We start from the raw sequence: 72,089 nt of genomic DNA on the forward strand, positions 1-72,089 counted from the left end.
TCATAGAATTAAATGTGAGAAATAAAAGTTTAAAACTCTTAGAAGTAAACATAGGAGTAAATCTTTGTGACCTTGGTGTGGGCAGTAATTTTCTAGATATGATACCAGAAGCACAAGCAAAAGAAATAAATCACACTTCATCAAAATTAAAACTTTTGTGCTTCAAAGGCCACCATCAAAAAAGTGAAAAAACTCACAAAATTAGAGAAATATTTGTAAATCATATATCTCATAAGAAATTTTTATCCAGAATACTTAAAGAATTCTTACAACTCAACAACAAAAGACAATTAACAAAATTTAAAAATAGACGAATTTCAAAAGTTTCTTCTCAACATACAAATAGCCAATAATCACGTGAAAACATACTCAACATCGTTAGTCATTAGAGAAATGCAAATCAAAAGCACAAGGAGATATCAATTCATACACAACAGGATGGTTATAACAAAAGAGATGGACAGTAACGACTGTTAATGAGGATAAGGATAATTAAAACCCTCAAACAATGCTGGTGGAAATCTAAAATTACCACTATGGAAAACAGTTAAGAAATTCCTCAAAAAGCTGAACAAAGTTACCATTTAACCCAGTAATTCCACTCCTAAGTATATAACCAAGAGAACTGAAATCATACGTCTACATAAAAACATTGCCGGGAATGTCACAGGGGCGTTATTCATAATAGTCAGAAAGCACAAACAATCCAAATGTCCATCAATCGATGAATGGATAAATAAATAGTGTCATATCCACAGAATAGAATATTATTCAGCAACAAAAAAGAATGAAATGTTGACACATGCTACATGAATGACCTTGAAAATTTGGCGCTAAGTGAAATAAGCCAGACACGAAAGGCCAAGAACTGCATGATTCCATTTATATGAAACGTACAGAGTAGGTAAATCCATACAGACAGAAAGTACATTAACGGCTGCCAGGTCTGCGGGGTGGGGGAAGCATAAATGGCTAATGGGCATGGGCTTTCTCTTTGAGGTGATGGAAATATTCTAAAATTAGACAGTGATGATGCTTGCACAGCTATGGGAATATACACTTGAAAAGGGTGAATTTTATATGTAAATTATATCTCAATAAAGTACTATAAAAATGTTTTTAAGAAATAAATCACAGCTGGATTCCCAAAAAGTAAATGCCCAAAGTGATCAGCTAAAAGGCTAAGAAGCTGGGAAATACACTATTCTTATTCTCACCCCACTTTAATAGTCATTTTACTATGCCGTAGCCTTCTCTAAGTAGTATGTTGGAAAAGATCACCAATAAGATGTACGGCATCCCTGAAATTCCTCAATTCAATGATTTAGTGCAGGGAGCTTGAGTAGGTTTATCCTTATTAATACAGAACATATTGGGTACCAGGAAGTACAGACCCCAGTGACTTTAACGTGAAAGCAGAATTAAGAGCTAACTCTCTAAACTCGCAACGTGAAGATTATGACTCCAGAGCACATAGGCAAGTAGTTCTCAGCTTTGAAATATATATATTTCCTCCAGTATGTAAGACTGGCCATTATTGACCCAGCTCCTCTGTCCCTACGTTAATCACCAGTACCCCACTTTTCAACACTCCGCGTATTATAAGCCTTAGCAAACTAAGTCCCCCATCATCAAACACTTCTACAACCTGCCTCATAAAAGTAGCTCAATGATTCTAAAAGGACTGATTATGTTCAATAATCCAGTCAATCAATAAGTCAAGCAGTATAAAGTGAGTTGTTCAATCAATGTTTTCCAAATGTTAACTTTGTAAGGCACAGATTTCTACAATTTTACAGAACAGAAAACAGAGATAAGATAGAGGTAAGTGGGGAAGAACACTCAAATATTCACAGGCCTTTGCCAGATATTTACTACATATTTATCACACTCAGGATGCTGAGAAAGCTGAGAAACAGATATGATTAGCTCACACAGTTAGCCGCAGATGTAGGACTTGAATGCAGGCTTCTTGATTCATGGACCAATTGTCCTTTGGCAGTTTTAGTTCCACCTCTTTAAAGCAATCGCAAATTGTTTGAGAAAGTTGTCCCATTTTTTTAACAATACAAAGTGTGCAACCTATAGGTAAAGTCCATAAGGAAGTTTAAATTACTCCTCTTGAACCCCTAAATTGCTCAGAGACAGCCCCAGAACCATGAAATCTATTTTCGAGTTAGTCTCAGATCATCTCCTGATTTAATACTGTGAGGGCAGGTTAACTGTCTCCAAGACATGACCCATTAGAAGACAGCAAGGGTCGCTGAGTAATGTCCTTTACCTAGAAACCAAGAACTCATCCTTATAGATGCACTCAAGAGAATGGTTTCCTCACCATTATTCCCTCCTACTTTTCTCTTCTGTTTCTCTTTGTTGCTTTTAAACTCCTTTTCACTTCCCCCTTGCCTTATTTCCAAATACACAGCAGAAAGGGTAGGATCAAGTCAGAGGGTTGAAGACTGAATATTCTCTTCTCTTTGCTCCCCACAAAGACTCCCTCTATTCTCCCCACCCAAAATACACGAACAAGGCTCACTCACTGCCTGCTTTCCATTAGTTCCATCCTCGTTTATTTTGGGCTCCTAGCACATTGTATATAGATACCATCCATTCACAAATTTTTATGAGATAAAAATCTAGCAATGGGGATGGGGAGGATTGACATTCTGATCATCTACTATAATAGCAGTATTTTGGTTTTTTGTTTTAAACAAACTGCAGTTTGGAAAAGCAATGTATTTTGTTTATCATGTCAAGTTCTAAGGAAAGTATTTGAGTTGGATTTCATCCAAAATCTATAACTCACCATGTACTGCACAATTTTGCTGTCATATGGCTGCAAATTTTGACACTTATTTTGCCAGAAAACACAGGTATGAATATGAAAGAGGCCCCCTCTGAGATTGATTGCTTAGTATCCCACTAGTGTCCCCTGTCTTTCATTTTCAAAGCTCAACCATCTATTATTTACCAAGCAGATTTTGTTGCCCTTTGTTTCTGCTCAAATTCACTTAAAAATCACCCTTTGAAATATCCATAAGCTAATTTATTTATTCTAATTGTTGTTAACTGTTGCCAATCCCTCAAAATTAAATGCCGTAAACTGTCTTGAATAAAAGATTTTCATAGCAAAAATAAATGTAGACAATTTTACAATTCCCTTAGAATGGTCATAGTTGTAGATATTAACAGTGAAACTTTTATCATTATTTAAATTTTACCAAAAACATTACTCCTTCCCTTCAAGCTTATCTGCCTCAAAAGTCTTTGTTTCAGGTATAAGAGTCATTATTGAAAGAAAAATGGGTACTTTTTCAACCTAAGAACTATTAAAACTTAACCCCAAAATTCAGCATTTTCTGGGTTAAATTAGTGCACTACTTCAATATCTGCAATTCAAATAAGTCCTCTGAGAAATTGGCCTCCATAACCAGTGACGTGCTGCTGAACTGAACAGATCTCCAAAATATCCTAACAGATTTCTTTCTTTCATAGTAGAATTGTTTCCATCTGGTGCTTAGATATTAAACCTGGAATATGTAAAGGCTCTCCCCTCTCACCCTGTTTGACTTCCAAATGCTGGCAAATAATTTGCATCGTCAATGAATTGAGGATTAAAATTTTGACCTTAACTGCGTAGTTGCAAGATGCACAATTTAAAGTGATACATCTTCAAAGTAGTGGATTTTTCTTTCTTTTAATTTTGAGAAATAGAGACTTGAAATGTTTGCTATTTGTAGAATATTCTAATTCAAACCTGTTTTGCTTGAAAGGAATCAAACTTTTCTAAATTTTTTTCCCAAGTTCAGGATGTTGAAACATGAATCTATGAAGAGTATCAGTGGCCAGTTTTTGTGAGCATGTACATATTTGTAAAAGAATGTGGGCATCTAAAATCACATGTACGTATGTATTTAGATAGATAACTAGATAGATATTTAGATACGTGCATGTAGAAGGTTCCAAGATCCTAGGTCACTGACAGAGATTGCTTCATGAGAATTTTAAGGATCTTTCAGAGTAATAGAAAATGTCTGACTTTTAAGACTGGCAACATTTTTCATAGCATCTTAATTGGAAAGCACAGAGTTACTTCTAAGAAACATAATTGCTTCCAGAAATGTTTAAACCACTAGGGAAATGTTTATATGAAGAGAGCAATACTCACAGGAGTGAATAAACCAATTCTGTGCATGTTGCAGTCTAAGAGCCTGGGAGCACACACATGGAGAGTTATGAGAGAACCACGCGCAGGACACAATCCTTATGTTCAAACTCTTTCTTCTTGTCATTAGCCTCACAACTTCCACCCATCCCTCTTTAACCTAGTGGTGGATCTCGCGTGCCTTCCAGAGCAGACAGTCATCCATTTCTCTCGCACAAATTTTCACACTTCATGCCTGCCCTCCCTTCACCATTCTTTTCTTTTGATGTCCCATCATACTTTCTTCACATTGTCTCCCATTTAATTGTTTCCTTTGATCGTTTTCTCTTAAATTTGAGCTGCCTTGATCTTCTGGAATATTTTCTGATGCTCTGAAGTAAAACTACGCATTTCAGGGCTAGTTAAAAAATAACTGTGAATTCCTACACAGCATGTGAAACTGCTTACCATCTCTGTTCACTGTGCTCACAGTTAATTTTTTTAAAAAGTTTGAGGAGACTCACAGAAAAGGAACTGACACAACTTTGGGAACGACAGTTAAGATAGTTTTGCTGATAAGCATACAATCACTGACTGATTCTAATAAACATCTGTGGGATCTTTGAAAGCATCTTAGTTCAGCTAGATCTCAGTGTCTTGACCCAAAAACCTCCAAACAAAAAGACTCACTAAAATGAGTGAGAATTTTCCAAGTTGTCTTCAAAATTATCATGGAATGAATTTCTCCAGTTCCCTCCCATGCAGCATATTGTGGTACAAATTTAGAGCTAATATTGGAACTAGACTAATCTTTTAGGACAGATGTTGTCAAAATACTGTACATGGTTTAAATTGAAATTGAGAAAGACCCAATACACCCATTACAGTTGGCAACATATGAGTATTATAGAAATCACAATGTATACTTCCGGCTAAAAGCAGCAAACACAAAAAATCTATACTAAGAAATGACTGATTTAATTGTTTTGTATCTTTTCATCCTTCCAGAGATCAGAAAGAAAGAAAGGAGAGTTTAATTTCATCTGATGAAAAGTTGCGTTTTCTTTTGTCTCCTTTTTCCTTCCTGTCCCCCATCTGCCCTCCACGCCACTCCCCTCCCCCGTAAGTTTCCTCCATTTGTATTACAGTGGCACAGATTCAGAGAAAGGGTGGAGTCTGATATTTTGGGTGGTCTTAGTAAAGCTTTAGTCTTTTGCTAACCTCTCTTCAGATTGGAAAGTAGTCAAGAATTTTTAATATTAGGGAGAATCACTTTGAAAAGCTATATATGTATGTCGGAGTGCATGTCAATATATTTGCTCTGATTTAGTAAGGAAAACTGAACAACAGGGCCTTGTCAGCCACAGCAACAACTATTTCTCCCAAAATTAAAACATACCCTTGAGCGAGTAAGTCCTGGTTCTTATTTGGTTTCAGTGTTCACTTATTTCAGTTTATTGTTTGACATCTCTCACTAGCCGAGCCAGAAAACTCATGGCAGTGCTTCAAAACATAGCTCCACTCCCACATTTATTTTTTAATTTGTGCTGATTCTTTACTCTCTCCTACATTCACAAAGTTTCATGAACTAAGTGCTCAAAAAAGGCAGTATTTGCTTTTTGTATCTAAGTGTAGTTTTAGAAACCATAAATAAAATCTCCCTCACAGCCTCTCCTTTTTATTATAAAATTATATTAGATTCAGATTTGTTTTGAAAGGCCAGTTGTATTTTTTTAATTAAAGGGAAAAATAAAATGTTTTTTTCCCTAAAGCAGACTCACAAAGAACGTAGGAGTTATTTCTCCCAAAAGTAACAAAAGAGGTTTAAGTCCACTGAATAGGGTGAAGGTTCGAGAAAAAACTCATTTGCATAGTGAGCATACATCAACATAGAATGAGAAAGGGTCTATCTTTTTGGTACCTGGAAACACACAGTAAAAATATCCACAAGAGTTAAAAAAAAAAAATGCCAACATCATTTCAAGGAAAATAGCCAAACTGCTGCCAGAAGACAAAGTAGAAAATTCATCTAGGCTACTTTCCAAATGAACCTTTGCATCAAAGCACAATTTGAGCACTTTCCTACAAGATCAATCAAAACAAAACTACAATTGACACAACTTTGAAGAGTTACAAATTTCCACTGTTCTAATCTCTCTACCTCTTAAGAGCAATCTTATTTTGCTTGATTGCAGTTCAGTCAGAAGCAAGAAAAGGAATATTTAAAATGGAGAATTTGTAACACATTACTCGTTTCCTTTCTTAAGTGGCTTTCCCTCCAAAGAATGCCAAAACTTTGTAAACTTGATTGGACTGGTACTGGAAAATGTAAACAACACTATAAAATAAGGATGAGAACATTTTATCCAGGTTAGCACAAATGGATAAGCCTTGTTTTTAAATGAAAAATTCCACGGAAACTGATGCACTAAAAGAGGGAGCATTTAAAGCTCACACTAGAAAGGTCATTGGCAGGAATGAACTACGTAGTATTTAGTCTACCTGTACTGGAACAAAATAGGGCTGAGTGGATTGAACAGGGATTTGAGCCAACAAAGAAATAAGTCCAGGTATTACATATTAATGTTCTAAAGAACTACAGCTATTTATTTTCAACATTTTCCTTATATTTTTTGAGTTCTTGAATAAGTTAAAGAACTCCATAAGCCAAACCATCTTCAAGATGATAATGCACAGGAAAGCTCCAAAATAATCAATCTTCTTTAAATGTGCTTCTGTTCCAGAATAGTGTAAGAATTAAGTTTCTCCAGAAAGTGAGAAACCTAATTTCAATGATTATGACTTTTCCTTATTTTCAAGTGAAAAAGGGCAAAGATTTAACCTTTTGTTTGAAGTTTTACAAGTCTACATTTTGAGGATATCTTTTCATCCTGAGAATATTTAGAATAATGCCAAGGGTTAACAGTTCCTGACATTAACTCAGCTTCAATACAGTAGATTGAGCACATGTATCTAATTGCAGTATTTTCTGAAATCCTATTAAAACTACAGTAAAGTATTTAAAAAACACTTTAGTGAGCCATGATTGACTTACAAAAGCTGCACATATTTAACATACACACTTCTTGAGTTTGAAAATAAGCATACATCCATGAAATAATCACCATAATCAATCTCATAAACATATCCATCACTTACAAAAATTTCCTCCCACCCTATTTATTTATATGTGTGTGTGTGTGTGTGTGAGAGAGAGAGAGAGAGAGAAGAAAACTTAACATCAGGGAAATGAAAATTAAAACCACAATGAGATATCATCTCACATCCACTGGATAGCCATCATCAAAATAATAAAAGATAACAAGTGTTGGTGAGGATATGGAGAAAAAAGAACTCTTGTACACTGTTGATGCGAATGCAAATTGGAACAGCCTTTATGGAAACCAGTATGGAGTTTCCTCAGAAAAATTAAAAATAGAACCACCATAGGATCCATCAATCCCACTTCTGTGTATATAGCCAAAGAAAATAAAATCACTATCTTCAAGAGATATCTGCACTTCCATGTTCACTGCAGTATTATTCACAGTAGCCAAGATATGGAAGCCTGCTAAGTATCCACCAATGGATGAACAGGTAAAGGAAATGTGATATATTTATACAATGGAATATTATTCTGCCTTAAAACAGAAGAAAATCCCACCATTTGTGAAAATATGGAATAACCTTGGGGACATTATGCTAAGTAAAATAAGCCAGACAGAGAAAGACAAATACTGCATGATCTCACTTACATGTGGAATCTAAAACTCATAGAAGCAGAGAATAGATTGGTGTCTACCAGGAGCTAGGGGTGTGGGTAAAACAGGGAGATGTTGGTCAAAGGGTACAAGCTTTCAGTTATAAGATGAATAAGTTCTGGAGACCTAATGTACAGCATGGAGACTATAGTTAGTAATAATGTATAATATATATGAAATGTGCTAAGAGTTCTCACCAAAAAAAGTTAACTATATCAGGTGATGGATATGTTAATTAGCTTGATTACAGTAATCATTTCACAGTGTATATGTATATCAAAACATCACATTGTACATCTTAAATATATATAATTTTTATGGGTCAATAGTACCTCAACAAAGCTGGAAAAAATTACCTGGTATGCAAAAAGCAGGAAAATATGACTCATAATAAGACAACAGGTCAAACAATATAAACTGACCCAGAACTGATACAGATGTTAGAAGTAGCAGGAAAGTACATTTAAAATGTTGTTATAACTATATTCTATAGTCCAAAAAGTTAAGAAAAGACATGGAAGATTTTCTTTTAATCCAAATCAAACTTCAAGAGATAAAAACTACATTGTCTAGAGTGAAAAATTCTCTGGATGAGATTAATGGTGATAAGACACTGCAGAAGAAAAGAACAGTGAACTTAAAGATATAATAATAGAAACTATTCAAAAGGAAACATGGAGAGAAAGAGGAAATGAGCCTCCCCCTAGCAAAAACTGAACATAGCGTCAGTGAGTGATGAGACAACTTCAAGCAACCTATGATGTGTGTACAGAAGAGTCTTCCATGGAAAGAAGAAAGAGGAGGGGAAGCAAAAAATATCTGAAGAAATAACCTCCAAAACTTTCCAAATTTGATGGAAACTATAAACCTGCCATCCAAAAAGCTCAATGCACCCTAAGCACAAGAAACATGAAGAAAACTACACCAGGGTACATCATAAGAAAATTGCTCAAAACTGGTGATAAAGAGAAAATCTTAAAAGCAGCTAATGAAAAAAGACATGCAATATACAGATAAAAAGACACAAAAATGACAGCAGATTTCCTGTTGGAAACAATGCAAGAGAGAAGATGGTGGAGCAATATGTCTAAAGTACTGAGGGGAAAAAATTGCCAACCTAGAATTCTATATCTCAAGAAAACAACTTTGAAAAATGAAGTCAAAATAAAGATCTTTTTCAGATGTACAAAAGCCAAAGAATTCATCACCAGCATACTTACGAAAAATTAAATTGAAAAAATCCCCAATATTTAAAAAATAAAAACCTACTTCTAAATAATCCATGGGTCTCAAAGGAGGTCAAAAGACAAATTAGAATGTATTCTGAACAGGAAGAAAATAAAAACACAATTATTACAGGTTAAAGTGTGTCCCCCAAAAATTATGTTCAAGTTCTAAACCCCAAGTATCTCAGAATGTGACCATATTTGAAAATATAGTCATTACAAGTGTAACTAGTTAAGATGAGGTAATACCGGATAGGGTAGGCTCTTAATCCCATATGACTGCTGTCCTTTCAAGAAGAGAAGAGACACACACAGGAAGAACATCACATGATGACAGAGGCAGATATTGGAGTAATACACTTGAAAGCTAAGATACACTAAGGATTACTGCCACCACCAGAAGCCGGGAAGGTGTAAGGAAGGATTATACCCAAGGTCTCAGAGAGAGCACAGCCCTGCTGACACCCTGATTCCAGACTTCTAGCCTCCAGAACTGCAAGAGAATCGTTGTCTCAAGCCACTCAGTTTATGGTACTTTTTTATGGCAGCCCTAGGAAAGTAACACAACATACCAAAATGTGTGGGATGGCACTAAAATAGTACTTAGGGAGAAATTTAAAACACTTAATGCTTATATTGAAAAACAAGAATCATCTCAAGTCAATGACATCAGCTTCCGGAGTAGAAAGAAGAAAGAAATAAAATAAATACCAGAGCAGAAAACAATTTTTAAAAATCAATAGAACCAAAAATGTCTTCTTTGAGAATATCAATAAAACTGACATTCTTCCAGCTCAACTGACCAGAAAAAAAATAAGAGAAGACACCAGTTACCAACATCAGGAATGAGAAAGGTAACATCACTGTAGACCCTATGAATATTTTAAACATAGTAAGGGAACATTGTGAACATATTTATGGCAATAAATTGAGCAACTTTGATGAAATGGACAAATTTTTGCAAGATACAACTACTAAGCCCACTCAAGAAGAAACAAAAATTTTACCTATTAAAAATGTTAAATTGTAGTTAACTTTCCCACAAAGAAAATTCCAGGCACAAATAGTTTTATAATCATTTCTCCCATACATTCAAGAAAAACACAATACCAATTCTATGCATCTGCTTCTAAAAAACTAAAAAGAAATGAATAATTCCCAAATAATTCTATAATGCCAGAACTACCCTGACATCAAAACCAAAGACAGGGGCCAGCTCCATGGCCAAGTGGTTAAGTTCACATGCTCCAATTCAGCAGCCCAGGGTTTTGCTGGTTTGGATCCTGGGTGCAGACCTAACATCACTCGCCAAGCCATGCTGAGGTGGTGTCCCACATAGAAGAACTAGAAGGACCTACAACTAGAATATATAACTAGGTACTTGGGGGCTTTGGGGAGGAGAAGAAAAAAAAATAGATTGGTAACAGATGGTAGCTCAGGGCCAATCTTAAAAAAAACCAAAGACATTACAAGAAAATGAAACTAACTAATAGCCCTTATTAACATGGATTAAAAAAATCTAATCAGATTCTGGAAAAAAAATCTGTCACTATATAAAAAGGGAAATACACTATGATCAAGTAGGGTTCATCCAAGAAATGCAAGGTTAGTTTAACATTTGAAAATCAATGTAATGCACCATATTAACAAACTAAAAAAGACAAAGAATATGTTCATCTCAATATATGCAGAAAAATCACTTGAATCAATCCCACCTCCATTCCTAATAAAAATTTGCAGAAAACAAATAATAGAAGGGAACTTTCTCAACTTGATAAAGAGCATCTACGAAAAAACTACATCTAACATCATACTTAATGGTAGCAAACTGAATGCTAACCCTCTAAAATTAGGAACAGGGCAAGGATGTCCACTCTCACCTTTTCTATTCAATATTGTAATAGAGTTCGTAGCCATGGCAATTAGGCCAGAAAAGGAAACAAAAGCCATCCAGATTGGAATGGAGGAAGAAAAACTATCTTTATTCACAGATAGCATGATTGTCTGTTTAGAAAATCCTTTGGAATATATATACATAAAAGCTTTTAGAACTAATAAATGGGTTTAGAAAATTAGTAGGATACAAGATCACTATAAAATATCAACTGTATTTCTAACTACTATCAACAAAAAATCTGAAATAGTACGCTTTAGAAATACCATTTACAATAGCACCAGAATATGTGAAGTTCTTGGGGATATATCTGAAAAGGTATATGAATGATCTGTGCACAGAATATTTTTTAGATGTTGTAAGAATTTAAAGAAGGCCTAAATAAGCAGGGAGTTATATTTTGTTCACGGCTCAGAAGAGTTACTGTTGTTAAGATCTGAATTGTCCCCAAATTTATCTATAAGTTTAACACAATCCCAATATAAATCCTAACAAGCTATTTTATAGAAATTTACAAGCTGATTCTAAAATTCACATGGAAATGCAAAGAAGCTGAGTCAAAACAACTTTGAAGAAAAGAACATAGGACTAACGCTACATGATATAAACACTTATTACAAAGCTACAGTAATCAAGACAATGCCATATTGGCATCAAGATAGACAGACTTACAGAACAAATAAAAGGAGTGCAGGAATAAACCTTCACACACGGACAAGTTTCAACAACGATGCAAAGGCAAAATCAGAGGAGGAATGATAGACTTTTCAAAAATGATGCTGGGATTAGAAATCCATATGGAAAAACAATGAACTCTGATCCATCTCTTGCACAATATAAAAAATTTAACTCAAAATGAATTATATACTCAAATGTGAAATCTACAATCATAGAAACTTCTAGGAGAGGGGCCAGGCTGGTAGCGCAGCAGTTAAGTGCGAACGTTCTGCTTTGGTGGCCCGGGGTTCACCTGTTCGGATCCCGGGTGCAGACATGGCACCACTTGTCAAGCCATGTTGTGGCAGGCATCCCACATAAAAAGTAGAGGAAGATGGGCACGGATGTTAGCTCAGGGCCAGTCTTCCTCAGCAAAAAGAGGAGGGTTGGCAGCGGATATTAGCTCAGGACTAACCTTCCTCAAAAAAAAAAAAAAAAAACTTCTAGGAGAAAACTTACATGACTTTGATTTTAGCAAATATTTCCTATATACAATACCAAAAGCCCAATCCATAAAAGAACAAATTGATAACTTTTCCTACATCTAAATTAAAATCTGCTTTTGAAAAGACACTATTAAAAGAAGGAAAAGACAATCAACAGAATGAAATGAAGTATTTACAAATCACATAGCTGACAGAGGAAGTGTGCCAAGAAGATATAAAGAACACTAAAATTCAATAATAAGAAAACAATAACCCAATAAAAAGATATGGGCAAAAGATTTAAGCAGACATTTAACCAAGGAAGATATACAGATGGGCAAATAAGAACATTAAAAAGACCCTCAATAAGGTTAGTCACTAGAATAATACAATTTAAAATCACAATTAGATAAACCACACTTATTAGAATGGCCACAATTTAAAAAGACTGACCTGATCAAGTGATGGGAAGGATGTGAAAGAACTGGAGTGCTCATTTGTTGCTGGTGAGAATGCAAAATGGTAGGACTGCTCTGGAAGGTATTTTGGTGGCTTCTCAAATAGTTAAAAGCACACCCACCAACCATTCTATTCCCAGATATTTACCCAAGAAAAATAACATATCCATACAAAGAGTTCTACATGAATGTTCCCGCAGCTTTATTTGTAACAGCCAAAATCTAGAAACAATCGACACGCACCATCAGTTAAATGGATAAACAAACTCTGGCATATCCTACAACAGAATACTAAGCAATAAAAAGGAATGACCTATTCATAAACATTACATGCATGCCTCTCAAAATATGCTGAGTAAAATAAGTCAGATGAAAAAAATACATACTGTATGATTCCTTTTATATAAATTCTAGGGAATGTAAAGTAATTTTATAGTAACATAAATTAGGTCAGTAGTTGCCCAGGGATGAAGGGGGTGAAGTTAGGCATGTGTGAGGGATTACAGAGGGGCACAAGGACACCTTTTAGAATGATAGATATGTTCATTATCTTGCCTTGGTGATGGTTTCACAAGTGTGGATATATGTCAAAACTTATCAAATTACATGCCTTAAAACATGCACTGTACCATATGTCAATTACCTCAATAAAGCTTTTAACATGACTGGAACACAAATTGGGGCAAATCTGAGCACCACAGTAAATAACGATAGCAATGTATCATAATACATTGAATTTTTTAAACACGAGTTCATCTAAAAAGGAGAGAAAGAAAATAGAGAAGACTCTCCTTTGGAGAAGAATGCCAGAAAATAAATATAAAATGAATGTGATAATCAGAAAGATGACCATTTTGCACCCCCACTAAAATAACTTCATCAGGTGAAAATCAGCCATTGATGCTTAAACATGGTGCACTCTTCTGCGCATGTTACATATTTCACACTTTATTAAAGCAACTAGCCTTCTTAATCTAACAAGTTTATGCTTGCTGATATTACTCAGCCATTTCCTTCTCATGAACTCAGCCTGATGAGCTTCTCTTGTAATGGGCAGCAATTCTGAGAAAGGTATGTTGATAAAGTCACCGCAATATTCTCCAGGGGAGACTTTCTTTGATACGAATGATTAATTCTGGCAACAGTACAGAAGTTATTTACAAGTCCTGTTCTAGTGTGGAAAACAACTTAGATCTCCATTTCAAGTCATTCTCACAAACAATAGAGATACATATTCACAAGATGCTTTTTTTTACTATGTTTTCTGAGCTTTTTGTGATAACGACAAGGAAAAGGATTCAATTTCTGTATATTTTATGTATGAGATTGAAGCCAAGAGACTTAGTTACGTTTACCTTCCTTTCTTCTTGCTATCTGTGATAGGTGATATTTTTCCTTTCTATGGAACAAAAATAAAGTAGAAAAAAACCCAAATGTTACTGATATGTTTCTAGAAGCAAAGTATGCAATTGGAACATTTAACCTCCAGCAATTTCAATATTATTTTATTTCAATTAGCTAGGGACTCCTGCTTTATATAGCTGCAGGTGTGAAAAGGAGTAAAATTTCTCCAGTGATTGAAGCTGCTGCCAGTATTCTGGTAGGAATTTTGAATATACATATTTTCCTCTTCCCTTTAAGCATCAAAATACCTGGGGAAATTAAGTCAATTATGAAGTATCCTCTTAGAATACATCTTTAGTTAAAAAAAAAAAAGTTAAGCTTTACACTACTAGAAAGTTATATTAGTCATTATTAAAAGGCTGACACAGACAAGAAAACCACAAAAAAACTAAGATCATATTATCTATTTCTGAATTTGAAAGTAGCATGATAACTCAAGGAAACAAGGTAAACTTTAATGATATTTTAAAGGAAATTATAAAAAAAAGAAAACATATTTATATTTCTCCTTTCTTTATTTTTCCTATTTTTACTAGGAATATATTTCTAAGTTCCTGTTTCCTACGTCTACCCAAGGCAGCTGAAAGTTTCCTTCTACTTTAATAAAGGGAAATTATTTATTTATTCAGTGGTATACTATTCTGTTTCCAACCCAAATGGTCTAACACCATTTGGGTGTACTGCAATTCAATTATGGCACTAAGCATCAGACTCCACAGTTTAAGGGTTCAGTCTTCCATGAGACTGCTCTCACTTCAAAAGCCAGCTGCAAGTCTCAGAGGGTCCCCCAGGCCACCTGCACTTCTGACCAACTGGCTACCAATCTAGGAGGTCCCCATGACTCCCTTCAGGTTCAATAATTCACAAGAATAACTCACAGAACTCAGGAATACGTGTATACGTATGATACAATTTTATTAAAAAGGAGACACATATAAGGACAAGACAAATGAAGAGACTTGTGGAGCAAGGTCTAGAAGGGAATGAAGAACTCCCACACCATCTCCCATGGAGTCAGGGCATGTCACCCTCCTGGTCCATTTATGTGTTCACCAACCAGGCTTCGGTATCCAGAGTTTTTACTGGGGTTTCTTTACATGGGCATGATTGCTTAAATATTGGCCACACGATTGAACCCAATCTCCAGTCCTCCTCTCATGCCCCTGAGGTTAGGCTGGCCCAAAGTTATAACATTCTAATCACTTGGTTGATCTTTCTGGTGACCAGCCTCCATCCTAAAGCTATCTAGGGGCCCACCATGAGTCACCTCATTAGCCTAATAAAGATAGTCCTATCACTCAGGAGATTCCAAGGGGTTTTAGGAACTCCATGCCAGGACACAGGACAAAAACCAGACAAATTCTTTATTATACCACATATGTCTAGCTGGTTCTGGTGCCTTTGAGTAGCCACACAAGCTACTCCCATGCTGTTAGGGTGCAAAGACTAGAACTATCCTATCTCACTTGTTCTGGGTTTGATGCTACTCCATTTGCCCAACTTCTCCTTGTGATTCACCAAATAGGTTGGTCATTCCATCATCACACCCTTGCCTCCACCTCTCAGCTTAGCCCATATCTCCACTTCTTCCAGATTACATCTTCATCTCTTCTGCACACAAATTTTCTTCCATTTAATCAATTAAATAGCATCCTTGGATTAACAAATTAACACCTTGAGAGAACAAGCTGCTTACAACTAAACACCTTAACAGGATCAAGAACTAAGACTGTGTATAGGGACACGACTTGACTACTGCAGGAAATTTTTGCCCAGTAAGATAAAGTTGCAGAAATCCTGAAAATTTATCCAAATAATCAACTATTCAACTACCCCCTCTCGAAACAACAGATTGCTCATCAGAGTAAATAGCTCCTCCTGTGGATAATACACAACTCGAAAGGGCAAATTACTTGCTTACCAAATGACTGTTTAATTATCAAAACTTAATTCAAAACCCCCATCTTGCTGTGTTCACTAATCCTAGACTATTATACCACGAGGATTGTTCAATCTCAATCAGCTCCCATCATTGAAAGACTCCCGAAAACCAAACCTCAAATTCTGACAAATATCTGCCCTGGATCTCTCATTTTCCAAGTTACTACTAAGATCTGTCAAGAGGGTGGTCTCCCTTACTGGACAATAACAAACCTCGATTTGCTTAGGCAACATATTATTTCAACTTTTTAGGAAGTTGACCATCAATAATAGCCACTGAACCTTTTCTTCCTGTGAGATTCAGGTAAGGGTGGCCCCTCCCATCTAACCAGTTTGACCTAGGCTCACAGAAATGATTCTGATATGGGATGCTGATGATCCTCTGGCTACTGCTATTTCTGTGAATAATAAACTTTGATTCTGACCCTGGGGTCTTCTATCTTCTGACAGGAGCCACAAATCTGTGGCAGGCTAATGTTTCACCTTGCAAGCAGGGTAAAATCTTAAAATCCTCATAGTTCTTGACAACCTGTTATATTAGAAAATAGGAAAAAAGGATTTCTAGATAATAACATGTGAATGATAACACTCTTAAGTGGTTCTTCTATATGAAAGGACAAAATAGAAAATGGAATTGACAAAAATCCATTAAGCTTAACTTCTCCTGAGTTGGATATTTCATTTTAAGCAGTCCACAGAATGTCAAACAGGGAGTTGGTGACATAATTCAGATTTTTTTTTAATGAATTTAAACCATTTGTATGTGTAGATATAATATAAAAATGAACACAAATGATTTTGGTTTTCTAGAAAGTATTTAACATTATTCAAAATACTATTATTTGTTGTCTAGGTAGAAATATTAGAAATTTTCTTTTGACTTTTTAATTCCCAGGAAACCTACTGGTAAGAAATATTACCATTCAAGAATATGGGTTGGTTGAGGCCAATAACCCTTCCTTTCTTATGATCTTCGTGTACCTTTCAGTACATGACAGTGTCCTACATACGATGCACTCTCAATAAAGAAAAAAGGATGGAAGAAAAAGAAAACAAAATATGTTTTTAAAGCATAAAAAGCATATATTTCCATAATGAAAAATGGAGAAGCATAAAAATAAAGGTAAGCTTATGAATAAATAAAAAGGAGAGGAAAGGAGGAGGCAAAAAAGAAGAAAATCATAAAGGAGAAGGGGAAGATCAAGAAGGAGAAGAAAAGAGAGAGACAAACAAAAGACAGAATTCTTTTTGTGTCACACAACTGTAACATGGTAAGAAATTCTCAAGTATTAATCAAGTTTTGGCAGAAGCTATAGGGATTACAGAATTTGTTTAAAAAATTAATAAAGAAAAGTGACGCAAGTCATATAAAGGGCATAAAATAGTTTTCTTTCTCTTTTTCTCATCTGTGGGTGAGTGTCTAAGACAGTGTTCGCCAGAGGATCCTGGACCACAGCCAAGAAGTGCTGAAGCTGGTTCACAGGCTACTGCAGGGTCCACAGCTGAAATCAAGGTCTGTATGCCTAATACCCAACACACAGGCGGGCAAGACTCCTCCTGGGTCTCTTGGCATATGGTACTGGATCCCACAGCACCCACAAAGACACTCTTTCCATGGATGGACGCCAAATTGCTTCTGTTGGGGGGTGGGGATGGGCATGACAAAGGATGTCCTATTCAGTCATGTTGCTGATGCCACTTTTAAGAACACACCATTTCTAATTTGATGGTCATCCATATTAGATGTTCATTAAATGTTTGTTGAGTGAATAAATTTAGGGTATAGTTCTGGCAAGTATACTCATGTATGTAAGACCTCAGAATTCAAGGCTTTGATAATATGGCTTTCTTTTTGCACTTTAGCTGGTTTGATTGAATTTTTTATACACTTCAAGTACTTACAGTCTCACCAGCTATCACTAAAAGGTAACACTTTCTGGTGTAATCCCAGCTTTTTCATGTAAATTCAACCAAATAACTCTTATTTTACACATGGAATATAGTTTTGTTCCCGTAAAGCGTATCTTTATTATTATGGAAATGATTTTTTTCCTTTATTGCTTATCTGATTGGGAATACGACCCATTGTCTTTTGTCTTGCACTTATTGCCCTGTAAGTGGTAGACTGAGTTTAAACCTAGAACAAAAAAATTAAAGGATATGTAAACATAATCCATCTGGGAATACAACAGAGAAGAGAATACACAAACTATCACATCTCCTTTCCCTTTTTCTGCGAATGACGTAGTTGAGGAGAAAGACAGTGACAAGCAGAGTGATTTAATGAATCAAAGTAGTTCTCTTGTTTTGGCTCAGAACCATAGTGTGTTAAATCCAACGAAACATTCACCAATACAGCTGTAAACTCTCAATGTATGCAAAATTAATTGTGTACAGTATGGGCTTTAGAAACAAAGGCCCCAACCTCTATTAAGTTCAGCTTGGCTAAAGTTGCGCGACCTTTCAACTGTTAAAAAACTCACAAAACTTCATCCAGTTTTACATCTGGCTGTACAAATTTTCCACTGCTCGAAATTTGCCTTGCAAAATTTGGCAACTTGAAACTACAGATGAATAGCATGATCAGTGCAGAGGATGTTCCTGCTGTTTTATTTTTGTGGAGTAAGTCTAGGGCTAAGTCGGAAAGCGTATGAATACTGGTTCCGACTGGGGGAGTAAACTAAGGCCCCAAAGAAATAAGTTCTGTATCTGTAGCAGGGCCAGGGCTGGTGAATGACCAGCTGAGAGTGAAGCAGGCACTCAAAGGCCTAGCAGTGTTCTGAAGGCATGACAGTATCACACCCCTTTTCCCTTTTATACCTTACTAATGTATCCACTCACACGTGTGGGACCCAGCAACAGGGAATCCAAGAGTACACAGAAACAGATACTGACAATGATTGGAAGTTGGGTGAGTAGCCAGATATCATTCCATGTTTAGCCGGACCAGCCACCACAGTCCTTATAGGACTAGCCTATAAGGAGAGGTGGGGGGCACTGACTGGGGGCAGAGACCCAAAAGATCTAAGCAGGTTCCCAGCCAAAAGACCCAACAGCAATTTAGGAAGGGCCCTCACTGTAGAGGAGACCAAGGGAACTGCTGAATTATCTCTAATAGGATATTTATATTAGAGATTTTTTTAAAAGTCCAAGGCTCACTTATGTCAAGAGGCTCTTCCATTCCAGTAGATAACGTGTGCTGCCCAGATCTGACTCTCAGAACCCATTCAATCCCCCAGCTCTTGGGAGTGTTGACTGCTGACAGCTTGCAGATGAGTCCCTTTCCAGGAACTGCTCTTGGCCAAAGCAAGCCACTTAGCCCTACGCCATTCTGAAGAACAAAGAATTGAAATTCTACTTAAGTTTTGATCATTCAAAATATTTTTATCATCATTGGCATTGTCTATGGCAGTTGGACTCAGAATTTTGACTTAAAAAGTTTCTGTTAGCTCAGTAATATCAACTTAATTCCCAAGGAAAATTTGAATTTTCTATTAGAATATAACTTCTCCTCCATTTTATATTGAGATATACTGAAGCCTCCTAAGATTTCAAATTCACTTAACTTTCTAAAGTGAATTTTAAAGAGTAAAAAATGGTTTATTTCAACAAATTATTATTTACAGATGTATTTATAGAAGAGGTAAAAGGATAGAGAGACGGATGGATGAATAGACAGATGACAGATTAACATATTCAGAAGGAAAAAATTTGATGGTAAGAGCAACTAAGCAAATTCAGACTCCCAGATGAAAGATGAATCCTTTATAAAATAATATGATAAAGTCATTGGTGGTGAAAAAAAAATTAGATGGTAATAGCACAAAGGGAGGTTTATAAATGAAATAAGCACAGTTAAAATTATTCTGACACCTCTGACCATAACTCTTATTATTGTGGAAACAATGTAATTGAACAGAACTTTGAACTAGAAATTTCATAGCTTACCATTCATCTTTCCAAATAAATTAGTTAATGGCTGTTTATATGGGGATATGACAGAAGAAAGAAATCTATTATCACTGTTGTTATAATTCATGTTCATTATAAAGACTATCTGTACAGACAAAACAATGTCTATGGTTGAATAATTGTCTGATGGACTGTATCAATGGAGTAAAGTATTAGGTTTTTTAAGATTTCACTTAAGCCTCATGCCATTCACTAAAGGCAGTTTTACCTAAATTATCTCACTAATCAGTTTTTCAACGATTAAATCAAGGTTAATACAACATAGTGCCAAAATAGTTCAGCTAGGGTTAAACGGAAAAAATGGTAAACTAGGTGTGTTTGGAGATATGATCAATCATTTTCAGTGATTTTTGCTAACATTTCTGACCCTTATTGATAAGTCCAAGTATTTTTTGTCAGTAGTTATCAATAGTTGACCCAAACATGTAGGGGAAGTACAACTTTGCTCTGAATATAATAAGCAAAATATGTAACAAGTTGTGGAGACAAATGCAAGTCTATGTGTGTATGAATACATCCTGAATATACCAAAATAGTGTACATATTTGCCCAGCTATAACTTTTTTACTAGAGAAAAAATTTAAAGTGGCTTATGGCACACAACTGAAGTTAAGAGGCATGGGTTCTATTTTTAAGCACAGCAAAGTAATAAGAGCTTTAGACCCGTGTTAAATTCCAGCGGGTGACTTATTTGCTGCATGTTATTAAACAAGCTGTTAAACTATCTGAAATCTATCATCTCTTCTGTACAGTGGAAAAATTAACATCTACCTTGAAGAGTTGTGAACATTTGGAAGAATGTGCAGGAAATGACTAGGACATCATCAGGGGCATAGTATGTCCTCGCTGTATTGATTTCCTCCCCTTCCATGGCCCCAGTCCTGTTATTAGAGCACCAAGAGATTTTCAGTAACTCACTCTTTAAGTCTCAGTTTCACTCTCTGTAAAAACACAGAGCTGAACCAGTGCAACAATTGACAACCCAATGTCATGACACACTGCTATGTCATGAGCAGCTGGGCAATGTGTCACAAGAAGTTCAACCAAATAATAATTAAATTACTATGATTTACAGATACTTTTCTTTTAAAAATGTACAGCTGCTCCAAGGTTAGCCCCATTATAATAACAAAATGTCAGTGGCACTTTCACTTACTTTTGAGGTGGAATAAATGAAGCAGAGTTTGAGACAACTAAGATGGAATTGCTCATAAGGCACCAGCTACTTTATCTCACGTAACAGCTTTTATGTATCCTCAACAGTTTGGTGATTATGAATTATAATAATTCTCATAAATTATATGTACCTGAAAATTTCTGAGTGATTTTATCCAAGCATATATTTTTAAAAGGAAAAAGATAAAGCTAGTTGGGGTAAAAAAATAAATAAAGTCCGTAGTTGTACACGTTTTTCTTCCCTGTAAAACTCTTCGGCACTTGCCAAGTCAGGGTACACTCATAAGAATGTTCTTAAGTATAAACATAATCATCCTTGATGTTTGTTCCAGTGGAGAAAATGTTGGGGATCACTGGATGACATCATCTCTGAAGATCTTTTCAGTGCACCTAAAGGTACTGGAAAAAGAACAACAAACAAAGCCCAAAATCAGCAGAAGGAAGGAAATAATAAAAATCAGAGCAGAAATAAACGAAATAGAGACTAAAAAAACAATAGAAAAAATTAATGAAACCAACAGCTGGTTCTTCGAAAAGATAAACAAAATTGACAAACCCTTAGCTAGACTCACCAAGAAAAAAAGAGAGAAGGCTCAAATAAATAAAACCAGAAACGAAAGAGGAGAGATTACAGCGGACACCTCAGAAATACAAAAGATAATAAGAGAATACTATGAAAAGCTATATGCCAACCAACTGGATAATCTAGAAGAAATGGATAAATTCTCAGAAACATACAACCTTCCAAACCTGGACCAAGAAAATGTGGAAAATTTGAATAGACCGATCACCAGTAAGGAGATCGAAACAGCAATTAAAAACCTCCCAAAAAATAAAAGTCCAGGACAGATGGCTTCCCTGGTGAATTCTACCAAACATTCAAAGAAGACTTAATACCTATCCTTCTCAAACTCTTCCAAAAAATTGAAGAGGAGGGGAGGCTTCCTAACTCCTTCTACGAAGCAAACATTATCCTGATACCAAAACCAGACAAGGACAACACAGAAAAAGAAAATTACAGGCCAATATCACTGATGAATGGAAAGTATAGTACTCCTGGTAAAATAAGGCAATATTTTAATTCCATGCTCAACCTACTTGAAATGTCAATCAGGAACATAATAGTATATACCTTGGGAGCAAAATATGAGTATTTTATCTTTCTGGAATAAACACTGTATTAATATCCTAAGGTGGCTTAACAAATACCACAAACTAGCTTAAAACAATCAAAATTTATTCTCTCACAAGGTTGGAGGCCAAAAGTCAGAAATCAAGGTGTCAGCTGGTTGGTTCCTTCGGGAGCCTCTAAGGGAGAATCTGTTTCATGCCTCTCTCAGCTTCCGGCGGCCGTCAGAGTCCTTGATGTTCCTTGGCTCGCAGACACATGCTCCAGTCTTTGCCTCTATCTTCACATGGCCTTCCCCTCTGCGTGTTCTCCCTGTGTTTCTATATGTCTCACATCTTCCCCTCCTCTCTCTTATAAGGGCAATAGTCATCAGATTAATGTCCACTCTAAATCCAGAATAATCTCATCCTAAGGTCCTTAATTTAATTATATCTACAAAGACTCTATTTCCAAATAAGGTCATACTCAGAGACACCAAAGGTTAGGACTTGGACATATCTTTTTGAAGGACACTATTCAACCACTACAGTCTGCCCTCTGGCTCCCCAAAATTCATGTCAGTCCCACATGCAAAGTACATTAACCCCATCCCAGCATCTCCCAAAGTCTCACCTATTACAGCATCATCTCTAAATCTAAAGTCTCATCTAAATATCACCAGCTCAAAAAAGTCCTAAATCTCACCTTCTAAATCATCTAAATCAGGTACAGGTGAGACTCTCTGTATGATCCATCCTAAGGCAAAATTTGTCTCCATTTGTGGATCTATAAAACTAGAAAATAAGTTATCTGCTTCCAAAATACAATAGTGGGACACATACAGGATACATATTCCTATTCCAAAAGGGAGAAAATGGAAAATATAAAGGAATAATTGGTCCCAAGCAGGTTTGAAATTCAACATGGAAAACTCTATTAGTTTTCAAGGCCTGAGAAAATCCTCTGTAGCTCAAAGCTCTGCCCTCTGGGCCCAAGGAGTCTCCATTGGCCTCTGCCTCTGGATCTGTAGAGGTTCTGTCAGCCCTGTCTCTGCACTTGCAGCACTGCCCTTAGAGTCATTCTTCCCTTTTCCTTCAAGACTGGTATATGTTTGCAGCTGAGTAGCTCTAGCAGCCTGTTTCCTGTTTGTAGAACTTTGGGAGTCCATCAGTCTTTCATTTTGTCCAATCTCAGTCCAAGCCAGTAGCATTTCTACTGGTATAAAATTCTAAAATCCTTGTCAGTCTTCTGTGTGATTCATGGGGCTCCACACAATTAGACAAGAGAGTTTCCAACAGAACCTTCCTGGAGAACTCCATCCGTATTCCAGGCTTCTGCTAAAATGCTTGATTGGTTCCATGAGTCACATACCCAGTCTCTTCAGCAAAAGACATCCAGCCACACCCTTGGCCCTGTCTCCAGAACACGCTTTTCTTTTTTTTTTTTTTAAAGATTGGCACCTGAGCTAACAACTGTTGCCAATCTTCTTTTTTTTTTCCCTGCTTTTTCTCCCCAAATCCCCCAAGTACATAGTTGTATATTTCAGTTATGGGTCCTTCTAGTTGTGGTATGTGGGACGCCGCCTCAGCGTGGCCTAAAGAGAGTGCCACGTCAGCGCCCAGGTTCCAAACTGGCGAAACCCTGGGCCACCGAAGCAGAGCGCGTGAACTTAACCACTGGGCCACAGGGCCAGCCCCAGAACATGCTTTTGTAACAGTAAATTTCCTAACTTTAGCATCTCTTGTGATGTGGATAGACCAAGAGCCTTCCAAATCATCAAGTGCTTGTTGCTTTTTGCTTAAGAGTTCCTTCCTCAATTTATCTCTTTCTTCTTGAAATGTACTATAATCTTCACCTTCAAAACTTTGCTTGGAAATCCCCTCAGCTAAATATCCAAGTTCTAGCTTATAAGTTCTATTTTCCAACCAATAGTAGATCACAACTCAGACAAGTTTTCTGCCACTTTAAAACAAGGATCATCTTTCTTCCAGTTTCCAGGAACACGTTTCTCATTTCCTTCTGAGATTTCACCAGAAATATCTTTAATATTCATATTTCTATCAACAGTCTCTTCAAGAAAATCTGGACTTTTTCTATCACGCACCTCAAAATTCTTCCAACCTCTACCAATTATCCAATTCCAAAACTACTTCCACATTGTTAGGTATCTGTTAGAGCAGACTCCATTCTTGGACCAGAATCTGTATTAGTCAAGTTTCCACCAAAGAAACAGAACCAGTGGAGATATACAGGATATATACACACAAACACACACACACACTAAGAGATTTATTTAAAGGAAATGGTTTCTGTAATTGTGAGGTCTGGCTGGGAAAGTCAGGGGTCTGGAGTCTCTAGGGCAAGCTAGTGGGCTGGAAACTCTCAGGCAGGAGCTGAGGCTGCAGTCCACAGGCAGAATTTCTTCTTCCTCAGAGAAACTCCAGTTTTACTCTTAAGGCCTTTCAACTGACTGTATGAGACCCATCCACATTATCAGGATAATCTCCTTTACTTAAAGTCAACTTATTGTAAATATTAACTACATTTACAAAATATCTTCACAGCAATACCTAGATTAGTGTTTTATTGAATACCTGGATACTATAGCCTAGCCAAATTGACAAACCTAATCATCACATGCATCCTATACAATAAGATTATAGTAAAATGCCTAAAGTGATAAATTCATTTTTCAGGTTATGAGATGGAAGCACATTTGGAAAAAAACAGAGAAACCAATGAGTGTGTTCTTGGGAAATATGTTTTCCCAAGGTATTGGGGATGGTTTTTCTAGAATACAAAAAGTAATAAAAAATATATCTCAGGAATAGATTATTTTCACATAGAGTTTCTCAGAGCAGAAATCTCAAATGAAAATGGCTTTCCAGGGCGTATTTCTGCCAAAGCAGAGGATAGGAATAAATAAAAGAATGAAGGAAGAAAGAGGGAGGAAAGACAAAAAGAAGGAAAGAAGAGTTGTCCTAGAACTCATAATTTGGATGATTAGCTATCAAAAGATATTCTTGGGCATAGAGGCATAATCCAGGGACAAAGTAGAGCAAAGATAATAGATTTATTCTTCACTTGGAGGAAAATTCTAGAGAAAATATTATATGTTAAGAGTTTACAAAAAAAAAAAAGAGTTTACCATATACTAGATACTACCCTAAGTTTCAGACATCCAGAAAAAAATTACATGAGAGCAATATAATAAGCAAAATTTAAAATAGTTAAAAGCAAGATGGCAATCCATTACACAGAAACCATAACAACAAGCATTGTGCTAGACATGTGCTTCATGATAATCCAGAAGGCAAGAATTATTTCCATTTTACAGATGAGGAAACCAAGGCTCAGCTATATTAAGTTAACTACTGCTTATAAAAGATAAGATTCAAACATGCTCTACTTAGAATCTACTTGATTCTACAGTCCATTCATTCTCTACTGCTGCCAACAGCCTCTCACAGGAATGCTCACAATGTTTATGGGAAGGGACATTCAGTGCACACGAAAGGAAACCTCTTCCTGATGCCCAGCTCAAGAACACCACCAAATTGACTTTGTCATCGTCTAGCTGTTGTCGTTTTTTTACAAAATAATAACTCCATATTGCATACACACAAACACACGCACACCATAAGAAAGGTTTATACACTAAAAAGTGAGTTTTATTCCCAACCCAGATACATGTCTCACTCCTCATGGATAACTATCATCAACATCTCCTATGTATCTTTTTAGAAATTTCCCAGACCTATATTCTTCCACATCTTTTTAAAGACAAAATGAGGAACATACTTGACACTTTCTTCTGCAGCTTGTTTTCTTTCTCTTTTCTTGTTCTTTCTCTTTTCTTTCCCTAATCAATATACTATTTTTCCACAGTACATAAACATCTACCTCATTCATTTTGATGAGTAGTTGAGCTCTGTAGTTTATTTCATGTCTATGCATTAATACATTTAACTAGTTCTCTTAATGGGCTTTTAGGGTTTTTTCACTTTTTTATATTCAAAAAAAGCTGAATGCGACTTTCTCACACATCTGAGCTTTGGTTTCTTTTGCTCGCATTCTTCTCCAGCCTGACTGCTGGTATCTGTGATACAGAGACCTTGGTGTTTGCTGTCTACCACTCCTGCACAGATCAGCAACTCCTTCACAAAAGAAAAAAGTATCGAAGGAGTGCTGCTTGCTTCCTCTACAGAGCTTCAAGAACAATATGAGTAGCAAGTGTCTTGTGAATTAGATGCTCTTATTGAAAACAGACTCTTTACAGGTTAACTTTCAACCTCAATCATCCATAAAATGCTGTAACAAATAACATGGCAATGAGACTGAAAAGCGCTTATCAAAGTTAAAAGAAAGCAGTCATTTTTCATTATTCTTCTTAAAATTTCATTGAGCTCTATTTGGAAGCCCCTACCAGCCTGAAGATTCATATATTATTTTCTTAGTGATTCCCTAGCCTCTATACACATTTTCACTTGGCAAGCAGAGACCTAATTTTCATTTTACCGAATGGAAACTGAACAATACTCAACAATATCTCTCTTTTTATTTATATTTTTTGGAACACTAAGATATCACCTGAACCTGCCTTCAAGTACCGCTGGAACACAATTGATCATTATTGTAGTACTATTATGTAATCTTTGCAAATACCTTTCATTTGCCTTTATTTATAACATATGAGGGCTGTATCATTTCAAAAACTATTGAATTAAACCTCTGCAATAAAAGGTTAATTCAGTGGTAGAATGAACTGGTAAAGTGCTCAATAAGTTTTTGTTAATAGCAGAAGAAAAAGAAAGCATTACAAGTGGACTATTGTTCGGGCCAGGACAGCCCAAATATCACTGAACGGCCTTAACTTTTCAATAATTGCATTGTTATAGGGCAGATCAGCACCTTATAAGTTGCTGTGCCACAGAACACTGTTCACAGAATGTTAATAGTTCTAAGAACAGAAAAGGGCATTTAGCGTGTAAATGTGCATTCTGAAACTCCAAAAAAGCATGCGGGATGCATCACTCCACTTTTTTTCCCTTAGCCCACTAGTCAGCATTTCCTGGTATTCCAGAAAGACCAGTCTTTAACCTTAATTATGAATAGTTATAGAACAACAATTCTGTTTTAAAAATCCTTAGAATAATGTGACCTAGAATGAACTATCCTCAGTATTATGAGGAATACTTTTTAAATTTTACCAACCTTAATGGATGTAACAAATGTTTCTAAACATATAAACCTCTAGAAAAAAAAAGAAAACACTGGTTGACCTATTGATTTTCAAAATCTGTTTCCTGCCTATCTTTCCCAAACTTCTCTTCCCCACATTCCCACATCCAGAAATTTATTTTCTGAGATTTAAGCAAGAGGTTACCTCTCCTGCTAAGCATTGACTCCTCAAGTGTCATCCACCCCCGATCCTAAGTTCCCAAGCTCCCTGGAAACTCACCAGTTCATTGATTGGGTCACATAGTGCTATAATCAGGCACTTATTTTTTTGCCTGTTTTACTAGATCCAGAGAACCTGAGAGCCAGAGACAAATTCTTAGTATCAGCATTACTGTTAGTATTCGTATTCGGAGGCACAGCATTTTAAATGTGCACTAGGAACTCTGCAGCACTCAACGTTTGATAAATGAATAAATGAACAAAAGGATCAACACAGGGTCCATGTTATTGATGGTTTCATCAGTTGCTTAAATCAAGGACTGAATCGGGCCTGTAGACCATTTTTAAACTGATTTTTGCCAAAGTGTTTTGGTTTTTAAGTTAAATTTTAATACCTTAAGGCAAAGCACACACTCTTCTTTCCAAAGACCCAACGTCACTCTATTTTCTCATGTCTGGCAGCTTCGCACACTATTGTTCCCTGACTGACCGTCAGAGTAATTGAGTTTGCTGCTTTTGGACTGCATATCATATGAGAAATGATATTCATTTCTGATATGCATGTTTACAGGTATAAAATAAGTTGTATATATCGATTGAAATAAGATGTATTTCAACAGAAATAGATGATTTGTAGGTGGGAAAATAAGTGAGAAAAATCGATTAGAAATGATAGAACTTGATAGATTTTTAAAGCAAGTTCTACAACATGATAGCTACAGAGTAGCCATTAGAGTGTATAATTGCCCCACAACCTTAATACCCATCTAGACCAGAACCAAAGGCTGACATGGAAAATGTGGACAGGGTTCCCAGGATGACCACCAAAATCATTAGAGATTAGAAGAGAAAGCCTGATCATGGAGATTACCCCCAAAGAAGACTAGAGAATCACATCATGTAGCTGTTTCTAAAGAATGGGAAAGGATGAGCAGAAGCAGGGCCACCATTCCTTTTAGTCAGCCAGCCAGAGCTCTGGAAACAGGAGGGGAAAGCAATTTTAAAAGGAAAGTAAACAAATTTTCTTTAAAAAAAGAGTTGTAAATAGACAAATTCTGCAAAAGAAAGAGCAAAGAAAAGGCAAGTTTTAGCCAACATTCTGAAGACACTCCTCTTCTCCAATTAAATAAGCAATCAGATTCTTTAAGTAAGGATAATCTGCTGAGAGAGGAGTTCCAATAGTCATGAGCCCAATTTAGAGAACACGTTCAACTAAGCAAACTGTGTTTATTAGAGTCCTCCAAAGAAACAGAACCAATAGGACATAGATATGTAAGAGGACATTTATTACAGGAATTGACTACAGCAGCTATGGAAGCCAATAAGTCCCAAAATCGGCCATCTGTAAGCTAGAGAACCAAGAAAGCCTGTGATGTAATTTAGTCTGAGACCAAAGGCCCAAGGGAGCCAGGGATGGGGGCGGGGGGGCACGACTAGTGTAAGTCCCAGAGTCCAAAGACCTGAGAACCAGGGGCTCCCATGTCCAAGCGCAGGAGAAGATGGAAGTCCCAGCTCCAAAAGACAGAGAGAGAATTCGCTCTTCCTCCATCTTTTTGTTCTAGTCAGCCATCTACAGATTGAGCCCTCACATTGGTGAGGGAGGATCTTTACTCAATCTACTAATTGAAATGCTCATCTCTTCCAGAAGCACACTCACAGATACAACCAGAAATAACGTTTTACCAGCTATTTGGGCATCCCTTAGCTAGTCGAGTTGACACATAAAATTAACCATCACACTGTGGAAACACATCCTAACTTTGGGTTTGTTTCCCTAATACAAAAATAGATCCAAAGAATATCGATTAATAAAGACTTATTGAATATTTCTTCTGTGCTAGGTACCATGATTGGTGCTGAGAAAAAGAATTACAAAGGACAAGCTACAGTCCCCACACAGTCGCATGATCCTGAGTGGTAGCATCAGTTTTTTCTTTCTTACAATATACAATTTACACGTAAAACAACTATTCCATCAGTAACACGTCTCTTTACAGTCGATGAATTCTGTGAACATTCTCCCACTCTCCAAGGGTATATCTATTAGAATATTTGAGAAATCATGGTCCTTGTATCTGAAAAGTCTCCACTTTGAGATTCTGATATATGCTCCCCCCAGCCAAGGATATGCTATTCCCCAGTTGAGAACAGTAGGTTTAGTGGGGCTTGGAGATTGGGAAATAGAGAAAGTAGAGACTAACATATCAACTTGTATACTAGATTTATTAATTCTAAAGTTACAGCATAAGTCAAAATTGTGTACTACAAAGTAACCCATAAAAATCCCTCAATTCTCTGTAAAATACAGCACACATGGTTTTATATATACAACCTTATTCTGTAACGTGTATATAAGTGTGCTATATATTCAATCATGTAAAGCATCTATCTCCTTAGAGAGATCATATTCAGAAACTACAGCATGTTTTACAACTTGAAAAGCTTTAACAAATTTATGAAAATATCGACTTGCTAGCTCTCCTATTTCTTAGAATCATTTTCATCTTAGGGAGACAATTTTTAACTCTTTCTATAACTCTTCCAATCAAAATTTCTGAATTGTTCTCAGTACAATAATTATTCCTACACTACTTTTACGAAGCCATCATCATCCACCTGCCCAGCAGCATAAATGCTTTTCCCTTCTTTGCCAAAGACGGAAAAGAGAAAATCCTCAACATAATTTAAAACTCTTTTTCTTTAGGCATGTATAGCCTGTTTCAGATTCCAGTACACCCGCGGCCTGAAGTCTACACTTTTGCCTCACCTTTTAAGTTATTCCTCTCAATGGCAAATAGACGTTGTTGAATTTGTGTAAGTTAAATGCCCATCTGACGCAATTCCACTGTAATTACAAAATGAATTAATAGAACTTAGAGCAAAAGCATGTCAAATGTGCTACAGATGCACTGAGGAAAAAGCCACTAACTCTCTCAGGGGGAAAAATTAGGAAAAGCATCACCACGGGGATAACATTCAGAGTCCTGAAGAATGTATAGGAAACTAACCGTGAAAGATGGTGGTGATAGATTGAGTATTCAGGCAAAAATATAAATGAATAAAAGAGACACAAAATAATACAATATTTTCAGGAAATTACAAAAAGTCCAAATCATTAAAGAAAAGGATGCTGGTGAGCATAGACAGAGAGAAAGTTTGCCAAAAAAAAAAAGTGGAACCAATAAGGTACCAATGGAACCAATAAAGAATAGTCCCAGATGATGGTGAGTTTCATATGGCATATACCCTTATCCTATTATCAAAAGGTAACTAAAAAGAGGATTGAAGCAAAGAGTAACATGATTAGTTTTTTGCTTGCTTGTTTTAGAAGCGTAAAACTCAACAGCAATAAGGAGTATGGATTAGGGACATAAAAAAGAAGGAATATGAACATCCATTAGGAAGACTTTGCTTAAGCCCAGGTGATAATAAGAAAGGGTGACAAAGTCAAAACATGGACTTGGCAATTTGGCTGACTGCAATACACAGTGGAGGTCAATAAAGCAGGCTTTGAAACTAGACTTCCAGGGTTTCTATCTTGTTCTACCATTGTAGTACCACAGGGAAACTGACTCCTCTAAGCCTCAGTTGCCTGTCAGTTAAATAGCATCTCCCACATAAGACTGTACTTGACATAATGCATGTAAAGTACTCAGCACCATTCTGGAACACAGGAAGAACTCACTAACTGTTAAGTGTCATTACCGGCTATCATAAAATGAGAGAGAGGAAAGGAGGGAGAAATCAAGGACATCTTACCTGAGTAATGAAGCACCTAGATAATGTTGGAAGAAAAAAGTTTTTTAAAAAATGTAGTTGTTTCTCTCTCTCTTACACACACACACATACGTATACGCAGAATTTTCTCTGTACCTTTTCCCAAATTGCCAGGAAGCTGAGGCTGCTGGGTATCTTCCACTTGCCCATTCAGATCCCTTCTCCACCTGCTCCACGGCCCAGGAGACTGGGTGGATTCTATCAATGGATGGGCTGTGTTAACAGGCTCCTCTCCCTCTGGCTTCTTGTTCAATCCAGCCAGTGAGGAGCACCTAGAAAAGATCAAACGGAGGAGAGGGGTTCAAGATACTTACTCTCTCTTTTATTGTGGGATTGTCACAGGCTGTCTGCATCCACCAAAGACCCCCAACTGTCGCTGGCCATCCTGCTGTTTCTGGTTGGAGTCCCACAGTGTCCCTTGGAGTTTCCCCAGGCCTTAGTAAACAGTCCCTCTATTAAACTCTTCTGAAGTCACCCAATTTGAATATGGTATCTCTGGTTCTTCCAAGACCCTGACTAACATACCAAGACAGGTATCCTGGAATTGAGACCGCTGGGGAGAGTGGGAGTGATAGAAACACACTTGGATACATTGGGGGTGGGGAGGGTAAAGGCAGATCTAAAAGTCTTGGAGCTGATTCTTCCCTGGCTCTATTCTGAGGAATCTTCGACCAGTTAAAGAAACTCGATAGAGAGAGTGGTGCAATTTCCAGCGTGACATGAGTACTGTAAAGTGACAATTAGGGAGGGAGGTGCCTATGCAGAAGAGCCTGTGGGCAGCCACACAAGGTGAGTATGGCCCTGCAGGACATGTACAGAAAGGTAGGCCACTGAAGAAGCTTAGAATTTTGCAAAGGCAACTACGTAATTAGAGGCAGTGGTGAGAAAAGAAGTCATCAAGAGAACACACTCTAAAAACATAATTGGGGCAGGGGCATTGCTGTTGAGTAGTGGTTAAGTTTGGTGCTCTGCTTATGCGGCGGGGATTCAGGCTCAGATCCAGGGTGCAGACCTACACCACTCATCAGCCATGCTGCATGGGTGACCTACATACAACATAGAGGAAGATTGGCAGGACTTAGCTCAGGGCTAATCTTCCTCAAGCAAAACAAACAAACAAACAAAAAACATAGCAGGACAATTCATACCTCAGTACAGGCCAGCTCAGGACACTTGATAGCCCAGGTGGGCCAGTCTACCCTGCCAAAGGCAGAGACTGGTGCCAAAGACCAGGTGAGGTGGGCTGGACACCAGGGAGACGGAGTGGAGAACAGCCACGGGCCAGATGCCCCTCCCCCAAGGCCACCAAGCTATAAAATCTTCTTTCTGCACCCAAGTGCCCTCTGGGGAAGGAGGCAGGAGAGAAGACAATCCTTGAGAGTGAAAGGAAAATTTGAGAGACTGAGAAATTATGAGAAAAATATAAGACTAAGATTCAGAACAGACCCATGTACATGTTTAAGAGGGAGCAGATCTTGATATCTACTTAGCAAACCTGAGAACAAAACGAGCTATTACAGAGCCTGTGCCCCTCTCCTGGGACCAGGCCAGCAGTCCCCAGGCAGCTTCCAGCCGACTCCCTCACACCTGGCTGAGCACAGAGGCACAAAGCGGAAAGGGCCGTTGCTGTGGAGACAGCGCTCCAAGGTAGTTCGTCCTCTCCGGGCAGCCGTAGGCGTCTGGTGACCAGGCCGGCAAACACCGCATGACGCCAGCAGCCGCTGGCTAGCTCCCTGGCGGGCCCCAGGCCGCTGTAAGGCATCTGGGAGTGGGCGAAGAATATCGTGTGCGCATGCGTGTGCGTGTGTGCGTGCGCGTGCGTGGGCAACAACTACGCAGACCACGCCAGGGAGTTGCTGGGAGCAGTGGTGAGGTTAGTGGGTGATCTTCTTGAAGCTGTCCGTCGTGTGCGCGCCTGAGGGCTCATCTACAGCAGCCTCCTGCACCGCGAGCTCCAGCTTGCTGATAGGCAAGTGCAGCCACGCCTTCCCAGAAGCCGTGGCCATGGACTAGGTGGCCAGATATGCCCTATGCGTGGACATGAACGCCGGAGACGTGCAGGACGAGTGCAAGAAGGGACTGGCCTGGACTCTTGCCAAGAGCTTCATGGTCTTCTGCCCTGTGGCGCATTCGTGCCCAAACTGAAGAGGCCTGAAGCTCTGGCTAGAGGTCAACACCAACTCAGACAGGAGGGTGTGACATCCTCCACGATTTTTTCCATCCCCTACATCATTAGCTACGTTTGTAAGATAATGACCTTGAAAGAAGGAGATCTTATCTTAACTTGGATGCCAAAGGGAGTTGGACCTGTTAAAGAAAGCCAGGAGATTCAGGCTGGCATACACCGGGGTCATCAATATGAGACTTAGGGTGGAAAGGCCGGAGTATTGAGTCTATACAAAGCATTCCAATTCTTGTTTCAAGAGCGAAGGGAGCAAGACAGAAGCAAACAAAGGTTATTTAATATGACAATCCTTTGATGAGAAACCAGTTTTTTTAAGAGATTTGATTAGATTGCTGTGGTCAACTCAAGGAAGATGGATCCTCCAAGGAAAACGTGATCTAGAAGAGCAGGGCCAGAAAGTGAAGAAACCAGAGTAAAGTATTTGTGACGCTTCCAAAGAGAATTTATCAAACCAAATGTTCAGAAAACTGACTTGACTTTCCTAAAACTGGACTGGATAAGACTTTTCCACGGCTCATTCAAGACTTAAAATCTGCAAAGGAAGCTGAAGAGTATGTTTCAAATCAGTGTTTCCCAAATTTGCTTGACCAGGAAAATCATCTGGAGATATTCGTACAAATAAAAATTTCCAAGTTACTGGCCCACACCAGGCCCACTCTATTAATTAGTGGAGACAGCCTACGGTACTCCAAATGGTTATTACAGAAATGTGGAAAAAAACTACTCCACATAATCAGTTAATTAAAAATTTTATTTAATAAGTGAACAGTTAATTAAGGCCTTGCTCATTTACTTCCGGTGTGTACTCTGGCCCATAGAGTCTGAGTTTGGGAGATAATTTTGAAATAATTGTCTTCCAAACAAATATGCTATCTTTTAGGAAAAGATGAGGTATTATAGAACATAAAGTTACATATTTCTGCTTCCCAGTTTGTGACTACTCAAACTGAACATCACCATATACAAAGTGACCCAATTTGGGGTAGAATGTGAGAAGCCTGTAGGACATTCTTGTCGAGATGGCCCACTATATCTAAAGACAGATTTGGAAGTCATGGGCATATGGATCACACCGGAGTCATGGAAGTGGATGAAGCAGTCAAGGCAGAAAGTGGAGAGTAGCATAAAATGGGGGAAAAGGCAGAACCGTGGGTAACAACCATCTTTAAAGGATAGAGAGGGAGACATTACTAGAAGAAACAAGGACTAAACAGATTGAAAGATAATGCAGATACCAGGGTTGCAGAAAAACTAGGAGAGGAGGAAATAATTCTAAAGAGACGACAATCAGTGATACGGAATTCTTCAGAGGAGAAAAAATAGGATAAGCACAGAAAAGAGGCTGTTAGAGTATGTTCCCCAAAGGCAAAAAAGAGAAGCGGGAAATCTTAAGTCTACAGGTCTGTTGTGCTGTCGGTAACTTGAGACCTTGCGTAATAATGGCTAAAGGAGATGCTGTGTCTAAACATCCTAGGAACTTAATGTAGAGCTTATTTCTTCTATGTTATGCATATTTGAATAACATCAAATATATTCATACAGCTATTAAAAAGTATGAGACAGCTATGTAGTAAATTAAGATTGGCATTTTATGAACAGAAATATCTCTCTCTGGGTTTAAATACATAACTCTTCAGTCCTCAGTTCTTCACTCTCATCAAAAAGTTACGAATAAGACAGGGCCCATTTGTGTTACAGTTAATTGTACACTTGTCCACGCTCTCTACTTTGTATGCAATACATGAGGCAGGAAGAAACGACAGAAGAAACTGATGAGAAAAAAAAAAAGGAACACTTTGGTACCAAGATTTTATATCAAGTAATTACTTATTTCTAAAGTTGAAACTTCTCACTGTCAGGAAAACTTCATCAGAAATTCCAGAACTTGATGGTTGATGTGGCTTAGTGCCCAAAAGAAATTGTGCTTAAGTTATATAAATGACTAAAGTCTGTGACAGAAGATTACACATAAATATATCACAAAATGAGATAGCAATATTAATCACGCAATAAATGGAAATATTTGGTCTTGTATTTGATGTACTGGCCTGTGAGCTAATTTTTCAATTAGGTTCATGACCTACTTTTTCTGACCCGTGAGCTAATTTTTCTTTGAACTTAAGGAGTCAAAATTGTTTGCCCAGAGAGATATTATGTTTGCATAGATGATCTAATGGGCATGCAGTCTATCTGTTTCGGTAAACACTATGTTGTGTTCTTGATTAAGTCATTTTTGTACAAGTCTTATACCCAATGGGGTGCCTGGTCTACAAGACTTCTCTTCTCTGAGTGATGCCCCCACCATCAGTTGTGCACATATATTTGAATACTTAGTTTCCACTGAGATATTTTCACAATTTATTGACAAATATATCAGCGATTGCCCACCTGCTCAGCATGAACTATGCCAGCCTTCAAGTAGTGTAGTGAGAAAGGGCCTTAAGGTGATGAAAGTGCAAATTTGCAGAAACAAAACTTTCCCTGAGATTAGAAGAGAGTTTTAGTAATTGTTAGGGAGTTTCACCCTTAACATCCAGGTTGGGGAAAGGAGTGCAAGACATAAAGTCTGGGACTTAAATTCCCAGATGTTGCCACCAGAGGACTCTCCTACCTGTGACCTTGAGAACAAGGGCTGAGAGTGTTGTTCTGTGCACACTAATGTTTCACATATAAATGTTTTACGTAAAAGCTGATCTCTTTATGCCTGGGATCTAATGGAGTGGGTCTGGGGTATGCAACTCACAAGCACCCTTCTGGACCAAGGCACTCACACCCCAGCTTCTGGGAGTATAGGCTGCTGATAGCTCCTAGCTGAGTTCCTCTCCTGGAATTTGGGAGCCACGTAACCAAAGGTTATGCCACTCACCAGGGGCAGTCCACATCCAAAGACTGGTTAACTGGGGCGGGGGGGGGGGGGGGGGTTGGGGGGGGGCCGGGGCTGGGGGATAAAAAGGACCAGTCCCCCATGCGTTAATTAGAGAAAATTCTAAAGAGGTATATAAACTCCAGAGCTTCTTTAGTGCAACTGCAAGACAATTTCAGTCTCTCACTTTTCCTAATCCCGCTTCTTTCAATGCTTTCAAGTTCGATTCCTGAGAGCATTCACCAATAAAATCCCCACCTGCAAATCTCCGTCTCAAAGTCTGCTTCCAAGAATACTGACCTAAAGCAGTAGAAGTAGAAAAGGTCCTAAGAAGCCAATTCTAAAATGGGATCTTGATGCTGAGTCATCTCCTGATGGCTGGCAGTGAGGACCCCAACACTGGTGATAGGTGGAGTGCTGATAGCCCCTGGTATACTGTAGGAATGCAATTGTTAAGACTTCACCTGGGGTGAACAGGATAGGAAGGGAAAGGACTGGCTGCAGGCAGCATCTCAAGGGTTTGACAGGTTTGGGGGAAGTAGTAATTGTAGAGACTGTGGAAGGAATGGCTGTTGCTGAGGGCTATTAATTCATTGGAGAAAAACAATAAAAAGCTGGAGATAATTAATCACTAATTTAAGCTAAAGTGTAAAAACCAGAGACATCCCCTGGCAGCACATAAAGAATCTCTGTTCTACTGCAGCTGAAAGGCAAAGAAAGCTGAGGTTCTTTCCCAGAACTGAATTATAAAGTTAGCAGAAGGTTAGATCCTAAAATAGTCGTTTCCTGGATTCCAGGATCTAGGTTAGTAAACCTGGAATGGGAATGTCTAGGTCTTTGTGCTCAAAGATCTTGAATACTCAGATTCTCTTGACACTTCTGGGCCCATCAGATGTGGTCCATTCCTCTTCATTAAAAACTAGCATTCCCCCCTTACTTGAGGACAATGCAGAGACTTCTGCCTTTCAAGACAACATGTGTCCCTCTCAAGATCTGTCCCAACCTCCCTATGGGCTTCCAGTAACTGAAGAAGTCAAGAATTCATGAGGAATGACCATGCAAAACCAAGGCAATATCATATGTTAATGATTCAACCAGTCCTTCTTCACAGAAACTTATGACCATTTACTCAGTTAACTATACACTGGAAAAAGAGAATACTCAGAAATTTCAAGGTTGTATTTATTATTCAGGAACCCAAAGTCATCCAGGGCACCATGTCAGAGTAAGGGAACGTGGTAATAGATAGATTCACTAGGTCCAGTTTACAGTGGGTGCAACAGGACCGTGGAACTGATGCTGGCCCTGATATCAGTTCTCCTACATTAAACCCAGCATATGTGGGGTTAAAACCAAAGCACTCTTTCCCTGCTTACTCTCCAGCTCCTTGGCTCCAGAATCCACTATACACCATGGAGACAAACGGCCAAGGTCACCCACCTGGGTTCCTTATCATCTCCTCCTCTTCCCTGCAAACAGTGTCCTAAGGCCAAATGCAGGTGGTGGGAAAGCTCCAAGCAGCAGGCCACTGACTCACCTCCACCCCATCTGTAAGTAGCCACACTCCTCACAAACCTTTAAAATCCCTCACCTCCCCTGTTTCGGAGAGACAAGATGAAATGACAGATCTGAGGGCTCACTCTCATCTCGCAGCTGATATCATCCAAAATAAAAACACTTTCCTTGCCATAAGCCTCGCATTCCAGTTTTTATTTGGCCCCTCTTGTGTGGCCAGTAAAGAACCTATGTTTAGGCAGTAACAGAACAATCCAATAATCATTTCCTCTATTCTTTATGTTATATTGGAATAGAAATAGTTGGCATTTAGCAGACTCCTATCCCACCCCAGTTTGGTGGCTTGGCCTTTGGAGGTAAGAGGTGTCAGTGGGAAAGACCAAGTAGATGCCTCTGTCCAGATTTGACAGTAAGTAGGTGGCTGCTGCATGGCCTGAGAAGGATGTGGTCAGGATCACCTACTAGGTAAGCCACCTAGACTACCAAAAGTGTTAACCAAGGGTGAAGAGAATCTAGAATGGGTAGAAAAGGAGTAAGACAAGGAGTATCAGTTGTAGTCTCAAGACCAGAAGTAGCATTGGGGCTGTTTTAATGACTTCTTTTCTTTCTTTTTTTTTTTTTTTTTTTGCTAGGGAAGATTTACCCTGAGCTAACATCTGTGCCCTTCTTCCTCTATTTTCTATTTGGGATGCCATCTCCTCATGGCCACCAATGAGCAGTGTAGGTCCAGACCTGGGAACCGAACCTGGGCTGCCAAGGTGGAGTGTGCCAAACTTAACCATTAGGCCACAGGGCTGGCCTCTGATTACATTTTTAAATGAAAATACTTTGGATATGTTGCATTAAAGAAAATATATCATTAAATTAATTTTAACTTTTTTAATGTGGTTACTTGAAAATTTAAAATAACATATGTGGCTCATATTTGTGGCTTGAATTATATTTCTGTTAGACAAGTTTGCTTTATAATATCTACATGCAACAAAAATTCCACCTAAAACTTTTGACCAATAGGAAGCCATCAGTTGCTAAAGACATGTGATTTAGCCGATAGAGTAAGAGCTATTTAGGTGGCCAGGGTCTGCAAGGTGAAAGTGCATAATGCAGTCTAATGAGAAACTGAAAAAGGCAAACATCTTTCCGGCTGCCTCCCTTCTCCCCCTTTATAGGCATGGCAAAAATACCACCCGTGAAGCTGGACAGGATGCTGCAGAGAACTGAGTTTCATAATCTAAAAACATCGTGGGAATCTTCCCTAAATGCTTTGTCTGAACTCAAAATCTATATCCATATCACGACCTCAGATAAATACCTCTGCAGCAATTGGACCCGTCTAGATTGGAGAGGACGCTACAGATCTGCAAGTGTGGAGAAAATGCAGCTTAAGAATGAAAGCTCTAAATGAGACTTGGTCATTGCATTTCGGAAACAAAGTTTAAAATAAGGCAGTAACCACAATATTCAGTCATCTACCATAAAATTATCTGTTGTAATCTCCACTTCTGGATATGGATAGCTAAATAGCAATATATAAACAAACAACATCAAAGTGCCTTTTTGGCTAACTGCCACCCTGCCACTTTTGAACTAAAGCCAATTATAATGACATCACTCTAGCTTCATGTCCTTTACTGACCTTCCTACTTATGTTGCCAAAATGTATTAAATTTCTCCTCTACAATTTGTCTTTTTCCCTTTGTCTTTGTTTCTTTAAATAATGACTTGACATCTCTTGACCTCAACCTACAATTTTGGCTGATAATATCACTGAGAAATTCACTTACATAAATGGCCTTGCATAATCATCTGTTGTGTCACAGAAAAATTTGTGCAAGAAAAGATTGAATTTGTATGACATGAACTGAAGAAAATTCTTTTAAATATTCTGAAAACCATGCTTCCATTAGGCAGTTAAGATGAAATCTTCTATCAAGCTGTAGCAATTCAGTTTCCATGGTACTATAGGTATAAAAGTATAGAGTTAGTAAACCCACCTGCACATGTTTATTTTAGAATTCTTTAAGCAAAAGTCGCTCTGACCACTAAATTGAAAATGAAAATTGTGTCCCATTAGCTGAGGTCTTCAAACAGGATTGAAGTCTTGAATGTATTTGAAAATCCGCAAATACTAGGAAAGAAAACTCAAATAATTGTTTGTCTATTTGAAAGAAAATGAATCTCCTTGGAATTTTGAAACAGTTATTTCCTGAAAAAAAAATATATGGCCCAATTAATAAAGAATATTTACTGATAGAAGGATTATGTAAACAAAATGTGTGCTGGCCTATATTATGTTGACTCATTATCTGTTAATTCACATATATTAATTGAGTAAAGGGCCATTACAGTTGTTCAAGCATGAATTTTTTTCTTTGTTTAAAGGGAAACAATTTTTCACCTAGACAGATGTTTAAAAGGCTATAACTAACTCTGACCTTTCTTTACTGTACCCTCGGTGTTTAGCACAGTGCCTGGTATATATTTTGTATTAATACATCTGATCTGAATAATTTAATAGTGTCAACTTTACAGAGCACTAACATAGCATAGTGGCTAAAAGCAGGGACTGTACAGTGAAATTACCTGAGTTCAAGTCCTACCTCTGTCATTTACTGGGTGTGTGACCTTAGACAAGTTATTTAACCTCTCCTTCATTTTTTCATCTGAAAAATCGGTACAGTAATAGCCCTGGCCTCATAAGAGTGTCATGAGGAATAATAACTTGATTCATGTGAAACTTTTAGAACCATAGCTGCGGCATAGTTAAGAGCTCAGTCAACTATAGCTTTCCTTAAATAGTAGCGCTTAAGTGTACTTTAGAGTTTGCAAGTTTTTTTCACATATCACATTCAGAATCTCACAAAATCTTCTGACATAGGTAAGACAAGTACCTATTATTAACCTGGTTTACAGTTGAAAAAACAAAGGCCCAAGGTCAGGTCACACAATGAGAAAGGAGCAAAGCCAAAACCTGAATCCAAAGTCTCTGAACCCGAACTCCAAATCTTTTCCACTAAATACTGCTGGGAAGGTATTCTTTGGATTCCTCCCCTAATAGTATCTGAAATGTGAGTACAGATATTGAATAATCGTGGTAGAACTGTTAGGATTGACTACTCTCAGTGACCAAATTGTAGTAGAAAAATAAGCATAAAGAAGGATCAGTTTCTTTTTTCAGTGATTTGCCCATGCGATCATGGGTGATTCTTACACACCAGTCTTGCCGAGTACTACAACATAGGTTGACAGATTCTGCCTGCCCTCAGAGTTCATAATCTAAAAGAAGAAATAGAACACATACATGTGCACACATAACTTGGAGAGGTGCTGCAGAGGAGTGTCAAACAAAAGAACATGCAGCATAGAGAAGAGAAATGCTGAGAAAACATTGCGGTATATAATAGATTAGCAGACTTGGCAGATGCCTGGGGCTCCTTCCTAGGAAAGAAACTTGTCATCTTGAGCTAATGCATGTAAGGTCGGTGGGCCTAGTTTTCGTCTTATATAAAACTGAAGTGTGGATCTCTAAGATAATTTCCAGCTTTATTTTATTATTATATACTCTCATACACCACTAGAGGAGAGTAAATTAATAAAATCTTTTGGGGGAACAACTTGCAAAATTGAAAAACCACACACACGTTGACCCAGCCATATCCACTTCTTTCCATCTACTATAGGTCCACTTCTTTCCATCTCTACTATCAGCAGTGAGCAGAGCCGCCATCATGTCTTGCCTGGACTCCTACCACAGCCTTCTTATTGATCCCCCTGCTTCCACTCCAGTCCTACTACCACCTATTCTTCATGCAGCAACTGGAGCAATCATCCTAAAACATAAATCAGATTGTTTCTCTACCCTCCTTAAAATCTACCATTGGCTTCTCATCATTCTTGGGAGAAAATCCAAATTCCTTCCATGGCTTACAAAGCCCTAGAGATTTGCCTCTGTTTCTGATCTCAATCACACCACTCTCCTGTGCACCACACTTTGACCACTGTGGCCTTCTTTGTGTTCCTGTCTTGGGGCTTTACACAAGCTGTTCCATCTGCCTCAAACACTTTCTCTGCACAGTCATTCAGATTTCAAGTTAAATGTCACCTGTTCAGACAGGCTGTACCTGACAACCCAGTCTAAAGTGACTGCCCAGCCAATCTCCAGCACGTCACTGCTATTTTCATTCTCTGCCCAGCACTATCATGATATGATGCTTTCTTATTTATGTATTCAATCATTTTTTCATACATCTATTTTTGAATGTATGTATGCATGTTAGTACATATTTAGTATGTATTTGTTTATCTTTCTCTCCCTCCACATACTACAGAGAATTTAAGTTTGTAAGAGCAGGGAGCTTTTCTGTTCTATTAACCAGTGTGTCCTCAGCTCCAATAACAATGCCCAGCACATAGTTAACACTTAGTCAATGAAAAGTTAATTCTAGTATTATAACTTATGAGCATTTTTCCATGCACCATGGTTCCAGGTATGCACAGAGAGTAAATTTCCAGTTTACTTAACTCATTCACTAAGTTTGTACTAGTCCTACTGTTTGAGGAATTGGGAATAAAAAGAGTGTGGGATGAATACCAGATGACCTAGAAAAAAAAATTGAGCTCATATCCAAGAACACAAAAGGTAAAAAAGATAAGGAAAAGACATTTAATAAGAAAGAAAATTTAAATGTCTTTGATTTTTGTCATTGCTATTTTAAGATGAGAGACACTTAAACACATCCAAAAGTAGATGGGAAGGATCAGGCAGAGAAAGCAGGGTTGAATAATTTGGGAAAGAAAAGGTGCTCAAAATAAACTTCCTGAGAAGGTATAAGGTTAATTTTATGTGGCAACTTGACTGGGCCAGAGGGTGCCCAGAGTAAACGTTATTTCTGGGTGTATCTGTTAGGGTGTTTCCAGATGAGATTGGCATTTGGATCAGTGAACTCGGTAGAGAAGATTGCCTTGCCCAGTGTGGGTGGGCATCGTATATTCCATTGAGGGACTGAAAAAAACAAAAAACAAAAGAAGTGAGAATTTGTTCCCTTCCTGCCTGCATGAGCTGGGACATCGGTTTTCTCCTGCCTTGGCTCAGATATACACCAGCAGGTCCCCTGGTTCTTAAGCCTTGGAAATCAAACTGGAATTTACACCACCAACAGCTGTCTTGGGTCTCCAGCTTGCAGATGGCATATCATGGGACTTCTCAGCCTCCATAATCATGTGAACCAATTCCTCTTAATAAATCTCCTTTTATATATACATATATATACATATACGTATGTCGATGTATTGTGTTTCTCTGGAGAACCTCGACTAATACAAAAGGCTAGAAGGAGTATGATTAGAAACCAAGAGGTAAAGGACTGAACCTTTGCTAGGAAGAAGGAAATTCATTGTCTGTAGAGGAGAACTGAAGAGAGGTTGAATGGCAATGCAAGGGGAAATGCATAGCTTTGGGGGAGAAAAGTTGATAAAATTCTTCTAGTGGTTTCTATATACTCTATGAAGAAACGTAACAAGGTTGCATCCGAAAGTTTAAGGAGGGTAAAAAAGTTTTGAAATTGTTTCTGCAACAAGTGGGAGGCAGTTGGGCAGTAAAATGTAGCAGGCTTGCTGGTCAGTGTTTAGGATCCAAGTAAGCAGCTAATGAATTTAAATTAGAAACAATCTGCTGAGTTTGTGATTTTCTCTAGTAACGCTCCTTTGCTAACGTGCATGATTAGAGAAAGCAGGTATCTGAGTTGATGCAGGGTTGGTGTTTTGCTAAGAGAGATGTGATGACACACAGAAGAGCAAGGCAATTTTGCTATTTTTAGAGAGGTATTAAAATTGATGTAGATATGGTATTTGTGAAAAACAATGTAACATTCTATTTTTCTGTAACTAAACTTGATTTCACTCTTGATCTCCCTTTAGCCCAGAGGCAGAAAAAAATTATTTAAAAAAATTATCACCATGTGGAATCTAAGCTGGATAGGAAGAAAAGCAAAGGCTGGAGAAGCATAATGATTACGAAGATGACACAAGACAAGCGGGTCTCAAGCAACTTCCACCTATGGATGATTATGGACTATGAATGTTCATCCAGCTTCATCTAGAATTGGCTCCCAAACTGGATAACACTGGGCCTGAAGGTTCTGGAACTCTCTGACTCCAGATGATTAATACTGGGAAAGGCAGGGGCTGACATTAAGCTACTGCCAGAGGCAAAAGCTGATCAGAATATTAAGAAGCCCATGTCTTGGCAATTGTAACACCCAGGGGCCTTTCCATCTATTTTTTTTCCATCCCAGTTTTGTCATATGATTTTTATTTAGATGGAGAATAAAGATACTTGATCATTGTACTAGTTTTATTGGCTGCTTTCAATTCTTGTTTAGAAAAAAAGTGAAATTATTTCTGACTGCATAAGCAAGGTGCTATTTAGTCATCTATATCCCTCTGCTATACTTAAAATTAGTCTCTGTCTCTGGCATTAGTTATACAACTGCTTATCTTTTGCATTTTAAGCAAATAGCAGCTACAAAAGCTTACTCAGCTGGGTTGTTTCTTAATCCTATCAACTCAAGTCAGAATCATCCTTTTCCACCCACATACACTTAGCTTTCAAGTCTAAAATCCAAAGAAACATTTAAATTATTAAAGTCAATCTTGTGAGACAGGATTTGTCACACTGTAGGCAAGTAATTTAAAGAATTTCCAATGTAAATTTGAACTTATATTGGCTAACCAAGGCCCTTTCCCAAATCAAGCCAGTAAAATAATATTTGTTATGTTTTGATATTTGTTTCAATGACCAAATTGGGGCCTTATTTTCATGTTTTAATATTTTTATTAATCTTATAATATGGAATTCATAATAAAATAATTCATTAAACAAGTATCTATTGAGTATCTACCAGCCTTAAGACACTATGCTGTGTGTCCCAGACTTAAGAAGCAGGAAGTCACAGCTCTTGCTACATAGATTCTGAGGTGGGTAGATCAAGTACATAAGTAGATCTTACGATAGCACTTGAGCTAAAGTAGGGAGGGAGTATTGAGCTGTGAACTAAAGCAATGATAGGCAGTGTAAGGGAGGAAACATAATTTTCCTTCTACCCTTCATTGCTCTTGGCTGAGATTCCCTGTAATAAAAGCAGATTAACAAGAAAAAAAAGCAAAGAGAAGTTTAATAACATGTACACCTCCTGTGTACATGGGAGGTACCCAGGGAAGCTGAGTAACACTCCTCAAAATGGCCTGAGTCCCCACCTTAAATACTATCTCAGCTAAAGACAAAAGAAAGATGTTGGGGGGTGGGGAGTCAATTATGGGAGGTTACCAGGAAAAGCACAGTAAACAGGGTAAGGCTGTTATACAGATTTAAGTCAGAGCCCTCTCCTTTGATAAGCTGTCGAATATGTTTTTAGAGCTTCTCTTATGTCTGCTTTTTCTCAAAAAATAATCAACTCAAAATAATCTTTATGCCAAAGAGGCATATTTTGGGGTGGCATACTCTGTTACCCTTTAGCAGAATTAAAAAATGGGAAGGAAGAGGAGATATCAGATTAGACAGAGGTGAAAGATTCCAACCCAACTCCATGTTTTTCACGTTGAGTCAATGAGTGAAAAGTATTATAATTGGCAGAAATTGGAAATTTAGTAATAATGAGTTGTTTCGTGGAGGAAGGTGAGAAATCTGATTTGAGAAATTTTTAGTTCAAGGAAACTGTAGAACATGCAAATAATGATGTCTAGCTGGAATTGGAAATGTGTAGCTAGTTTTACAGCAAAATCAGAGAGCAGAGCTGTAGAACTGGGAGTGGTTTGCATGAAACAATAAAAAGCAGCTACAATCTTGAATGGTATGAATTGGATAAAAACAAATTGTGTATTGGAGGGTGGTATAAAAAGAAATTTGTGGTATTGTAGGAAGAAGAAAAAGACACGTCAGTAGGAGACAGCAAACGGATAAACACAAAATTAGTATTCAGAGATAGCCCAAGTGCCAAGATAATATCAAAGAAATCAGAAGAGAGAAAGTTCTCATTATGAATAGTGTGATCAACTCTGTCAAATGCCACAGAGATTCTGGAAATGATTTATTTCCAAAATCACTCAGTATTGTTAATCTGGGGAATACAGAGCATGTTACTCCTAATAAGAGCTATCAGCATTAATTAATTTTCAAACTAATAATTATATTTTAATACTCTTTTCAAGTTTGAGACAAAAACACACCCATAAAAATGATGTCTCTAAACTTGTCTGAGTTGAGTTTCTTCTTTACTAGGCAAGGATTTGCAGGTGTCCCCAGAGGTGATGCCTACTTTTGCCATCAGTGTTACACACCCTTTTCTAACCATCATTTCCAAAGAAGTGTCACCGGTCTCAGAGCTCTTCTCTTAATTCAGTGTCCACTAGAACTCTGTCTCATTCTTCAGCTTTAGTCTGTAGGGGATCAGAATTTTCCCCTCCCCCCCCAAATATGTCTCTCTAGTATGATTATTCTTAAGAACAAAAGACTCAGAAAGAAAGTTTGACCTTCCACCTAACTGCCTAAAAGAATTTGATAGAAGGCCTATACCAGAAAGGAGCTAATGCCATAAGAGAACTATAGTCTAATATAAACTAGGTATAGCAGACAGGCAGGAATGTAGCAAGGCCCACCTAATCAAAGTCATCCCCATGTCCCATTGCTTTTTTCCCCAAGGCGTGGCAAACATTTGTTTGCTAAATATTGGCATTTCCACTTCCATGTGAATTGCCTGCCTCCCCTTTGAAGTCACAAACCACTACGCCCAACATCCTCCTTTGTCTTTAGCTGAAGATGGTATTTAAGGTGGTGGCTCCAGCCATTTTGGCATTTTACTCAGTTTTCCTGGGTTTCTCCCACGTATACACATTATTAAACTTTGTTTGATTTTCTCCTGTTACTCTGTCTCATGTTAATTTCATTCTTAGACCAGTCAGAAGGACCTGGAGGGTAGAGAAATAGTTCATCCTCCCTTACAAGCCACTCAACATCCCATAACAGTTGGAGAAAGGGATGAGAGCCAGAGTTGTGGGCCATAGCTGCAAATGTTCTGAGCAGCATTTGCACTGAACATCAAAATCAACTGGAAAAGAAAATAAAAATCCATAGGAATGAGTTTCTAAAGATCATGGCACTTGCTTGAGGAGATATAGTGAGAAGCACCCCTTAAAATAACATCATGCAGGTAACTGCTAATTAAACTTATCCTAAAACTGACATTGTAAGTGGACAAGTTTGATTAAGATTATTCTGTGAATTTTATAAAGCCATACCATGATGCTATTATTTCAGTTCCAGACTCTTCTCTCTCGAGAGGGCATCAAAGATTTGGAAGGTGAAGCAGTAGCCTCTCCTGGTCTCTTCCCTTTGCATTTCAAAGAGCTTTTTATTTGACATTGGCAAGGAAATTTCTGTTACCAATTTTTCCTAGTGGTCTACTTTCATTAGTAGCAGCACAGAAAAATCTTCCTCTCATGCACACAGCTGGTTAAATTACATGTGCATTACATTTTCTTCTTTCAAAGTACTTGACCATCTTTTCCCTTCTCAATTGCTGTTTCTTTTTTTCTAGAATGTGAAGATAGATGTTATTTAAATTGGGAAAATTCAAAGATGATATTAAAATATATTAGTCAAATAACTAGAGCCTGGGAGAGAAGCCAAGGCAGCTATGGAATGTGGAAAGGCTCTTAAGGGAGGTTGTGTGTGTTTATGTGTGAGGAATACACAAAAGATGGCCACTTAACAATGGAGAGAAGAGAGGTATTTCAGCATTTTTTTTAACAACTAGTATGGTCATATGAGTTCCTACTAGCTGAATTTCTACCTTGAGCAAACTTTTTTTTTAATGATTTCTCTTAAATCCAAATTCTTTGTTGTTTGTTTGTTTTATTGCTGAGGAAGATTTGCCCTGAGCTAACATCTGTGCCAATCTTCCTCTATTTTGTACGCAGGTCACTGCCACAGCATGGCTGCTGATGAGTGGTGTATGTCCGCACCCAGGAACAGAACCCAGGCCGCCAAAGTGGAGCATACCAAATTTAACCACTAGGCCATGGGGCCAGCTCCTTAAATCCAAACTCTTATTTGTTAAAACACAAGAAAGGCTTTCCATATCCTCTTCTTACTTGCCAGGTTAAACCTACTGAAGATGGCCTATCCATAATCCATGCCTCAGCTCTGGCCAGTTAGAAAAAGGGGACTGGAGCAAGCATGAGGTGTTATTTTCCATCACTGATTACTCTGCCTTCCCTAACACTTTTCCCTCCCCCATTGTTCACAAACTGTATCTACACAAAAAAAGTCAACCAGAAAATTTGTCCTCAGAAGCTCTCGAATTAAATAACTCAGAAATTTCTTGTGAACATAAGTTGAAGGTATAGAGATATAGAGTTGGTATGAAAAGGAAGAACGATTTATTTTTCGTTATGGTAAGCATGAACATACATCCTGGATATTATAATTTCAAATAGCTTGTGCTATTTTTTTATAAATATCATGTTCATTTTTTGGTTTAGTCACTGTAGTCTATAACCATAGTGCATATAGCAAATCTTATGTAAAGCATGAAAGTATTTATGTGCTGAGAAAATAAGAAAGCCAAATATAAGAAATAAATACATGGAAAGGGGTAGAGAAATGTGGTATCTACTGGGTTAAGATATTTTCTTTGCGCTTTGTAAATTAATCTGGAAAGATTAATTGAAAGAAAGGGCTTGGAGACAATTTTTCAGCTCTAAATAACCAGTCCTTCAAGCAGACCACGTAAAAGAATGTATATTTTTTTCCTGAGATAAATTGGTTGAGAAAAAGCCAATAAATGTGTGGCCACTCCTCAGAACTTTGGGGACTGAGTCACTGAGAGAGCGTTGTCACTTGAAAATACAATTTTAATACATTCCCACCCCAATTTTTTCTCAACTGCTATCTGCAATCTCAGCCTGGTATTTTTTAAACCCAAATGCAATTAATTGCTTTTATTAATATCTAGACCTACATTTCATTTTTTCAAGGAAAGCTCTCTACCCTTGATTTATAAAATCACAAAATACAAAGCTGGAAGTAATTCTTTTATTCATACAAAAAAAAAAATCTTTGCCTGTCTATTTCAGGCTCAGGCTTTTCTTCCACACCTTCATTTCACAGATGAGAAAACTAAAACCCAAAGATTTAAAATGTCTTCACCAAGTTCATAAATCAGGACAAATTTGTTTTGAAAGGCAGAAGTAGGACGAGTCTATGAAAATTAATTCAGTTGAAATCCAGTTATTAATATATTTGGTTTCCTTCTGCTGAGCCTTTCAGGAAATATTGATGTAGAAAAAAATCTGCTATTACAGCCATGCAATGTGTACCTTGATGCAATAAAGAACTTTATAAAACAATCAGATCACCCCAAGAATCACTGCATCTAGAAAGATGTTTTAGATTCTTGCAACTCAAATTATGGTTCTCAAATCCGCAGCACCTGGGGGCATGTTAGACACACAGGATCTCAGGCTCCATCCAGGAGTACTGAAATATGTCTGCATTTTAACAATAGCCCCAGGTGATGTGTGTATGCACTGGAGTTTGAAAAGCTCTGTTCTAAATGATCTTGGAAATAACTTCTAATCTTAAAAATGTGTGACTTAAAATTTGTGTGTTTAAATGACATCAAGAGTATCCTCTTAGTCAAAGTGAGTCTGGTGAATATTTTCATAAAGTGAAGAACGCCTTTCAAAACAATTTATCTCCAATTTACCTTAGGTGTCAATAAGGAATTTCTGTATCTGAACTTCATATTGCACAAGATGAGGCCAATTGAGGAATCACGAAAGTAGACATATGAAGAAATAAAATGCTCTCAAAGGAAAATATCAGACAAACAACACGTAAGTTGCTCTTATTTGAAAATGCACTGACTCTACAGTTTATTAGTTCAAAGCTGATTTACATAGAATTTATTTTAATATTCAATCAGAAGGTGGGTGAAATTACCTTTGCACTATTTATAGAAAAGGAAGCTTCGTAAGTTAATTCCAAAGAAAAAACTTTTCTTCTTAAAGAAAAACATGATTTTACAAATTTGCAAGTCTCTATTTTCGTGCAAGTAATTGCTATATAAGCAAGGGCATGTATTGTTATGTTTGTACACTGACTAATTACAAATGATTCTTAGCTAGTAATTAAAGTAACTACAAAAGCAACATTTGGTTTACTTGGTTTGCCTGGCTGTGCACATAAAAATAATAAAACTGTTATTAAAGCCTGTAGACTATCTTTTAATTTAGATAAGTCCAAATTAGGCTGCATTGCTGAATTTTAATTGATTGCCCTCTTAATACCTGAATCTTTTCTTCCCCTATCTAAGATCTTTGAAAATGCTTAAGAACAACGTTATCATTTCTATTTTATGACATTCTAAATATCTAAACTAAATAGGCAGAATGGCATTTCTACCAAACTAAATCAGTCTGCGTGTAGGTAAGATCAATGTCTTAACCTATAGATTCAAGATTTTGTTTTGTAAAGCAAAAATCTTTATAGGTCTAAAGATACAATTTTGTTACTTTTAAGTACCTGTTGCCCTGTAGGTGACCTTCAACAACAACCCCGTTTTTAGTGGCTGTTTGCTATCTGCAACGATAGGCTTTGGTGAATATTTTGAGGACTTGGCATAAAACAAAAATGTTGCACATGAAATAGAAACTAGTTTTAGTAGTAAAATGCAGACCTTTTTTGAGCATAACAATAAAAGTGCTGTGTTACATGCCTGAAGCTCCCACAACTATCAATTTCCACTAACCTCCTTAAAAAAGACATGAATTTAGAAGGTGCGTGTATACCCTAGCAAATATAATTTCATCTAACTTTTTAGACTGCCTCTAAACTTTAAAGTTTTCAAACAGTATGACATACAAATTAAGTGATGCATGCAGCATATGATTTTATTGCATTCAAGTCTTTGGACTTCTATATTTACTTCATGTGTTTAAAATCTTTCACTAAATAGAGTCCTAAGGTCATTAATAACATCAGCTGGCCATTTTTTTCCATCTGTCACATAGCTAATAAAAAATATAGTATTATTTATTTAGTGGTCTTATCTAACATCACCTTTCTAGTTTCCTGAAAGAAAGTTATGACCAGACTTACACACAAAAAGAGTTAAAGAATACATTACTCACTTCTATAAATAAGTGGTTTATAATAAACTAAATGAAAATGAGAGCAAAATATTTTCTGACCTTCTCCGGAGTGCTAAGCAGTGTTGAGGAAGGAGTCAATAAGGAAGAAAGTTAAAAGTAAACAGCATTTGTACTTAGTTTAATACTTGTCTCTTAGGACACTATTTCATGAAGATCCTGCGGAAAAGAAATTTTCTTCTGACTGCTTGTGCTGTGTAAATATTACCTCAGACAAATGCCGTATTTTGACTAAATAAGTCTGCATAAACATAAGACTTTTATGTTGGTCTCCTTAGTTTTTCTACACTAATTCAAAATTCAACCCATGATTCCCCCTAAAACACTCTATAAAATAGTATTCATGACTTCATACAGTAAGGATGATATTTTCCTTTATAAATGCCACAGAAAATCTGTGGTAAATTTTTAAATAAAAAAATTGTTAAAATCCCAACATAACCACAAATTGCCCTCCACCCTCTGTCCAATAAATTCCAATTTTAGGTTTTTACTATTTGACACAAATCCTTTATAGTCTTGAGGGAAAAAAGCAGACTTTTATTTCGTGTACATTTGTCTGTGTGACTTTCTGTTTTCCAGCTGAGAATGCATTGAGGATAAACACTGTAATCCATATCTGCAGAGGGAAAGGTTGAGGAGTATATTTCTCCAGATACAGTATTCAGAAAACTTAAAAGAGAATCCTTACCATTCAGGAAGAAAAGAAACAAATGATAATAAATGTTTTAAATGTACATGTAGTTACCAAAAATATACTAAAGCCTAAAATAACCAATCTTCTACTGAAAAAAATAAAAATAAAAATAAGTGATGTCTATTTTAAATTGACTTTGAATGTTATAGTCATGAATAAGAATTTGCTTGTTACACCTAGAAGATTAAAGCTTGAGTTATATATGTTTATATGTTAGAATACAAGTTGTTTTTCAATTACCAAAATCAGCAGTTGCTACAAAAATACAGCATTCATTTAAACTAGCTACAAAAATATTACATTTAACTTTATGTTAAAGTATTAGAAACAGTTGACATTCATGCTTGGGACTTTTTAAGAAAAGGAAAACTCTGTTGTCATATATTACATAACTGACAAAATATCAGAGGAAAATTTTCTGCCTAAAAAAATGATAAGGAGAACAGATAACATTATAACTGTTATCTATTCTAAGTATATATGGGTGGTAGCTCCTCTGGCTTATTTACATGCTGAAATACATTTACCTAAGAGGGACCAGCCCTCTGTTACATATAAAATGAAATTTCAGTTTCTTCTTTATTAACTGAAGTGAATTATCGCATTGGCATCCCATGATATCATTTCTCTTCACATAGCAGGCTTCTAGATCTTTCCATTCCACACACTCAGGGCTCTCTCTCCCCTTTTCTTATTTTTACAGTTATTTTGGATAAACATTTTGAGAGGTAGAAATCTTTTGTGCACAAGCAATATTTCCAATCCATGTTTGAGAGACTGAGTCTGTGGCTTTTGCATTGCCAAAAAGATAGTTAGAAAAATTAATATGTATTAAATCAATGCCCTGTCTCATAGACAGTTAGAAGCTCCTTTACTATGCTGTGCTGGATAAAACATCTCATACTGCAGACTGGGAGGACGGGAAACATAGGAAACTGAGACACTGTGTTCAACAGTGAAAGAGAGAAGATTTGTCACACGGCAGGTATTTCTCCATTGACCAATTAAAATAAGAAACCCCATCTTCTCTTCTTTAACTGGAAGATGGTCACAACAAAGGATTTTTGAGCAGCAGACAAAATATAGACAAACTGATGAGCTTCTCAGGGCTTCACAGGGACTTTAAACAAAGACCAGACAGAAGAAAGACACTGACATGTTTCATGTCCTTTTAGAATATTTAAACATCTTAGGGAGGAACTAGCAATTTTGTCCATTGAGATACCAGTAAAAAATCATATATTCAACCATTTCAAACCCACCTCAGGAAAGAAATGAAAAGTATACAAAATGCATAGCCCATTAAAGCCATTTCCCTTCTTTTATATGTATCACATGACCCCAATGTTAAAAATTAATTACAAAAGTAATATTTACAGCTAAAAGTGAGTATGGATTGTATTTTTACTCATGGTTTTGGTGTTGTCAGAGGTCTTTATTTCTCAGTCTCACCCTTTAATTTGCTATTGAGTTGTAGGGTTTATTTGACTTTTTAAATGCAATTTATTTTTTCTTTATTTGTACTTTATTAAAAAATGAAAAAATATTAAAGAAAATCAACACACACGAAGAAATATTCTGAGATGGAATGCTTTTTTTGGCTCTAATGACTAAAATGTTAATAAAGGGGAAAAGACGCACTTTCAAGAATATGAGACGATAAAGATGAGGGAAGAAGAAAGTAAAAACATAGAGTGATGTGACCTGTCAAGGTGAAATACTGAGTACTTGTTACCAAAACTAAGGATTACTCACTGTGGATGTATTATAGCCCATACCTTAAATAAACAGCGACTGCCTTCCTCACCTGGAGTCAGCCGATGGTCAAATTGGACACTGCTCTATGGATATCTCTTCTCTTAAAAAATGGTTTCCCTGATTCAGCTAATAATGCACACGATCCAGTTAGAAAGTATGTCCTCAAAAATTATCCACAGTCTTCACTTGTTAAAAAGTGACTGTCTATTGACAACAAGGATCATATGGATTAAGCCAGCAACCATACTGATGTTCCAGTGTGCCTAATGTCTAAAACTGTAATTTAGTTATTATGATTTAGTAGCTTCATTAAATAATTTTCTATATAAGTAATCATGTGTTCCATTTCTTTTCCAATGTAGGTAGCCTTGAACTCAGAGAATTGGAACTAATAAAATCTAGAGAAGGGAAATCTAAATTATAAACAATTCTCTTACTGGATTAGATGACTCCCACTACAGTCTACAAGAGAATTACTTGCAATTTCCAGGTATTAGTGACCTAAAATAACATGTATTCTCCTAGGAGTTTGCATTTTAAAAGAAAAATTAAGGACACAAAGCTTATGCAAAGTAATAAACTGTTAATGATAAAAATTCTCTCCTGTATTCCTTCGGAACACAATGAAAGGAAATTATTTGCTTCTCTTGAGAAACTGGTATAATTTCTCTATGTGGATGATGAAAATAATTTGCTTTGACTACCAAGAAATATACAACCAAATTTACAGACCACTTTTATTAATTTTTTCAGATCCTAGGCCTATATTTTTCTCATTCCTGACCTCTTATTATAACTTATATTTTCTCTGGTCTTGAATTTGTACAAGCTGCCTCACTCTCTGGAAAATAAAGCCACATGATAATACCAGCACTGCCGTGTCTTCCAAGATTTGGTGCCCACCTTCACCACCAGCCAATCCCACCTGCCCACAAGCAATTTGGAAGTTTCTCCTTTTTAGCTTTTTTTCCTTTCATACTTAAGTTTGCATATGTACAATATTTTTCTTCTCCTACCTGAAGAAAAATTAATTCAGAGTGATCCTTATGAAATTGTGAAATAAGATTAGTCTAGGGTCTTTTCCTCTGTCTGCTTAGCATCCTCCTGGTTTCAGGCTTCCAGGACCCCCGCCATAGGGTCCTCGAGCCTCTACTCAGCCCCTGCCTCTCTTTCGCTTCGCTGCCTCTATTTCACCAAAATTCTCCATTCCCGCTCCAAAACATGTTTGGAATTGCTCATTTCAATGATAAAACAGCTTTGTAGCAAAGCTTGAAGTGGCTTCATGTAGTTAGTGTTGGTCTCTTAATGTGACCTTGACATTGATGAGCCAAATTTCTCTTCAAGTGCAGATGGATGGTGTTTTCTCATTTCCATAGGGCTTGCACTCTGTCTCATCTACTCAAGCAAAAAAAAAAAAAAAAAAATACTGTAATACATCTAATACGTGCACGTGTCTCAAAAAGCATTATATGTAGAATTCACCTTAGTTGTATTTATTTTAAATATTTCTGAAAAAGCATTCTGAGGGAAGCTTCTAGTCTCATTTCTTATCAAATAAGAAATGGGGTGTTTTTTCTTCAATATTTTTTCCATAGGAAATGTAGAACATTAATCAGCCTAAATATTCCTGGTGGAGTTTCCACACTTCTAATTAAATTCCAAACAGGCATCACTTCTTAGAAAACACACGTATTAATGCCCCAAATCTAAACAAAACCAGATGAAGTACTGCATTTTAATGAAAGTCCAGCACCATTGACATGCTTTCCTAAATTTCGAGTCATTCCACCCTCAGGTCGCACAGTGGTTTCCACTCCTCAGGAGTTGCTGGCGTTCTAAGTGCTGAAGATTTTCATTTTGCCCTTTGCATCATTTTAACAAGTAATTAGCGTGCTTAGATTCCTTTCTGCATGATCCTAATTTTCTCTCATTAGCTTTTAGCTCTGTGATATTCAACGTTCATTCCTCTTTGCTTTTAGAAAGTATTTTTAAACAACTTGAAGTTAACGTCAGGCATAAAAGTTCTGTTTGTTTTATATTTGTGATACGTTGAAGAATAATCTCTCTAAACGTCTATGTTGGAAAACATACTACTCCCTTCTATCTCTGGAAACATTCAAAATGAGTTTAATGAATCTTATTCCCTTATTTAAAGTTTTAGGAAATAGTAATTAATCACCATAGTTTAGCACGCAATAATTAGGGAAACAATTGTTTCAATAAATCAACTCAAAGGATCTCACAAATGAAAGGGTTTTCTGGATTAACACTGTAAAAACTTTACAGTCCTGCATTGTTTCCTGATTATTCTATTATTTAAACAACGTATCTCAGCAAAAATACAGATGTAATTTGACATTTGTCCAACTCATTTACTTAACCAGATGAGACGGCAGTAGAATGAAAAACATGTCATTTTCCCCAGTACTTAAATGAAAATTTTCAGAAACTTATTTATATACATGAAAACTCATGTACTTGATTATGTACCCTACCATTATTTTGAAAATTCATCGAAACAAAAGGAGTCTTACCATAGCCAAAAATTTTTTTAAATATTATGAAATTTGGTCTCGGTATAGAAGCCAATATTTTATAATGATATAAACTATTGAACTATAACCATAGTTTTTATCTATGAAGAAATATTTTGGTGGACAGCTTTCAGTTCAGTTCAAAAAAATTGTTATTTTTAAAACTACCTATAACTAAGCAGTTATCTACCAATTGATTCTTAACTGTTTAACTGAACATGAAGTACTTTTTGCCTACACAGATAAACCATGCCAACAATTTAAGATTAATTGCTATCGTGTTTGAGATTTTCTTTAAGATTAATTTAAGTTTAGAGCTAACATTTTTAAAAGTCTTATTAAAATGGTCATTGATCACAACATTAGTCGATATAATCAAAATTACGAAACCAAATTATACAAGCAGATAAGCTGTTGAAGCTAAGAATAACATTGGTTTGGAGATGGGGAAGCACAAATTGTCTTTTTTAACCGAAACCGCTGTAAGGTAAAGAAAGGAAAGGAGCTCCGAAGCATATTCCAGAGAGAATTATATGACCAAAAAAGTTCATTACATATACAAAAGTGCTTGCAGACTAAGATGTATGTGTAAAACCTTGTAGGTTTATGGGGAAAGTTGGCATAGTCCCCTGACGAAGCTTTCAGAGTCCACGATTAAAGGACCAACTATAGAGAAGGCTTTTAACAAGATGGCTAAATTTCTGGTTAGTTACTTTAAGACTTGGAAAAAATTAAATTCAGTCCTGCAACTAAAAAGAATTATTTGTTCTTTCTACCCACAAAAAATTTTTGCTATTCTTCCGAATCTCTGCCACTTCTTGCCTGAAATGCTTATTTAGAACTGCTCTTTTGTGTTATTTTTCCAATTTCACTCCACGATCTCAGAAATGGATAGGGATTTGGATCATGAATAACGATAGAGTAGGATAGATGTGCTGTTAAAGGAAAGATAACTTACATTTGTAACACTGGTTATAAATAATAATACGACATTAAAGAGTTTTATTAGAAGAAAAATTGCCTGAAAGACTCCCTTCTATCAAGTTAACCTTTTAGAATTTCTCAAACCAAATTATTCTGTAAAACTGAAGCCAATATTCAAGACTGTTTATAAAAACCAACAGTTCAAAATGCTACTATTGGTCCTTCTCATTTAAAATTTAAATATGCTCTCTTGCCCTCTTTTGTGTTTTAGCTGAATTTGTGTGCTGTGCACTGTTGTTCTAGTTCAAAAACTTCCTGTGTGGCAGAGGGCTTGGCAGCCAGAGAAAGGCAGTGAACGCTGTTGAATTCATCGCAGCGCGTTTGGTAACACAAGGAGAGCATGAATCATGTTTGGAGATCTAGCACACCTTAGTGGAAACAATTATAACTACAACTGCTTTGAAGACATTTAAATTTTAGATTCCATTGTTTTAGTGAAATTCCATTTCACCTAAATAAAGAGAGCTTGTTAAGGCTCTTGGGTTTGTTTTTTTTTTTTTCTTAATTGATGTGTTTCTTCCCCAGACTCTTCACAGATGAGAAGATAAATTGGATCATGAATTTCTAAAAGTAGAAATCATTATTTCCTTTCAGAATATCCACAAATATCTGTACAACCTCCTTAAAGCTATCAAATTAAGAGCAATTCCATTTTATTTGCCGTCATGGTCAAGTGTAAAGTGTCAGAGTTTTCTTGTAAAACGATTGCTGTGCGTTTGACCTGTAAAAGCTTGTCAGGTCAGCTCTTGGGATGCTTCAAAGACTTGGTTTCAAATAGGTTGTACATGTTCTACCATTAACGGCTGACCCTCTTTACTTCATACTAGTAAAATGTCATCAAGAAAAAGAGAGAAGAAAAGACATCATAAAATCTATTCCACACAATTTCAAGAGCTTTCAATTCCATCATCCACCATCTCAAAGGAATCAAAAATAAGTAGAAGAAAACATTCATTCCAAAACATGGAGAAAATTATCCCTGTTTGTCTACACCTCCATTTATACATGTATTTCTAGAAATCAGATTATAATATTTATGGAGCCATAAGTAAACTACATTTGTTTATCTAAGCATCTCAACTATCTGCCATATGACTAAAACTAGGAAGGAAGTAAATAATGCCTATCAACAATTAAATATTTCAGCTCAGAGGACTTCCAAAGTGGCAGAACCAGAAGCTCAGCCAATACTCTCCCTAAAAAGCAACGATAAAACTAAAGAAAAGTGTCAAAAAAACAATGATTTCAGAACTCCGGAAATTGACACCAGGCATACAACAAATTGAGATGCATTTATTGGAGAAAAGCTTCCAGGAAGAACAGTGGGCATCCTCATTGTTTTTGTCTGGGGCTGCTCCTGTCCCCATTGTCCTCCAGCTTTGCTAGCATGGTAGATACACCAGCGCAGGGCAAGCTGAGAAAAACAGGAGCTTTGTTGTTGGATGAGACTCAGTGGGCGTGGAGTAGAGCACTGAACAACTCCGTATCTGAGGGAACTGTCCAAAATAGTAGCAATCTCTGTGGCAAACAAACAAGGAAGGCCAATGACAAAACTATCCTGAGATCATAGTCCTGATCAGAGCAAGCAACAAAATGGCAGACTAGCTAAAAAATTAACAAGAATATTGAGGAATGAGACAACCATAGTCTCATTCAAGTGGGACTTGGTAAGTTTTCACAAGTCTCTGGAAATTTGGAAGGCTGCAAGGCTGCACACGTGCAAGAGAGACCTAAAAGGGCTCCAGCTATCCATTCATCCCTGGCGAACAAGAGGGCTCATGCATGCAGAGAAGAAAAGTGAGAGGGCCTGGAAGAAAGCAAAAGCTAGAACAGACTTTTAAACCGCCTGCGCTTTGAATATGTTCCCAAACACACCGTCAGACCAATGGGAAGAAAGTAGGCATCTGACTGGGTTAAAGTGTTTGAGCACAATTTCTGAAGACTCATTGGCTGACCGCTAAGCTATGTTGTCACAGGGCCTTCTAGGGAGGAGGCCAGGCTTCAAAATAGGAGCAATAATTTTTTAAAAATTGAGCAGAAATATCAGACAATGCATATTGTAGAAGAAGATTCCACATACTTAGTCTAGACAAGTTACTAAACACATACATACACAAACAACAATCCACAGGGGAAAACATCAGAATCCAGAGTTGCTACAATATATTATCTAAAAGGTTTACTTGTCAACAACAACAGCGAAATCAATTCACGTAAAGAAACAGGAAAAGGTGACCTACGCAAAGGGAGAGGGGGAAGTAGTCAGCAGAAAATGTCTTTGAAGGTGCCTGGATCTAAGTTAGGCTTGATAGACAAAGAATTCAAAGCAGACATTATAAATATGTTCAAAGAACAAAGCAAATCATGTTTAAAAATTACAGGGAAACATGATAATGAATTATCAAATAAGAGTCTCAATTTAAAAACTGAAATTACAAAAATGAACCAAATAGAAATTGTGGAGTTGACAAGTACAAAATCTGAAGCGAGAAATTCACTAGAGTGATTCAACAGTCGGTTAGAGATGGCAGCAAAAATAATCAGTAAGCTTGAAAATCGATCAATGGAAATTATCTAATCTGAAGAACTGAGAGGGAAAAAGATAAAGAAAATGAACAGAAGCTCAGAGACTTGTGGGACAACATAAAGCATATGCACCATTAGAGTCCCAGAAAGAGAGGAGAGAAAGGGTCAAAAAGAAACTGAAGAAATAATAGCCCAAAACTTCACAATTTTAGTGAAAAATATTAATACACAGAAAAAAGAACATCAGTAAAACTCAAGTAGGATAAATACGAAGTGATCCATACTTACGCACATTGTAGTCAAACTGTTGAATGCCAAAGACAAAGAGGAACTTTTGAAATCAGCAAGAGAAATTCAACAAATTATGTACAAAGGAAAAAAGATAAAATTTACAGCTGGCTTCTCATAAGAAACAGAAAAAGCCAAAAGGCAATGGGATATCATATTTAAAGTCTGAAAGAAAAAAAAAACAAAAAATATGGATTCTATATCCAGAAAAAACAATTCTTCAAAAATGAAGTTGAAATAAAGACGTTCCCAGATTTTTTTTAAAAAAGATTAAGCAAATATGTTACTAGCAGACATGACACCCAACAAATAAGAATGTCCTTCGAGGTGAAATACAATATTCAGTAACTTAAATCCACATAAAACAATAGAGAGGAGCAAAAAAGGTGAAGTATGTAGAAATTATAAGAGAATCTCTAAATATACTTTTCTTATTTCTTCTCCTAACTGATCTAAAAAGAATAAGATTGCATGAAACAATCATTATAAAACTGCACTGCTTAGAATTCTGGAAAGATTGTAGAGTAGGAAGCACCAGAAATCTGTCTCCCCACCTCGACAGCACTAGCACAGGATCTGTCTGATGTAACTGTAGTCATGCGTTGCTTGAGAATGGGGACATATTCTGAGAAATGCGTCGTTGGGCGATTTCGTCGTTGTGCGAACATCATAGCATGTACTTACACAAACCTAGATAGTATCGCCTACTACACACCTAGGCTCTGCGGTATAGCCTATTGCTCCTGGGCTACAAACTTGTACAGCACTTTACTATATCCAATACTGTAGGCAACTGTTACACAATGCTAAGTATTTGTGTATCTAAACAGAGAAGATACAGTAAAAATACCGTGTGAAAAATGGTGAGCCTGTACAGGGCATTGACCATGAATGGAGCTCCCAGGACTGGAAGTTGCTCTGGGTGAGTCAGTGAGTGAATGGTGAGTGAATGTGAAGCACTGGGACATTACCGGACACTACTGTAGACCTTATAAACACCGTACACTAAGGCTACACTAAATTTATAGAAAAATATTTTTCTTTCTTCAATAATAAATTATCCCTAGCTTATTGTAATTTTTTTTACTTTGCAAATTTTTGGGTTTTTTAATTTTTTACTTTTTGTAATCACGCTAAGCCTAAAACACAAACACATTGTACAGCCATAAAAAAACATTCTTTCTTTTTATCTTTATTCTATAAGCTTTTTTCTATTTTTAAAAATTTCATTTTTTTAAATTTCAACTTTTTTATTAAAAACTAAGACACAAACCCACACATTAGCCTAGGCCTACATAGAGTCAGGATCATCAATATCACTGTCTTCCACCTCTACATCCTGTCCCACTGGAAGGTCTTCAGGGGCGATAACACACATGGAGCTGTCAACTCCTATGATAACAATGCCTTCTTCTGGAACACCTCCTGAAGGACCTGCCTGAGGCTCTTGAGGAGGTGCCACTCTTTTCAGAAATATGTCCATGATAGTTTGCTTGGTTTGTTTCTTTTTTTTTTAATCATAAATTTGCTTATAAGCAGATAATGCACCATGAGCATTCCTCTCTATTAATGAAAGCTTTCAGTGTTTGGGTTCATGTTTTCAACTTTTTAAGGAGCTTGTTGAGATCTGCAAAAGCTTCTGCTAAAGCTTTCACTGTGATTTCTTGGGAGTTCTCTATCTTCTCCTGAAGTTACTTTTTCTTTTGCTTCGTCTTCCGCCATGCATTCTTGTTCCAGTTCCAACAACTCCTCATTTGTCAGTTCCTCAGGAACCACCTCTAGGAGCTCCCCAATGTCATCCTCATCCACACCCAGGTTAAATTTTTTTTGCCATCTCAACCACAGCCTTATTGAATTTTGCAACCTCCTCATCCTTGGCAAATCCTTTGAAGTCATGGATGAACCTCTTGAGTGTCTTCTTCCAGTTGCCATTCATACACTCCTTGGTGACATCAACCCAAGCCAAAACAAGGTTCTTGATGCAGTCACAGATGTTGTAATCCTTCCAGAATTGCATCAGTGTCTTCCTCTGTTGCAGCAATAGCCTGAGCAAAGGTCCTCCTCAAGTAGCAGGCCTTAAATGCTACTGTAATTCCTTGATCCATTGTTTGGATCAAAGAGGTGGTATTAGGAGGGAGAAACATCACTTTGATATTGGGATGAAGATCATCAATAAAAGGAAGATGTCCAGGAGCATTATCAACCATAAGCAAAATCTTGAAAGTGATGTTATTCTCCAAACACTGCTTCTCCATTTCACTGGCATTGTGATTCAGGAGGGCATCTTGGAAAAGGAGCTGGGTCATCCATGACTTCTTATTGCTCCTGTAGTATGCTGGCAGTGTGTGCTTATTGATATGCTTGAAGGCCCTGGGGTTCTCACTGTGCCAGATCACAAAGGGTTTCAATTTGTAGTCTACAACACTGCCCCCAAGCAAGACCATTATCCTGTCCTTAAGAGCCTTGAAACCAAGCACTGACTTGGCCTCCTTATGGATGAAAGTCCTTTCAGGCATCCATTTCCAGAATGCGGAGGTTTTATCCATGTTGAATAGTTGCTCTGGCAAGTAATTTTGCTCCAAAATCAGCTTTTCTAGACTTTCCAAAAATTCTTCAGCTGCCTTCACATCAGCGCTCACAGACTCACCACTCACTTTCACTTTACGTAATGAATAATGATTCTTGAATCATTTAAACCACCCAGAGGTAGCAGTAAATTCAACATTATAGTTGGGTCTACTCTTTTCTTTCAACATTGAAGACAAATTTTTGCTTTGGCCATGATCCTCATGATGCTGAGAGGGATGTGCTTCTGTGTCTGGTCTTTAATCCAGGTTATTAGAAGTTTCTCCGTGTCTGATATAGGCCCTTCTCGAATTTTTGTTAGTCTCCTTGCCTACAATGAAGCAGATCCTTTAGCAGCTTCCATCGCTTTGTTCTTGTTCTCCGGGATCATAGCTGTGGTGGAATGGAACATACCTGACCAGTGAGAAATAACCATCTCTGATTTTCCACCTTCGTAGTCCTTAATCACTTTTAATTTTTTTTCCAGGTCAATCCTTCAATGTGGCCTCTTACTGGCAACATTACCATGTCTGATGTGATGGGGCCATGATGAAGAAAATGACATGAGAGTAAATCAAGCACAAGAGAAAATGATGCAATCAAGAGATGTGCTAAACACGAGATGTATGAGTCTGCTGCCAGTGTAACATGGCATACTGTTCTACAGTAAACTTTTTGTAATAAGTGGAAAGAGTACACTCTAAAATAATGATTAAAAGTATAATATAAATCAGTAACATAGTCTCTTATTATCATTATCAATCATTATATTCTGTACATAATTTTGTGTGCTACACTTTTATACAACTGGCAGTGCGGTAGGTTTATTTACACCTACATCACCACAAACACATAAGTAATGCATTGTTCTATGATGTCACCAGGTGATAGGAATTTTTCAGCTTTATCATAGTCTCATGGGACCACTGTCATATAAGCAGTCCATCATTGACCAAAACATTGTTATGCAGCACATGACTGTATTTTGGAGCTCTGGAGAATGTTGAAGACCTGCAGCTTCCAAGGTAAGGCTTAGGGGATAAATTGTGGTTAATTTCAGTCAATTTCAGCTCTTAGCACAGTAGCAGCTACTCATCTCCTACCCCACCAGGCACATGGCAGTCTCTTGGAGCAGCTTGAGGGAACCAGGGTGGGCAATAAGGGCGCTGTCCTCCAAATATCAGGTATGGGTGCTTTGATCATTGATTGCTGCTTCTGAACATGGGGATGCAAACACAGAACTGGGCAGCCATTGTTGCTGCCTACCTATTATTGCAAGCCCCTTGCTCTCTAGCTGAACCAACTTCCAGAGGGAAATAAGAGAAGTAGATCCCTTCTTATCAATAATTACTTTAAATGTAAATGGATTAAACTATCCAATCAAAAGAAAAAAGTTGGAAGACCAGATAAAAATACATGCTATCCACAGAGACTCACTATAGATAAAAAGATACAAATAGGGGCCAGCCTGGTGGCATAGTGTTTAAGTTCTCATGCTCCACTTCTGCAGCCCAGGGTTCACACCTTCAAATCCCAGGTGCGAACCTGGCACCACTCATCAAGCCATGCAGATGGCTTGGCAGAGATGTTAGCTCAGCAATAATCTTCCTCAAGCAAAAAGAGGAAGATTGGCAGCAGATGTTTGCTCAGGGCCAATCTTCCTCACAAAAGAAAAAAAAAAGGACACAAATAGTTTGGAAGTAAGGGATAGGAAAAGATATTCCATGCAAATAGTAACCAAAAGAAAGCAGGAGTGGCTATACTAATATCAGACAAAACAGACTTTAAATCAAAAAAGTTTACAAGAGACAAAGGAAGACATTATTTATTAATGAAAGATTCAATACTGCAAGATACAACAATTATAAACATTTACCCTTCTAGTAACAAACCATCAAAATGTATGAAGCCAACATTGGCAGAAATGAAGGGAGAACAGCTGGACACTTTAATGCTCCACTCTTGGTAATGAACAGAACAACGAGAAAAAAGATAAGCAAGAAAATAGAGGACTTGAACAACACAATAAGCCAACTAGATTTAAGAGACATATGCAGAACACTCTACTGAATGACAAAATACACACTTTTCTCAAGGGCACAGGGGGCATTCTCTGGGATGGAGCATATGTTGGGCCACAAATTAAGCCTCAGTAGATTTAAAAAGATAGTCATCAGGGCCGGCCCAGTGGCCAAGTGTTTAAGTTTGCGCACTCTGCTTTGGCGGCCCAGGGTTTCACTGGTTTGGATCCTGGACACGGACACGGCACCACTCATCAAGCCATGCTGAGGCGGCATCCCACATGCCACAACTAGAAGGACCTACAACTGAAAATACACAACTATGTATCAGGGGGCTTTGGGAAAAAAAGGAAAAATAAAATCTTTAAAAAAAATTAAAAACATAGTCATCATACAAGGTATCTTCTCTGACCACAACAGGATGAAGTTAGAATGCAAAATGAACCTTACATTTATGGTCAATTGACTTTAGACAAAATTCAAAGAGTTAAAGATAGTCTTTTCAAGAAATAATGCTGGGAAAATTGGTTATTCATATGCAAAAATATGAATTTAGACTCTCACTTCACATAATAGTTTTTAAAAAAGATTAACTCAAAATGGAACAAAGACTTAAATGTAAGAATAAAAGCTATAAAACTTCTAGAAGAAAACATATAAGAAAATCTTTATGATCTTGGATTAGGCAAAAGTTATTAGATATAATTCCAAAAGCACAATCTACAGCAAAGAAAAAAATGATAAATTGGACTATATCCAAGTAAAACTTTTTGCACATCAAAGTCACCATTAAAAAAATGGAAAGACAAGTCACATACTGGGAGACATATATCTGAAATTATATATCTGATACAGGAATATATCCAAAATATATAAAGAACATTTACAACTCAACAAGAAGCAAACAAAAATCCCAATGTAAAAATGGGCAAAGGATTTGAACAGACACTAAATCGAAGATGACGTACAAATGGCAAACAGGCATGTGAAAATTTGTCATTAGGGAAATACAAATTAAAACCAAAACAAGATACTACTTTACACTCACTAGAATGGCTATAATAAAAAAGATAGACAATAACAAGTATTGATAAGGATGTAGAGAAATTGGAACCTTCATAGATTGCTGCTGAGAATATAAAGTGGTATGGCCATTTTCAAAAGATTTTGGCAATTTATTTAAAAAGTTAAAGATAAACATATCAGACAACCCAGCAATTTCTCTTCTAGAAAATTACTCAACAAAAAGGAAATATGGGGGCCGGCCTGGTGGCACAGTGGTTAAGTTCACACACTCCACTTCAGAGGCTCAGGGTTCACCGGTTCGGGTCCCTGGCATGGACCTATGCACCTCTGGTCAAGCCATGCTGGGGCAGGCGTCCCACATATAAACTAGAGGAAGATGTGCATAGATGTTAGCTCAGGGCCAATCGTCCTCAGAAAAAAGAGGAGGATTGGCAGCGGATGTTAGCTCAGGGTTAATCTTCCTGAAAGAAAAAAAAGGAAACATGCCCATACGAAGACTTGTGTGTGAATGTTCACAGCAGCATTATTTGTAGTAGCCAAAAACTGGAAACAATCTAAATGTCCATTAACTGGTGAAGGAACAAAATGGAATACTGGTCAGCAATAAAAGGAATAAACTATTAACGTATGTTATAACAAGCACAAGCCTCAGAAGCATTATGCTAAGTGGAAGAACCCAGAGCAAAAAGCCTGGAGGATATTGCATGATCCCATTTATTTGAAATGCCCAGAAAAGATAAACCTATGGAACAGAGCAGAACCATGATTGTCTGGGGTTGGGAATGAGGGTGGAGCTGGGCCCCAAAAGAGAACAAGGATTCTTTTTGAAGGAATAGAAATGTTTTAAACCTGGGTTATGAAGGTTGTGGGAAATCTCTATGAATTTACTAAAAATCATTGAAGTTCACATTTACAATTAGTGAATTTTAGAATGAGTAAATTAAACTTCAATGAAGTCGGAAAATTCAACATTGAGAAATCCATATGCTAAATATCACAAATTTTACTCAAAAAGAGCCTCCATGGACCCTCGTATAAAAATTAATTCTTTTTTTTGAGGAAGATTAGCCCTGAGCTAACATCTGCTGCCAATCCTCCTCTTTTTTTCTGAGGAAGACTGGCCTTGAGCTAGCATCCGTTCCCATCCTCCTCTAGTTTATATGTGGGATGCCTACCACAGCATGGCTTGCCAAGCAGTGCCATGTCTGTACCGGGGATCCGAACCGGCGAACCCCAGGACGCCAAAGTGGAATGTGTGCACTTAAGCACTGCGCCACCGGGCCAGCCCCAAAATTTGATTCTTTTTGTCTCCAAAGTTCTAACAAATTGTCATTCCCAGCCATTTCTTGATTAAGAAAAAAGAAATAGGATGAAGATTGCTACTATATTTGGGAACTCGGAGAACAAGAATGACAACTGATAGACAGCAGACAGCATAGGGAAGCCCGCACGTGATCTTCAAAAGTGTGATTGTGGCTATTTAGTTTAGACATAAACAACACTACTTCTTCAAATTTGTCTGTGGTGGCATCCTTGAATTTAAGACCGTACAGTAACTGGATTTCATAATGAAAAACCTAACCCCAAAAAATCTAACTTAGTTTTTCAAACTCAAATAATTAATATGCATTTATGTGAGAACTGCCTCACTTCTAAGACACTTTTTAAAGTAGACAGACAGGAAGGTAGGTAAGCAGAGGCAAGGAGATTTGCCTTGGGTTCGGATCCTAAATCAGGTTTGTCACCACCACTGCCTTCAACGTTTCATACTGAAACCTTTTGCTTTGTTCTCTCTCAAGAGGGCTACGTTCTCCAACAATCCCATCAAGGGTGTCCAGAGGCTTTTACAACTGTAAGGAGCTATAATACCATTTAAAAAGGGTGAGAGATATGTCATTCTGTAATAAACTAAACAAAAGAAGATTGTGAAAGGAAAGTTAGGACCTGGAAGACCACAGAATAATTCCATAAAAGTGCTTATAGAAGTTGTGGAGACAATAATTAATTTCCTTATGATGTCCATGATGACATATCCTCTGGAAAATCTTCACGGATTCCAGGAATATGCATACTTCAGTTTAAAGATTACTGCATTTAAAGACTACAGATATGAAGACTATTATCTTATTTTATTAAATAGATACGTAGCTCAAATTGAGATTTTTTTCCCATTCTCACCTGAGCAATGAAAAAGAGCTAAATGGTAGCAAATATTAAATTCATATTTTAAAATCTACAACTGATACAATAAAAATTATTGAAGAATGGCTGTGTAATACATTGTAAGACCAGTAACTACTCAGCTTTTGTTTAAATCTATGTCACTTGCTCATTCTTGGCATGAAGAAAATTTTAGCCCTAAAATCCTTGTCGCGAGGCACTCGCTTGTGCATTGTAGGATGTGTGACAGCATCCTTGACCTCTACCCACTAGATGCCAGTAGCAACACACTCCCACTCCAGCCCACCCCACCCCATCGAGTTGTGGCAACCAAAAATGTCTCCAGACGTTGTCAAATGTCCTCAGTGGGCAAAACTACCTCCAGATGAGAACCACTGGACTAGACTCTCTTGCTTAGTCCTTTCTGGGAGTGCATGGAAAGTTGTTTTTTGTTTGTAACCATAATCTAATTTTGTCCCTTCTTTCCTTCTAAGTGTTTAACCCTATCTTCTCTGGACCCTCTTTAACTACATGAGCATTCTGTACCTCTGTAATGAAAGTTCTCATCATTTCTGTGATTTGAGTGAAAGTCCCAACTCCCCTTAGACCGTACTTCTACCATCCTCTTAAACTGAGCTTGCTTACTCAGTATTGAGAGGTGGGGCCGGCATGTCCTTCACTTTTTCCTCCTGCTTCCACATCATTTCTTCTCCACCTCTTTTGTTTATAACAAAACAAAAACACTACTGCCTTGAGGTTCATGCCATTTGGCCACCACATAGGCTAGAGCCTGCCGTTGGCTGTAACACCAATTCCCTCTTCATCCTCTTTATTATCATCTATGACTTCATAGTCTCTTATCTTGCAGCACACAAATCACAGGCTTTCTTTCCATGTGGAGTTTTATCATCCATCCAATCCTTCCTTCACAATAAAGCTGAAATGATCCATGTAAAAACGTAGTTCTATCCAGTCTTCTGCCTAAAATGCATCAGCAAGTCCTCAACGACCTAAAGATAACATTCAAATCCCTTCGCATGGTATACAAATCCCTTCATGGCCTGGCCTATTCTTTTGTCCTCAGCCTGCATATCACTATCTCACAAACACACACACGCATGCTACTCAGCTCCAGGTGTACTTAAGTTCTTTCAGTTCCTTAAATGCCCCATGTTCCTTCTTGCCTCTAGACTATTGCATGCAGTGCACCTGTTACTTGAATACTTCCTCTCTCTTTATCATCTAGCTAATTCCTATTCATCCTTTAGCTTTCAGCTTTGAATTCACTTTCCTTTCTCCTGGCAACCATCCGACTATCCCCAAATCATGTGTCCTTCATGAGTACTACCGTATTCTTTAGTACTTCTCCACAAACAAGATCTTACTTTCTTCTCTCTACCTCCATTAAAATGTAAGATCTAAGAAAGATGGGCTCTGTTCACCACTAAATTTCCAGGGTTTACAGAGGATCTATCCTGCAATCACTGCCAAATATATTTTTGTTGGGTGAATGAATGGATGTTATTGTGCTATCATCTGAAAAATTTACGGCAAGCTCAAATTTAATGTGGATTGATGTGGGGCCAACACTGTAAAATGTTTGGTTAAATTTTTTTTTCCTATCTAATCTTTCATTCCCTTCAATATATGAAAACTTTAGGGAGCACTTTATACTTGTAAAAACTCTCTGGGCCATTTCTACCCTCTTTGTTCTGGAGTCTCTGATACAGACAGCATAGTAGGCCTACAAAAAAGCCAATCTTATATCCACTTAGCTACCTACACATTTTAGGGAGTCAAAGCCAACTTGGGGAAAGTGTTTATTGTAACCAAACATTCAAAACCTGTCATGGAGAAGAAAAGGACAGAATCTAACATGCCTGGACTTGATTTTCAATAACTGAGTCCCTGGTCTATATTCAGGATGAAATATTTTAGTTATATTCTTGTGCTACCTAAAACATGTTTGAGTTTTTCCCTGTTAGCTCTCAATTCTTGAAGTAAAATTAGATAGATCATTGTCTGTAACCCATTGCAGTTCTCTGGTCCAATAACTATTCGACTATTTCACTTGGGGCTATTTACTAAAAAGAGATTAAAAATGGAGCATCTCTAGTTACCCCATGGCTAAATCCCCAAAGTTGGGAACTTACCTATTTTTAAAATTCTAAAAGATATCCAGGATAGACATAATTTCTCAGATCACTTGTAAAGTTCTTTTTAAAGGCTATTTTGCTTACTATGGATGTAACCATGTGGTCGAATTATTCCTGGCGAGTTGCCTATTGTATCATTGATAGGCTCCTTTGAATTAAAAGAAAACAGTAAGATCATTTGATCAAAATTGTCTTTTTTGTTTGGAACAATGTCTCGTAAGAAACTCTAACTAGGAGGAGAAAGAAAATCTTCATGAGTATTTCTTTTTAAAAGTTGTGTTACTATAATCAGTTATAACAAGTCTATGTAGTAAGTCTATGGATAGAGCTATCTATCCATCTATCCCATAATAATGTTTTATTCTTTCATTGTATGATGAACGCATTCACCCTCTCATTCTTTTTTTCTTTCGTTAGAAAAAGTAAACTGTTTTTACTGCTGTAAACAAGAATGCAGCAAAGTCCCGAACACCTGCAAATCATTGAAAGAAGAGTTCTATTCTGCTCCATCAGGTTCTGTTCTCATAAGCCATACAATAACTATGGGAGTGTTAATATTTATGTCCTCCTCATTAAGTTAATTAGCTTCCAATTGTAAAAAGAGGATGCCTCAAATTATCCACTTATATCCTGGAAAAACACTTCAAATAGCTACTCTTTTTTTAAAAAAAAATCTACACCTTGTCCTATTTGCATGCTATTTTTTGAGCATCAATATTTCTTCTGATTTTAGAGGAAGAGAGAAATTGTTAATATATACACATAATATATTCATATCAAGATCAAGAAAAGATTCTCTTAATTATTATAATCCTTGTTTCTGAAACTGTTCATGTGGTCAAAGTTAGTATTTACAATGAACTGCCTTCTTCTGCTACCCATTCCATAGACCCTTTGCCTTAGGAAGTTCCTCAGCTAGTCATGGTTCTTTGCCTGGAAGGGTCACCCAAATCTTTGCTAAGAGATCTGGAGCATTGGCATCCTGTCTGTTTTAGGTTGTATTTTCCCATTGACTTTAATTAGAGGATATGGGAGAAATAAGTAGCACCTCACTAAGGGGGTCGCCTGAATTCCAGAAATACTCCTCCTTAACCCCATTAGATGGAAGCAACCTAATTTCCTCTTTACAGTCAGGATCAGTCACTGCAATAAGTAGAGTGATGTCCTTCTTTGCTTATTTGTTTATTGGCCTGAGGAATCCAAAGTGGTCAACTGGCAGACTCAACTTCCAATTTAGTGGAACCGTTGCTGTTTTCTCTGTTGACGGCATTCATCCCTGAGGAACAAAAATTTCCAAACCATTACAGCCCAAAATTGTGGGAAAGAGAAACAAAAAATATTTCTAGGGGATCTCTATGGTTAACAGTGAGAGGATCCACTCCCATTTCCACCCTTTGATTCCCAGAACTGTGAATACTGGCTTCAGAGAAACAGCACGATAAATTGGTCACTGATTGAGAACATATACTGGATGCTAGAGAAAATTATCATAGACCTGCAAGGTATTGCCACCTAGCTGGCACTAGAACAGAGCTTGAAAAAGCCATTCCATTATTCTATCAGGATAAAAGGAATGCAGTAAGAACAGTGAATTACATGAGCACAGCCCATTGCTGAACTTCATTTACTGTAGAATGACTTCCATGGTCAGAAGCAATATTGTATGCAATGCCATGACTATTAATAAGGTACTCATTAAGTTGATTGATGGCATTTTGGCAGAAGTATTGCAGGAAAAAAAAATTAAATCTGTGTCCATTTTAAAGGTCTATTCCAGTGAGAACAAAAGCTACCTCTTCCATGATACAAATAGTCCTGTGTAACCCACCTGCCACCAGCTATTGGCTAGTGCGCTTGAGGAAGGCTGCCATATTGAGGCCTCGGTGTTGATCTCCACTGTTGGCAGGTTGGATACTCAATGGTATTTGAAGGCAGATGAGCTTTAGTGAGTGAAAATCCAAGTTGCTGAGCCCATGTATAGTCTCCTCTCATGTGACAGTGGTTACTCTGTTCATGGGCTCGTTGAGCAAGAACAGGGGTGTTTGGTTTAAGAGGCTGACATGTTCAGAGAGCAGGTCATCTAGTCCACCTATTACTACGATTTTCCTCTGCAGAAATTGCTCTTTGGTGATCATTCACACGGGACACAAATAAAAACATTTTGTGCCCATTCTGAGAGGTCTGCTGATATACTTTATCCCC

General features: G+C 37.3%; 1 long non-coding RNA gene and 1 pseudogene across 1 annotated transcript; one reads left to right on the forward strand and one right to left on the reverse strand.

Annotated features, from left to right (window-relative positions):
• Window positions 1-19,721: 19,721 nt before the first annotated feature.
• On the reverse strand, window positions 19,722-51,351 carry LOC138920933 (uncharacterized). Its single transcript, XR_011432986.1, has 3 exons — window positions 51,215-51,351; window positions 31,500-31,675; window positions 19,722-21,517 (listed from the first exon to the last, which is right to left on the reverse strand). It is a non-coding gene; the product is annotated as an uncharacterized lncRNA (long non-coding RNA).
• On the forward strand, window positions 32,162-33,939 carry LOC111770744 (oxaloacetate tautomerase FAHD1, mitochondrial-like; annotated as a pseudogene).
• Window positions 51,352-72,089: the final 20,738 nt, after the last annotated feature.

This window comes from Equus caballus, chromosome 26, assembly GCF_041296265.1.
Source record: "Equus caballus isolate H_3958 breed thoroughbred chromosome 26, TB-T2T, whole genome shotgun sequence".
NCBI classification, from domain to species: domain Eukaryota; kingdom Metazoa; phylum Chordata; class Mammalia; order Perissodactyla; family Equidae; genus Equus; species Equus caballus.